The sequence below is a fragment of the Protomyctophum parallelum genome, assembly GCF_964188405.1.
Source record: "Protomyctophum parallelum genome assembly, chromosome: 19".
In the NCBI taxonomy this organism is placed as follows: Eukaryota; Metazoa; Chordata; class Actinopteri; order Myctophiformes; family Myctophidae; genus Protomyctophum; species Protomyctophum parallelum.
This window is the reverse complement of record NC_139717.1, coordinates 793,981-866,069: the sequence shown is the minus strand read 5'-3', so window position 1 is coordinate 866,069 and position 72,089 is coordinate 793,981. Positions and strand designations below refer to the sequence as shown.

The window sequence follows — 72,089 nt, the reverse complement described above, 5'->3', positions numbered from 1 at the left end:
TCTGCCTGGCCCGGTCTGCCCTGCCCTGCCTTGCAGCAACAGAACCAGCCTTGCTAGCAAGCCAGCCAGCTCAGAATACGAGCTCAGCAAGCCAGCGCAGCTGGCAAGCACGCAGTTAGTCTAAACCAGTTTCAGACCGGCAGGCCAAGGCAGACAGACAGGAAGACCGAGGCGCCTAGGCAGGCAGACAGGCCAGGAAGGCAACAAAGTGCAGGCAGGGGGACTATCCGGCCTAAGGCTGCGCTGCAAGGGTTGGAGCCTGGCCAGCTCCTGCTGATCTCCGCTGAGTGGCTGTGGCTGCACAGTAAGGCTGCGGTAACCTAGTCTGGGCTTGCTGCTGCACTGGCTTGCTCAGCTCGCATTCTGAGCTGGCTGGCTTGCCAGAAAGGCTGGTTCTGTTGCTGCAAGGCACGGCGGGGCAGACCGGGCCAGGCAGACAGAGAGCCAGGCCTCGAGAGAGGCCTGGCTGAGCTGACTGAGCAAGGCTGGTATGGCTGCAATGGCTGACTGCAAGGGCTGATATGCTCTGGCTTGGCAGCCTGACTTTCTACACTGGCTGACTGGCGGAGCTGACTGGCTACGTTGGCTGACTGGGCAGGCTTGCTGGCTAGCTGGCTTGCTGGGCTCCCTGAGGGAAGCTTTGGGATGGATCTCTAGGGGCATCGGCTTGTGTTGAGCCTTCCAACGGCGTCTACCTTGATCTCCGTCCTAAGAAAGAAAGACAGAAAAAGAAAGACACACACAAACCCAACTATGCAGGTTTGAGGGAAAACAAATAACTGGAGCAGCATTCAGAGATCTCTCTGCTGCCTACGACACTGTCCAACACCGCACAATGGTCAGCACAAGCCTCCTCAACAACAGGCGCTTCTATGTCCAGTTAAATGACCAGAGGAGTAAATAGAAAGCCCAAAAAGAACGGCCTCCCACAAGGTAGCGTGCTCGCCCCCCTCCTTTTCAATATCTACACAAACGTCCAGCCACTACCCACAGAATGCCAGCGTTTCATCTACGCCGACAACCTCTGCATTACCACCCAACAAGCAGACTTCCAGAAGATTGAGTCTGTCCTTGAAAGTGCCCTCCAAGAAATGTCAAGCTACTACAATACAACCACCTGAAACCCAACCCATCAAAAACCCAACTATGCAGCTTCCACCTGAGGAACCGAGACGCAAAAAAAGAATTGCGCATCACAAACTCTCAAACCATACCCACCCCATGTATCTTGGATTTACACTGGACAGGACACTCTTCTTAAAAAAAACACCTGGAGAACACAAAAGCCACGGTCAACAACCACAATAACATCCTGTGAAAACTAGTGAACTCCAAGTGGGGCGCAGACCCACAAACAATCTGTGCAACTGCCATGGCCCTGTCTTTCTCTACACCAGAGTATGCCTGCTCAAGCTGGAGCCGATCACGTCACACCAAATTGGTCGACACAGCCCTAAATGACACCTGTGGCATCATCACAGGATGCATTAAGACAACACCTGTCCCTGTCCCAACACCTGTTTACATTCGAGGGTCGCCGGTCCTCTCGAACGGAACAGTTTAACGTCATGCCCAGGACGAAAAGATATAGAGAACACCAACATGACAAATAACAGCAGGAAGGCATGGGCCACAATCCACCGTCTTGGCAAAGACCACAACACCCATAATTCACAACGGTCACAGCAAACTCTGTTGCATCACAACTGGTGTAGGTATTGGATGGAGCCCGCACACCACAGGTATAAGAAAGACGTGATGCAGAGGAGGGAAATGGGTCGGTAGCTCTTCGGGGATAATGGGTCTTTGCCAGGTTTAGGGATTGCAACCACTTTGGCCTTTTTCCAGACAGAAGGGGTGGTTTTCTGTGCTATGCATGTGTTCAGCATCACCACAAGCCAGGTCTTTGTGTTAGGTCCCAGGTGCTGTATCATTTCTGCCAGTATGTCATCAATCCCTGCTGCTTTTCCGGGTTTCAACTTTCCCATTGCAGTTTCAAGTTCTTCTAGGTCGAAGGGTTTGGTTTCAGGGCTGGCTGATTGTGGTTGGTCTGATACCACTGTGCGATGGTATTCTATGTGGGTCGGTGGCGGTGTTGGTTATGACTGTTGGCCACCAGTTGTGACCAAGACCGCCACCGACCCACATAGAATACCATCGCACAGTGGTATCAGACCAACCACAATCAGCCAGCCCTTAAACCAAACCCTTCGACCTATAAGAATTTGAAACTGCAATGGGAAAGTTGAAACCCGGAAAAGCAGCAGGGATTGATGACCTACTGGCAGAAATGATACAGCACCTGGGACCCAACGCAAAGACCTGGCTTGTGGGGATGCTGAACACATGCATAGCACAGAAAACCATCCCTTCTGTCTGGAAAAAGGCCAAAGTGGTTTGCAATGCCTAAACCTGGCAAAGACCCATTATCCCCAAAGAGCTACCGACCCATTTCCCTCCTATGCATCACCTACAAGCTCTATGAGAGGCTGCTACTCCAACGCCTCGTTGCCACTAATAGATACCAAGCTGACTAAAGACCAAGCTGGTTTCCGTCCTGGCCGCTCCTGTGCTGGACAGAGCTCAACCTCACCCAACACATTGAGGATGGGTTTGAGGGAAAACAAATAACTGGAGCAGCATTCAGAGATCTCTCTGCTGCCTACGACACTGTCCAACACCGCACAAAGGTCAGGAAAAGCCTCCTCAACAACAGGCGCTTCTATGTCCAGTTAAATGACCAGAGGAGTAAATGGAAAGCCCAAAAGAACGGCCTCCCACAAGGTAGCGTGCTCGCCCCCCTCCTTTTCAATATCTACACAAACGACCAGCCACTACCCAATGCCTAATGCCAGCGTTTCATCTGCGCCGACAACCTCTGCATTACCACCCAACAAGCAGACTTCCAGAAGATTGAGTCTGTCCTTGAAAGTGCCCTCCAAGAAATGTCAAGCTACTACAATACAACCACCTGAAACCCAACCCATCAAAAACCCAACTATGCAGCTTCCACCTGAGGAACCCAGACGCAAAAAAAGAATTGCGCATCACAAACTCTCAAACCATACCCACCCCATGTATCTTGGATTTACACTGGACAGGACACTCTTCTTAAAAAAACACCTGGAGAACACAAAAGCCACGGTCAACAACCACAATAACATCCTGTGAAAACTAGTGAACTCCAAGTGGGGCGCAGACCCACAAACAATCCGTGCAACTGCCATGGCCCTGTCTTTCTCTACACCAGAGTATGCCTGCTCAAGCTGGAGCCGATCACGTCACACCAAATTGGTCGACACAGCCCTAAATGACACCTGTGGCATCATCACAGGATGCATTAAGACAACACCTGTCCCTGTCCCAACACCTGTTTACATTCGAGGGTCGCCGGTCCTCTCGAACGGAACAGTTTAACGTCATGCCCAGGACGAAAAGATATAGAGAACACCAACATGACAAATAACAGCAGGAAGGCATGGGCCACAATCCACCGTCTTGGCAAAGACCACAACACCCATAATTCACAACGGTCACAGCGAACTCTGTTGCATCACAACTGGTGTAGGTATTGGATGGAGCCCGCACACCACAGGTATAAGAAAGACGTGATGCAGAGGAGGGAAATGGGTCGGTAGCTCTTCGGGGATAATGGGTCTTTGCCAGGTTTAGGGATTGCAACCACTTTGGCCTTTTTCCAGACAGAAGGGGTGGTTTTCTGTGCTATGCATGTGTTCAGCATCCCCACAAGCCAGGTCTTTGTGTTAGGTCCCAGGTGCTGTATCATTTCTGCCAGTATGTCATCAATCCCTGCTGCTTTTCCGGGTTTCAACTTTCCCATTGCAGTTTCAAGTTCTTCTAGGTCGAAGGGTTTGGTTTCAGGGCTGGCTGATTGCGGTTGGTCTGATACCACTGTGCGATGGTATTCTATGTGGGTCGGTGGCGGTGTTGGTTATGACTGTTGGCCACCAGTTGTGACCAAGACCGCCACCGACCCACAGGAGAATACCATCGCACAGTGGTATCAGACCAACCACAATCAGCCAGCCCTTAAACCAAACCCTTCGACCTAGAAGAATTTGAAACTGCAATGGGAAAGTTGAAACCCGGAAAAGCAGCAGGGATTGATGACCTACTGGCAGAAATGATACAGCACCTGGGACCCAACGCAAAGACCTGGCTTGTGGGGATGCTGAACACATGCATAGCACAGAAAACCATCCCTTCTGTCTGGAAAAAGGCCAAAGTGGTTTGCAATGCCTAAACCTGGCAAAGACCCATTATCCCCAAAGAGCTACCGACCCATTTCCCTCCTATGCATCACCTACAAGCTCTATGAGAGGCTGCTACTCCAACGCCTCGTTGCCACTCATAGATACCAAGCTGACTAAAGACCAAGCTGGTTTCCGTCCTGGCCGCTCCTGTGCTGGACATAGCTCAACCTCACCCAACACATTGAGGATGGGTTTGAGGGAAAACAAATAACTGGAGCAGCATTCAGAGATCTCTCTGCTGCCTACGACACTGTCCAACACCGCACAAAGGTCAGGAAAAGCCTCCTCAACAACAGGCGCTTCTATGTCCAGTTAAATGACCAGAGGAGTAAATGGAAAGCCCAAAAGAACGGCCTCCCACAAGGTAGCGTGCTCGCCCCCCCTCCTTTTCAATATCTTCACAAACGACCAGCCACTACCCAATGCCTAATACCAGCGTTTCATCTGCGCCGACAACCTCTGCATTACCACCCAACAAGCAGACTTCCAGAAGATTGAGTCTGTCCTTGAAAGTGCCCTCCAAGAAATGTCAAGCTACTACAATACAACCACCTGAAACCCAACCCATCAAAAACCCAACTATGCAGCTTCCACCTGAGGAACCCAGACGGGGAAAAAGAACTGAGCGTCACTTGGGATGGTCACAAACTCTCCAACCATACCCACCCCATGTAACTTGGAGTTACACTGGACAGGACACTCTCCTTTAAAAAACATCTGGAGAACACAAAAGCCAAGGTCAACACCCACACCCGTGAAATAAATGTTTACACACCTCATTCAAGTTGCAGGCAGGCTAGCTGTCTACCTTGATCTCCGTCCTAAGAAAGAAAGACAGAAAAAGAAACACACATTTAGAACGACTTAAACCCTCTATATTTAATAAAACAATTCTGGACAGGAATCCTGTATTGCAGGGGTGCCCACATTTACATTGTGATCTACCAGTAGATCACAAAGGCTGTGCAGTAGGGCCGGGACTAATTGCGATTCATTTAGATTAATTAACTACAGAAAAATTAATCGCGATTAACTACAGATAAATTAATCGCACCTTTTCTTTCACCGCGGAACGTTTCTCACTGGGCGCTTTTCTATAGTACTGAAAACTGGAAATAATAAAAAGTCACCCCATTTTGTGTTGCCTAGAACTGGAGGTCTGACAAAAAACAGTAACAATATGAAGTAAGTACAGCTCCTTAGTCCTGTAATGTCACTGAGATGTACTTTAATTTTTTTTTCAGACCTCCAGTTCTAGGCAAAACAGAATGGGGTGACTTTTATTATTATTTCCACAACAGGTATATTAATGACAGTAAAATGTTGAAAATGAGTGGTATCCTGTAGTCACTATTCATTGATTCACTGGGATACCAAAAAACATTAAAAAAAAAGGTTTCTCGCTGTTCTCGGGTTGAATATTGATATGAGATTAAAATGCGATTAATCTAGATCAGGGGTTTTCAACTGGTTTTGATCCAGGGACCACCATTCTGACTAGCAGCAGCCTGGGGACCACCACTGTTGTGTCGGGTGGGTTCATCGTAGATCTACGATGGACCCACCCGACACAATAGTGGTGGGGCATTCATGCACCATTCTAGATGAATTAATCGCAAAGCCTCTGATTAATTAGATAAAAAAATTAATCGAGTCCCAGCTCTACTGTGCAGGTATGGCATGCCCCTGTATATAATCTATCACTTGAATTAAGGTGACTTGATTGATTGACATAAAAAGGCCTGTCAGCTCAAATATTGCACACAAACATCAGTAGCATTACAAAGTTATTGTGACAGTAATAATTGCTATAGTGTGTGTTCAGTAACAGTGTTAAGTAACAGGAATATTCCTGTCTCTCCAGCTCTTTAATAAATAGAAAGGGGTTTTTAAATAAAAATCAGTTATATGTGACACATTTTCAGCCAATCAGGAGAAAGTAGCTATTTATGAGCTTAATGTTCCAGTTCTATTTGTGTCTGTTACATTACAATTCCACTTGTTTAATCTGTATCCTGACTGCGTTCCTGATTGGATAAAATTGCCGTTTCAGAAAAAGTTCTCTCTGTTACTGAACAAACACTATAGCAATGATTACTGTCACAATATAGAGCTATTTAATACTGTTACTGAACACATTCTAGCAATGATTACTGTCACACTATAGAATTATTTAACACCGTTACTGAACACACACTCTATAGCAATGATTACTGTAACAATATAGAGCTATTTAACACTGTTTCTGAACAGACTCTATAGCAATGATTACTGTCACAATATAGAGCTATTTAACACTGTTTCTGAACAGACTCTATAGCAATGATTACTGTCACACTATAAAGCTATTTAACACTGTTACTGAACACACTCTAGCAATGATTACTGTCACACTATAAAGCTATTTAACACTGTTACTGAACACACTCTAGCAATGATTACTGTCACACTATAGAATTATTTAACACTAACTGAACACACACTCTATAGCAATGATTACTGTCACACTATAGAATTATTTAACACTGTACTGAACACACCCTATAGCAATGATTACTGTCACACTATAGAATTATTTAACACTGTAACTGAACACACACTCTATAGCAATGATTACTGTCACACTATAGAATTATTTAACACTGTACTGAACACACTCTATAGCAATGATTACCGTCACAATATAGAGCAATTTAATTTAGGTAACCAAATGGACTCCAATAGTAGATCTTTACACTCTCAATAGTTTAATTGTTAAGCATCTGCTTAATTTCCCAAAAAAACAGAGAATGTAGAAGATTGCTTTTAATCCTTTGTTGTATGTATTACTGTAGGAGAGCCGTTAGTGACTGTGCCTTATTAACATTAGTGCCTGGGATCTTTCCCGGCCAATTTCAAAGAATGTTTGTTTGCTTCCCGACAATTTACCAGAATGTTTTGTGCTTTTACCAACCAAACAAAACTATTTTCTAGCCTGACGCTGCCAGATGGGGGCGGTATTAAGCTGTGAAACAAATTTGTGTAGCAAGCTTCTTGGATCTGGCAGCGTCAGGTCAGGTTAGCTCTTTTCACCTCTAGTCGATCATTTATTCAGCATTTGAGCCACGGACCACCATTGTGAGAGTCAAAATGGTAGTCAGTGGCTCAAACATGTCGCCTATGAAGTTACTTGTTGTGTTTATAAATGATACTACTACCTTACAAAGCTGTGATCCAGTAGCCGAGTGGTTACAATCGATGGTTAGTGAACGTAGGGGCCCGGGTTCACTTCCCAGTCGAGGACTGAGTTTGTTTTCTTCTTAAACAAAACTGTTTTTGCTTCAAGTTGAGGTCCTTTATTCATTCAGTATCTGAGTCACGGACCACCATTTGAGGCTCAACAAATGCTGAATGAATAATGGACCTCGACGAGATGCTAAAACAAATGTGTTTTTTTGTAAGAAAGCAGAAAAACTCTCAGTCCTCGAGTGGGACTAGAACCCGGGTCCTTTGGTTCACTAACCCCCGACGCTAACCGTTCGGCTACTGGAACACGGTGTTACAGAGTAGTACGAACATAATATATAAACATCACAACTAATAACATCATATAAAGTGATAACAGATGTTTGAACAACAACAACAACAACGTTTAAGTATTAAATAACATTTCATTGCTTACCTTGCTGCTGCGGACACGACGACGAGGCGGCGGACATGGTGACGTGGCAACTATCCAACAAACACTGACCAAACCCCCTTCCACGTTTCTCTTCCGTATTTGAAGGGGGCCGTCACTTCCTTCCGGTGTGACGTGAGGCCACGCCCGCGAGTTTTTTGCCGCGATACGTTACATCCGGGTCCCGTCCGCCTCTATAGCTACTTATGATTCTGATCGCGTGAATCTTTTTTATTTTTTTAATTTTTTACAATAACGTTATTTTTCAGAAAGGAAGCCATTGAGGGTTAAAATGGGTCTTAATGCTTCCAACTCGAGTAGAATTATTAATGTAACCGTAAAGTGTAAACAAGAAAATGTATGACGTGGAGCTTTCTTGAGTAAGACCCGGAAGCGGGTTACGTCACGGCTTAAATAGTCAATAGAGAACTTAGTCCCCTTCCAGGCAGCGTCCTCAGTGGTCTAGCGGTCTAGACACCCGACTTTTGAAAACGAACTTTATATAACTTCACGGGTTCAAACCCCTCTGATGTTTTTCTCAATCATTGATTCACAATACCAGAATGCACGTTTATTTAATCATAAATACATGATTCAGACAGCCCTGTGATTAAACCTTCAGCATTACACACTGCAACCAACCACACTGTGGCTGCCTTTTTATTCACAATGCAACGCTATTGTACTCCTAATAAATAGTGTGTATAAATTGGCTGATTTTATTTTTTATTTTGCACGTCACTTTCTGACTTTCCAAAGGAAACGTTTTAATGCCTTATTGCTGTGTTGTTGGTGATTTGTGGATTCGTTTTTAGATCAATCAGGGATCTGTTAATAACTTAATATTGACTGTACTGCAGACTGCAGTTGTTCCCAAATCCACATTTGTTAAGCCCCCATTAGCCCCCCATTAGACACTACTTGATAGGCCTATGTATCAAACAAATTTGGCTAATAATAAATTAATTAACATAATTTCAAACATTAAACCATTTAAACTTCTTCACCTGAACTGAACCAGCTCGGTGAAATAACTCAGTACTCAAACATGTTAATTGATATCAATTTTATTTATAACTGCCAATGTATGTAAATGTACAACGCACAAAATGTATGTCACCATAATAACCAAACATGTATTTCTACTTGATAAACCTTATTTATTGGAAGACAGAGCACTTGCAGTATGTATATATTTTGAGTCTATACTTTTGTTCTAAATACCTGCAAATTGACAAATTGTACATAACTCCTGTACTGGACGCTTTATCGTATAAAGAAAATAAAATAAAGAACCAGACCACGTGATTAGAGAAAAAGTCTCTGCAAGCTGATAAAAAAAAAAAAGAAAAAAAAAAAACAGTTTCTTACCCAAACTTACAAGTGAAACTCCAGTAGTATTTAACACGGTTCTGACCTGAGATCAGATTCATACGAGGTTTCCGCCGGACAAACACTGGGTCTGATGAACCCATTCTGACCCGAGATCAGATTCTAAAAATGTCAGTCGATTTTTCAAAAATAGCAGACCTACAAGCTCGTATCGCGCCACTCGGTGGCGCGATATGAGCTTGTAGATCTGCTATTTTTCAATAGCTAAAGCATAACATGATGCCGACACCAAAATGGGTTCCCGTTCAGAATGGGTTAACACGGTTCTGAATGTGAAAATCGGACATAACATTTCTATGTTCTGCATCCAGAGCCATACTGTAAAATAGCCTCACAAGAACTATGCATACATTTCACCTGGGCTGGTGGTGATTCACATTAAATGCCGGCAAAGCTATCTATCCTTTAATCACTTGAATTTTTTGAAAAATCGAAGACACTTTTAGAATCTGATCTCAGGTCAGAATGGGATAATAATGAAACTGTCAGGATGTAATAGACATTTTTAGAATCTGATCTCAGGTCAGAATGGGTTAATTACAAAATGATATAACAATAACTGAACGACTTCTACAAACATCTGTCAAAGGCATCACAAATAAAGGCATACAGATGTACATATATAGTGCCATCTAGCGGTGAAGAAGAGAAGACAGCCTGATTGGGATTGCATTTTTTCCAGTCCATTAGGTTTTTAGCCAGTTTATCTAAGAGCTTAACATCACTGGCTCCTCTTTCCCCTCAAAAGGGAGGTGGAGAAAAAGTAAATGGAAGCAATCCCTTCAAAGCTGGTGTCCAATGAACTCACCTCCTCCAAATACTTCAGTGGAGACTTTTCACTTCCCATTCATTACTCAACTTCAACCGAGCTCATACTATGCAAGAATTATAAAGGCACATAACGGCAAAAACCCACTGAGCAGACGTTGATTATATTCAACATGTCTGATGAGACTTAAGTGTCACTTTTACAAATCCTGGAAAATATTTTAACAGACTCACTTTTTCACCATGTAACGTATAAATGAGAATTAAAGGAGCAATGCTGAATCCAACAAAGAAAAAAAAAAAACTTGAATGGAATAAATCCGATGCGAATTAGCAACAAAACGCTATCAAACATCTGCCCTTAAAGGAGAATTCCATACTAAAAGGCTTTCTTACCTTTCTTTGTAGTCATTACGTCCCCACCAAAGAGGTCCAGGTGTTATTTTGTGCAAAAGCTCCTTATTGGCTATTTCCCCTACCATAAGCCCTAAATGAATTGCATTGAATTGAATGGGAATTGAATGGGGCTATGGCGTGTTGTGCTAATTTGCTTATTTCCATCGCTCGAAATTATAATTTCTTTGTATATATCCTCTCTTCATAATGTAAATAATATCCCAAGCGGCACACTTTACTACTTCCTTCGATGGAAATAAGCGAACTATAGCACAACACGCCATAGCCCCATTCAATTCCCATTCAATGCAATGCAATTCATTGAGGGCTTATGGTAGGGGAAATAGCCAATAAGGAGTTTTTGCACAAAATAACACCTGGACCTCTTTGGTGGGGACGTAACAACTACAAAGAAAGGTAAGAAAGAGGGAAAGAAAGCATTCTAGCATGGAATTCTCCTTTAATTCCTTCATTTTGGAATTCTGGATTCACCGTTCAGGAACATTTTACAAACTAAAACTCTCATCATCACCGGCTTGATAAACAATAGCAATTATTTCTTGGCTGAACTACCCCATGTGACTTTGTGTTCCTAGGCTTTCCGCAGTACCCTGGTATCCTCAGCACAGCCTGGTGTTCATTAGAAATTAACCTGCCTTATCCCGCCTTCCCAATCCCGTAATTTGTACACACACACACAAACACACACACACACCCCGTATATATACAGGTATGCATGCACCATTTCTGTGACATATGACATATTTCAGTACAACCATCATGCTCATGAGTATTAACCAGCCGCTGGACTCATCTAATTGGCAGCCGAGGTACGAACACCTCTTATGTAAAGCGTACCGTGTCTTTATATACTTGAAATATTGGGAAAATAACCTCTTTATTGAAACTGGTGGTGAAGGTATGCAGGGGATGTAGATCATCTGTAATATCTTTCCTATAATACAGACCCAGGATTCCACTGTCATAATCTAAATACACACAACATAACGCGCTGTTCCCGAACACTGAACGAGGTGCATTTATGCTTCCTTCTGCAACTTTAATTTCTGAAGACCAGACATCAAATGACATGTAATTAAACGTGTTATTGTGGTAAATCCGAACCGCCCTACTCGTTTGGTTACTTAGTATCCCAAAATATGCATCCCTATGGGAAAACGTAACTTGCCAGAAATGCCTTCCTCCTGTGAAGGATTGTGTGGCCCTAACCCGATTTCCGTCTCCCAACCTTTCCGGGTGGGGTTCATGTGGCTGGACGTCTGGCTCTGTATTCCGAGCCACGGTTCCATCAGGAGAAACCCAAATGAAACTGGCCGCAGTCGTCAGGTCAAAGGTGAGAGACTCTGAATCTGTGGAATAACATTCAGAAAATGTGTAAAAAAATAGTTATTTGTTGTTTTACAGAACAGAATATTATTGAAACTTTTACTTTTACTAACCCATTCTGACCCGAGATCAGATCCATACGAGGATTCCACTGGACACACACTGATGTGTGATTAACCCATTCTGACCTGAGATCAGATTCTAGAAATGTCAGTTGCTCTTCGATTTTTCAAAAATAGCAGACCTACAAGCTCATATCGCGCCACTCGGTGGCGCGATATGAGCTTGTAGGTCTGCTATTTTTCAATAGATAAAGCATAACGTGATGCTTTACACCAAAATGGGTGCCCGGTCAGATTGGGTTAATGTGTTTTGTTGATGAATAAACCCAACGCTGTATTCAAAGATGTACTTACATTTAATCAGCTTACTCAATGGAGGATTCAAAATCGTCGTCGTCAAATCAATGTCCAGGGGCTGTGCAGCGATGGGGCCTTGGTCTAGGAACAGACAGAATGGAAATCAGAGGAATATTTCTATTTATATTGAGTGGCGTCTGGCTTTGAGTATCTGGCTGTGATCAGTAGCAGTGTGACCTGTTGCACTGATCTCAGCTTTAACCCATTCTGAACGGGCACCCATTTTGGTGTCGGCATCATGTTATGCTTTAGCTATTTAAAAATAGCAGATCTACAAGCTCGTATCGCGCCACCGAGTGGCGCGCTACGAGCTTGTAGGTCTGCTATTTTAGAAAAATCGAAGAACGACTGACATTTTTAGAATCTCATCTCAGGTCAGAATGGGTTTATCAGACCAGCGTGTGTCCAGTGGAAACCTCGTATGAATCTGATCTCAGGTCAGAATGGGTTCATCAGACCAGCGTGTGTCCAGTGGAAACCTCGTATGAATCTGATCTCAGGTCAGAATGGGTTAAACCTGCTCCAAACCATTTACAGTACTGTATATGAGAGGAATGAATCTTCCTCTTTGTCATCAAGGCCTGGGAGCTGCATACGCTTAAAGGAGAATTCCATACTAAAAGGCTTTCTTACCTTTCTTTGTAGTTGTTACGTCCCCACCAAAGAGGTCCAGGTGTTTTTTTGTGCAAAAACTCCTTATTGGCTATTTTCTCTACCATAAGCCCTCAATGAATTGCATTGCATTGAATGGGAATTGAATGGGGCTATGGGGTGTTATGCTAGTTTGCTTATTTCCATTGAAAGAAGTAGTAAAGTGTGCCGCTTGGGATATTATTTACATTATGAAGAGAGGATATATACAAAGAAATTATAATCTTGAGCGATGGAAATAAGCGAATTAGCACAACACCCCATAGCCCCATTCAATTCAATGCAATTCATTTAGGGCTTATGGTAGGGGAAATAACCAATAAGGAACTTTTGCACAAAATAACACCTGGACCTCTTTGGTGGGGACGTAACAACTACAAAGAAAGGTAAGAAAGCCTTTTAGTATGGAATTCTCCTTTAATGAGATCATACAAAGACCAGCTCTGTTGTTGGCCTAGAGATGGATGGGCTGAAGGTAGTAGAAGAGGATGAGGGACAAACTCAACTCATCCTGGATGACCTCTCCCATCCACTCCATGACAGGCAGCAGAAGAGACCTCTCCCATCCACTCTATGACAGGCAGCAGAAGAGACCTCTCCCATCCACTCCATGACAGGCAGCAGAAGAGACCTCTCCCATCCACTCTGTGACAGGCAGCAGAAGAGACCTCTCCCATCCACTCTGTGACAGGCAGCAGAAGAGACCTCTCCCATCCACTCTATGACAGGCAGCAGAAGAGACCTCTCCCATCCACTCTGTGACAGGCAGCAGAAGAGACCTCTCCCATCCACTCTATGACAGGCAGCAGAAGAGACCTCTCCCATCCACTCTGACAGGCAGCAGAAGAGACCTCTCCCATCCACTCTGTGACAGGCAGCAGAAGAGGCCAGAGGGTGAGAACTGTCAGCCAGAGGCTCACTCTACCTCAGACGAAAACGCAGTCTTCCTTTGTGTCAACTGTCAACAGTATATACAGTACAATGTATATGAACTCCCACCTTTGTATTTAGAAGTCATGTAGCTACTGATTGTCCCATTGTGGATTGGTTAAAAAGAACTGTTAGACCGTTTAACAACTCTAATGCATGTGGTTCTGCGTCAGGCAGCTCATGGTTGTGTGGTCAGGAAGGAATGTTGAGATGGTGTTTGGTGTACCGTTTTTGTAGTTTTCGTATTGTTTTGTATATTATTTGCTCTAACATCTTCATTTCCCTTTGGGGATTAATAAAGTGTATCGAGTATTAGAGTCTAATCTAATATAAGAGTATCAGACGGTGCTGTAAAATGTAGCCTACTACTTGTTGTACATGTGGGAAGCTACAATTCAACCACACCACAATTTACAATTTAGCCCTGTTCAGACTTACTAGACGTTCAGGAAATGTGGTGGCATGTAACGGTATTCATGTCTGAAAGTCACGTGGCTTTAATGCGTGTCCGAATTCTCAAGGAACCTTGAGGACACCTGTACGGAAGTCTTCTGGAAAGTGTTTACGGTTTGATTATTTTATTTAATCCAAAAGGAAGAGGTCCTTGTCTGGTTGAGGTGTGTGGAGAGAGACAGAATATTAACCCATTCTGAACGGGCACCCATTTTGGTGTCAGCCTCATGTTATGCTTTAGCTATTTAAAAATAGCAGATCTACAAGCTCATATCGCGCCACCGAGTGGCGCGATACGAGCTTGTAGGTCTGCTATTTTTGAAAAATCGAAGAGCGACTGACATTTTTAGAATCTGATCTCAGGTCAGAATGGGTTCATCAGACCAGTGTGTGTCCGGCGGAAACCTCGTATGAATCTGATCTCAGGTCAGAATGGGTTAAAATGCTATCGGTAGTCAGTACTGAACTATATCAGTGATGATGATGATGCTTCTTACCCTTCCATATGCTTGTGACAGCAGCCATTAGTTGTTCTCTGATGTCTCTGGACTCTGTTAGCTTCTCCTCAGGGTCAAAGGTCACACCATCAGAGGACTGGATTGCTGATGAATGACTTGAACGTCTTTGCAGTGAATTATAAGCCTGAAAGATCCACATCACATTTCTATTGACATTCATCTGCTTTTATAAAAAAGGACAAGTTCCACAAAGCTCAGCTGATAAGTGAATACACGTTCATGCGACGCCATACTGTACGTCTGCGCCGTCTATGCTCATTCAAGATTTTTAAAATTGTATATATACTAGAGTGGTGCACGTTGGGCACTGGCCTACTTGGAACGATGCAAGTTGGAAATGCATGCACCCCACCCAGTTATTAAGTCTGTGTCCCCTTTAGTTCTTTGTCAGGCATGCCCAAATATGGAGTCTGTGATGTCAGAACACTCATTTTGATGTCAGAACAGGCCAGCTACATATATGGAGATCTAGCGGTGATCAGGTGTGATCAATTGGCTAATTTGGGGCCTGGGCAAGGCCTTTTGTGGCGGTTCTGGACAACCGTGGGTCCGACTGACTCACGGCCGGGCACTACACTGCACTCCCTCCCTGTGTGGTTGTCGAATTTGAAGTCGGTGGGGCGAACGGTTCTCGATTTACGTGGATTACAGACGTACACACAGAGACATGGTGCATTTATAGATTTAAAAAAAACGAATAGACTTTAAAAAACAGTTGTATTGTATGTCACTTCTACACATACGAGTAGGCCTACCTAAGAGTGTATAAGAAAACTTGGTTTAACCCATTCTGACCTGAGATCAGATCCATACGAGGTTTCCACTGGGACACACACTGGTCTGATTAACCCATTCTGACCTGAGATCAGATTCTAAAAAGTCAGTCGTTCTTCGATTTTTCAAAAAATAGCAGACCTACAAGCTCATATCGCGCCACTCGGTGGCGCGATATGAGCTTGTAGATCTGCTATTTTTCAATAGCTAAAGCATAACATGATGCTGACACCAAAATGGGTTCCCGTTCAGAATGGGTTAATGGTGCATTTTTCTACTAAGCCTGTGTACTCGATTACAGGTGGCTATCCTTCTGATTTAGGAGTGCAACAGTTAATCGAACCAATTGATTATTTATTTATTTATTATTTTCATTATTTTTTTTTACACACTTATCTCAATGAATTGGATACACAGGACCACAATGGAAACAAGCCCCTAGGACCTTTTGTGTTACCCTTTTAGCATCATGGTAAAAATCGTACCATTGTACTATTTGCAAACTGGTAATAAAATATTAACCCATTCTGAACGGGCACCCATTTTGGTGTCGGCATCATGTTATGCTTTAGCTATTGAAAAATAGCAGATCTACAAGCTCATATCGCGCCACCGAGTGGCGCGATACGAGCTTGTAGGTCTGCTATTTTTGAAAAATCGAAGAACGACTTACATTTTTAGAATCTGATCTCAGGTCAGAATGGGTTAATCAGACCAGTGTGTGTCCTGTGGAAACCTCGTATGAATCTGATCTCAGGTAAGAATGGGTTAAATCAATCAAACTTGAGCAAAGTACCAAACTCTCAGGGAAAACTGCCTTGGATCTGCAATAAAAAGATAGACCAAGTGTGCCCCTCACTTCACAACGGGTGTGATTTATGCTGCCCACCTGCATCATTCTGTAGGGGTCCATGCTCTTCAGGTCGGCGTCCATGTTGGAGACCTCATCCTCCAGGGTCTTGCAGGTGGCTTCCATCTTTGTGACCTCACTCTGACCTTTCTGCAGCAGCCTTTTCTCCTTGTCTTCCATGGACGCCATCAGTCGTCTCTTCACATCAGTGATGGCAGATATGAGCGTGGACAAATCATCCTCCAGCTCCTCTTTCTGAAGCACCACTGACTCCTAACCAGGGGGGCAGTCAATTTACAATTACAATTTACAATGTAGGCATTTATCAGACGCTCTTAATCCAGAGCGACTTACATTAAGCAAGAACAAAAGCATGGGAATACATCACATAAAAACATTTATCATGAAACATGCGTAAGCTAAGAACGTAACAGTGGAATATCTATATAATGAAACTTTACATATAAACTATACATATGTACTATGACGTGCTATGACTATATACAATACAATTATAGTGCTGTCTACATAACATTCAAGATTCAAGATTCAATAATTTATTTGCCATGTCAACAAGTGATAGGAATTTGTCTTGGTTCATACTCAACATATACAGACAACCATAGATACACAAACAAGAAGGACAGTACAATACAGAAACAAAAACCATCAGCATAGGAAATTACATTCAGTTTCTTTTAAAGTGCTATATGCATGTACTATGAGTTCAGATGTCTAATGGCTACAGGGTAAGTGCTATCCCTGAAGCGACATGTTGAGCTTTGGATACTTCTATATCTCCTGCCTGATGGGAGGAGATTGAAGAGGTGATGTGCAGGATGGGAGTTGTCTGCAATGATTATATATATAATATATAAGTCTGTATCAGATGCTATCTAAGTCTACAGAAATGCTATCTAAGGGGGTAGGGTAAGTGCTATGGGCCATGATGGAGTCTGAAAAGGTGGGTTTTCAGGCTACGGCGGAAGTTCATATAATGGCCTGTTGTGGCGCTGTCATTGGGCCCAAAGAAAAACCCATAGCCATGTAATTTCTCAACTGTTTTGGATGTGGGGCGGCTCGACCGGAACCGGGCCGGCACCCTGGGCGCGTTTGGAAGTTCCGGGGACCCCCAGGGACCCCCGGGGACCCCCACCCAGGGACCCTCACCCAGGGACCCCCACCCAGGGACACCCACACAGAGTTGCACCACTTACTTCAAATTTTCCTTCCCAGGGGTGTGTGTGTGTGTGAGTGAGTGAGTGAGTGAGTGAGTGAGTGAGTGAGTGAGTGAGTGAGTGAGTGAGTGAGTGAGTGAGTGAGTGAGTGAGTGAGTGAGTGAGTGAGAGAGAGAGAGAGAGAGAGAGAGAGAGAGAGAGAGAGAGAGAGAGAGAGAGAGAGAGAGAGAGAAAGAAAGAAAGAAAGAAAGAAAGAAAGAAAGAAAGAAAGAAAGAAAGAAAGAAAGAAAGAAAGAAAGAAAGAAAGAAAGAAAGAAAGAAAGAAAGAGGGAGGGAGGGAGGGAGATTGCGTAATGTGGATTTAAAAAAACAGGATAAAATAGGATTACCTTAAATGTTTCCATGTTCATCTGAGTTTTCAGAATGTCGATCTTTATGTTGCGTGCGATGTTTGCTGTCCTGGTCTTCTCATTTCGCAGCATTGTCTATCAAAGTACAGTAAACGAAAGTGAACACAAACGTTTCCATTCTGAAGAAACGAAACTTAAATGCATGGACAGGTCACAGGCAAGTCGAGGCAGGCAACAGCTAGAGTAATAAAAGTGGGCAGTCCCAACTCCCCATGCAGTCACCAGACAAATACAACCAGAACATATTTTGTTTGTTTGATTGAAGTATATATATTAACAGTTTGCTGAATTACAGTACATTTCAACTAAGCACAACTCAATACAAAGACTGTTAACTGCGAGTGGACGACACCACAATTTCACAAAGCATTACACTCGTTCTGTTTTTCTTACCTTCATTTGTTGCATCTGCTCAGCAGCTGGCACAGTCGTGTGCGTCTTATGGTGAACAGCACACTGACCACACAAAAGCTTGTTATCATCCACGCAGAAAAGACTCATCTCCTGGTGATGTCGAGAACACATGACTTTTTTCTGTCCGGCGGCTGCCATTGTTCCGTCCGGTGGTGGTGGTGGTGAGTCGTCCGGGCTTGGATCTGGAAGTTGAACCAGCGGTTGGTCTTGTTGTAACCGCAGGCCGCTGGCCATCTCCTCCATGATGAGGTTGACGGACAGAGCGGGTCTGTGGGGGAAACGTGTCAGACAGAGAGGACAGCTGAGGTCCCCTTTCTCCCAGTAGGTGTGGATGCAGCCCCGGCAGAAGGAGTGCGCGCAGGGCAGAGTGACCGGGCTGGAGAACACATCCAGACAGATGGAGCAGGTCAAATGCGCCTCGGGCTCCAGAGGAACCCCGCCTGTCGCCATGATTGTTCCTCTCTCTCTGATCTCTCAATAGTCAAGAGTCTGTGGAAACTAAAGCCTGGTGGTGACGCGAGGTTACAGGTTAGAGACAACCAATCCTATTTTTTATGTCTAAATCCCCTCCCACTGCATCCGGGCATCTAGGTCACAGTGAATGGATCAAATCAATCATTCCAGTTCCACTGCAGCTACACACACGCACGCACGCACACACACACACACACACACACACACACACACACACACACACACACACACACACACACACACACACACACACACACACACACACACACACACACACACACACAGAGAGAGAGAGAGAGAGAAACTTCATAACTTCGCGAGTTCAAGGCCCCTCCGATATTTTTCCAACAACAACCACGGATTACTTGTTGTTTTTGTGAGGTTCCGTTTGACCTGCATTTAATAGGCTACGGATTACGGACCCCCATTTAGTGGCATTTCTATCTCGGGGACCCCCAATTTATATTGTAAAATCAAAGGTTAATGTAACTCTTATAGCCCCATATGTGCCCTCTCCCCTACGCTCATTCTGGGGAGAGGGCTATATGGGGCTAATGTAACTTATGATGAATTCCTGTTCTGTTCTTTAACTACATAGAAGTGTCTATCTGTACGTCTCTAAATGTTTTGATGAATTGAACAATGTGGACCCTGTTGTAAACAAGTGTAATGCTTAATTGGGTCGTCCACTCACAGTTGACAGTCTTTGTATTGAGTTTGTGCTTGAAATGTACTGTAAATTCTACAAACTGTTAATACATATTTCAATCAATCAATCAAAAGTATTGAGTTTGTGCTTGAAATGTACTGTAATTCTACAAACTGTTAATAAATATTTCAATCAATCAATCAATCAATGAGAAACTCTCGAAAAAACTCTAGAAATGTGTAGCCTACATTATGTGGGATCCTTTAGCTTACAAACGGAGTGACATTTCTGGCCACAAGTGGGTGTCGCTGGGCTGTGGCGCTGCCAACTGACTTTTGTGTTTACTTTTTTCCCTCTGCTGATCATGATCTTCATGATCACCTTTTAGTTCCTTTATCACGGCGAACAATCAAATCAAAGGTGTGTGAAATACTTCTGTAATTAATGACTTGCTGACTATCTCGCGATTTTAGCCTGGATTTAGTGTTTACGGTTACGCCACACAGGCTATACTGTACATGAAGACCCGACTCCAGCAAGCAGCAGAACTGACAGGTAGGCCTACAGTACCAAAAAAAGCTCTATCTTGACCACAGAAACGCCACTAAAAGACACGGTATCCTACCGTCGGTAGGCTATACGTGTAACATAGTGTGTATAAATTGGCTGATTTTATTTTTTATTTTGCACGTCACTTTCTTTCTGACTTTCCAAAGGAAACGTTTTTTTTAATGCCTTATTGCTGTGTTGTTGGTGATTTGTGGATTCGTTTTTAGATCAATCAGGGATCTGTTAATACTGTACTGCACTGTACTGTAGGCTACTCGTTTTATAGGCTATACATTGCCCAGTCTGGTCACGGTGTATGTCTCATTGTTATGTATGTCTTGTTTGTTCATGTCTATAAAAACCTAATAAAAACTAATATAACACAAATACTGTACTGCAGTTGTTCCCAAATCGACATTTATTAGCCCCCATTAGACAATAATATGTTCCAGAGACCAGTGATTCTCAACCCGTTTAAGTTCAAGGACCCCCAGTTTGACATCATATTATAGTCTACAGACCCAATGGCATTGATCCCAATTTATATTGTAAAAACAAAGTTAATTGTACTCTGAGAGTGTACAAATGGAACAGGTCCATTTGGTTCCATTTGTACACTCTCAGTGTACAGACTATTAATAATGACTCATAGGACTATCATATCACTGTTTACTTCTTAGAGTAGACCCTACTAAAGACCCGATGTTTTATTTCATATGATTTGAAATGTATTTGACTGAGTTTAAAGGTCTTGATTTGTTGAACATACATATAGCTGATCAACAAGCTCGTATCGATAGCCAATGTGTATAGGGTTTATACTAGTGGAGCTACAGCTGATGTTGCTATATTTAATTAAAAAAAAATCAAAATCTGGGGACCCCTGTGCTATTATATAGTGTGATGATTATAGCCTAGGTCAGCTATAACCTGACGCTGCCAGATCCAAGAAGCTTGCTACACAAATTTGTTTCACAGCTTATTTGGGGAACATGGTTACCCAATACCGCCCCCAGCTGGCAGAGTCAGGTTAGGTCAGCTAGGCCAGTCAGTGAACACTTTTGATTGATTGATTGATTGATTGAAATATTTATTATGTTTGCAGAATTACAGTACATTTCAAGCACAAACTCAATACAAAGACTGTTAACTGTGAGTGGACGAGCCAATTAAGCATTACACTTGTTTACAACAGGGTCCACCTTGTTCAATTCATCAAAACATTTAGAGACGTACAAATAGACACTTCTATTATAGTCAAAGAACAGAACAGGAATTCATCATAACTGAAGTTGGTGCATTGATTCACAATACCAGAATGCACTGGTACTGTAGGCTACATACTGTATAAGCAGACAGCCCTGTGCTTAAACCTTTAGCATTACACTGCAACCAAACTGGTTACGTTTCTATTCACAATGCAAAGTTATTGTTATTATAGCACTTTCTTTTTGTAGACTTGGATAGCATTTGATACAGACTTATAGCATGTTATGTAGACAGCACTATAATTGCATTGTATGTAGTCACAGCACTTCATAGTACATATGTATAGCCTAGTATAGTATAGTTTATATGTATAGTTTCATTATTCCACTGTTACGTTCTTAGCTTACGGCTTATGCATGTTTCATGATAACTATACCTTTATGTAATATATTGCCATGCTTTTTGTTACCCATTTTGGGCGGGAACCCCTTTTGGTGTTTTAAGCATTCTGTTCTACTTTAGCTATTGAAAAATAGCAGATCTACAAGTGAGTGGCGCGTCACTCGCTTGTAGATCTGCTATTTTTGAAAAGTTGTGAAAATGTGGTGCAAATCTTTGAATATATATTTCAGAGTGAATATTTTTAACTAAAATATTGGCTTCTGGTTCTGGGGGGTCCCTGGAGGCTGGAACTACATATTTGGAGATGGGGGTCCGTGGCCCAATAGAGATAATTCTGGGGGTCCACCTTGAAAAAGGTTGAGCCCCACTGACATAGAAACATGGGTTTTTCAGAAAATCTTTAGGATTTAGAATCCTTTCTTTAATCGACTTCAGTCCAAAATGGGTTAATGTAAATCGCTGTGGATTAAAGGTCATTACACACTGGCGAATTGGCGACGCGATATATTCGTGCGAATAATTCGCATTTAAAAAAAAACAATTGAAGTCCATGCAAGCTTCCACATCAGTGGCGAATGTGCGAATGTGCGAAAATGCGACCGTTTTCGCTTTTATTTGTTCGCTCTGGTGTCGTATTTTGCAGAGATTCGCAGGCGAACTGCAACATGCAATATTTCGCATTTTCAGATCGCTTATTCGCATCGCGTCGCTAATTCGCCAGTGTGTAATGACCTTGAGAGCGTCTGCTAAATTCATATTCATATTTATATCATGGAGGTGTAGTCAGTACAGTGGATTCATATTTATATCATGGAGGTGTAGTCAGTGAGCACAGTGGATTCATATTTATATCGATCTGGGATGTTAAAATTGTGCAAAACTGTGTTCAATGAATTGCATTAAACAGAAGTTACTTTAATATAACTGTTATTGAGACTCATAGAGGGCAACAGGTTAATGAATGGGTTTGATTGATTGATTGATTAAATGTTATAGCCTATTTTATTTAGACAAAATATATAGATCCTACAAGTACCGTCAATTAATAATTCACATGCAATTAAAGGCATGGTGTTGCAAAGCAAAACAAAAGCACTGGTAGTAATATGTACTATCCAAGCTTCTGCCTGGATATAGGGTTCGAAGCCCTACAGCGCTGTGACCTGCTGACTGCCTCACCTTAGTCCTGTTGTATATGTTTACATTCAATATGAAATGCACTATTTCACTAGAGTGTTCAGATTACCACACCTGGAACCCACTTTTAATATATTGTCTACCACAGTAATACAACATAATTTGTGTGAGATAGCGATGCAATTTTAATTGTCATATCCATATTTATAGCACCCTGACAGCTCTGTAATGACACCGTTTACACACAAAACAGCTCTTCCTTTTCTTTTGTCTGACCCCCTCTCTGTTTTCTACTTTATAGCCAGCATTTAAAACAATCCGTTTCCCTCCCTTCCATTTGGGAGACACTTTGATCTGATGCAGTGTTACCGTTTCCCAAACTGTGGGTCTGGTCTCACTCATCAACAGTAAAACAGTAAACAAACCAACGCACAGTGTAAGTGTACACTTGAGTTATGACTGTACCTTTCAAGGTGTATTATAGCTTTGCTGAAAGCAGATCACTGTCTCTCAGCACCTCCCCCGTATTAGTACGGGCAACCCTCAACCGCCTGAGGAGACACACCTCTTTAGACTGGCCTTCTCAATCCTCCCATAGCACTTTGTAGAAGGTTCCCCGGTGCCTTAGACTTAAAGGACAACTTTAGTTTTTTTCAACCAAGGTTCATGTTTTAGGTTGTTATTAGAGAAACTAAAAGGTGAGTGTTAATTTTCTTTCATTTGCTGCTTTCTTTTGTTTTGGGTATTTTAGCAGTTTTTGACAGGGGGGCGGGGGCATTTGAGCATGGGGCTAAATATGCATTTTTTAACAAAATATTATGGCGATGTTTTTATTTATTATTTACTATAGTCCTAATAAACCCCAAGAAATTACATCCGACCACATTAGATCACAGGATCTACTGAGTGTGACAAACTGACATATTGAGCCTATACACACAGTATAAGCCTTCCCCCAGTAGGTAGATCATATTCAGTAGATCCTGTGATCTTCTGTGGCCAGATGTAATTTCCTGGGGTATATTAGGACTATAGTAAATAATAAAATAATACATCGCCATAATATTTTGTAAAAAAATACATATTTAGCCCCATGCTCGAATGCCCCCGCCCCCCTGTCAAAAACTGCTAAAATCCCCAAAACTAAAGAAAGCAGCAAATGAAAGAAAATGAACACTCACCTTTTAGTTTCTCTAATAACGACCTAAAACATGAACCTTGGTTGAAAAAAACTAAAGTTGTCCTTTAAATTAATGAATGTTATTTTCATGATCTTTTTAACTCTATGCCTGATCTTTTATTCCCCTCTTATGTTGACGATTATAATGCATACTCTGTGATTGTGTCTGAGACGGTAAAGTACCTGATTTCTGTCCTGCATGCCTGTGAAGCACTTTGAACTGCATACTCTGTATGAAAGGTGCTATATATATATAAATAAAGTTTATTATTATTATCCCATTTTGGGCGAGAAACCCATTTTGGTGTTAGCATTACGTTATGCTTTAGCTATTTAAAAATAGCAGATCTACAAGCTCATAGGTCTACGAGCTTGCTATTTTTGAAAATTCGAAGAGCCACTGACATAGAAGACATTTTTTAAATCTGATCTCAGGTCAGAATGGAAAACTGTCAGGATGTATAGAAGAACATTTTTAGAATCTGATCTCAGGTCAGAATGGGTTAATCAGACCAGTGTGTGTCCAGTGGAAACCTCGTATGAATCTGATCTCAGGTTAGAATGGGTTAGTATCAAAGTATCGTCTCTCGGGAAAAGATCCCGATCAGGCTGTGTGGTCGTTCGTGAAGCTCGCGGCGCGACGACGAGGGGCCCGGAGGCCGGAGCGTGGCGGCGGGGGGGCCCCCTCCGGAGGAGGACCTCAGAGGGCCCCCCCCCCTGCCCCTCGGGGTGGGGGCCCTCCTGTGTGGCCCCTGGGGGACCCCCCAGTCCTCCTCGGGGGAGCAGGTGAAGGAGCTGAGGTCTCCACAGCTGCGTAGGTGCAGCAGGCCGGCTCGTTTCCTCTTCCTCCTCAGGTGGGGGAGGGGCAGCGTCTGAGACGGAGGAGGAGGGGGAGGGGGAGGGGGGGGCGGGGCCACTCTGACGATTGGCTGACGCCGGGCACGGCTGCAGGGACCGCCCCCCGTCGTCGTCGTCTCCGATTCGCTAAACGCCTGGATGAAAGGGGAGGAGCCGAGTTTTACTTACTCTCTCTCTCTCTCTCTTCAAATCAAATCAACCTTTATTTATATATAGCACGTTATAGGACAAAGACCAACAGGTTCAGTAACAGCTTCTATCCCACAGCGGTAGTTGCACTCAATGCTGCTAAACAATGATCTGTTGCTGTACTCCATGCACTTCCAGCCTTTCACAAATACGAATACACTCAGCACTTATTAATAAAGACTGACTGGCTGGCTGGCTGACTGACTGTCACTGACTGACAGTCACTGACTGACTGGCTGACTGACTGGCTGACAGTCACTGACTGGCTGACTGACTGTCACTGACTGACTGGCTGACTGACTGGCTGACAGTCACTGACTGGCTGACTGACTGTCACTGACTGACTGACTGACTGACTGGCTGGCTGGCTGGCTGGCTGGCTGACTGACTGACTGACTGAGTCACTGACTGACTGACTGACTGAGTCACTGACTGACTGACTGACTGGCTGGCTGACTGACTGACTGACTGAGTCACTGACTGACTGACTGACTGAGTCACTGACTGACTGACTGACTGACTGGCTGGCTGGCTTGCTGGCTGACTGACTGACTGACTGAGTCACTGACTGACTGGCTGACTGACTGACTGGCTGGCTGGCTGGCTGGCTGGCTGACTGACTGACTGAGTCACTGACTGACTGACTGACTGACTGACTGACTGGCTTGCTGGCTGACTGACTGACTGACTGAGTCACTGACTGACTGACTGACTGACTGACTGACTGACGGGCCGTCCCACCTGCTCCAGGTAGCGTGCGGACCTCAGAACCTCCTCCATGTGCTGCTGGTCCAGCCTCAGCACGGTGCGAATGCTGTCCACCAGCCTGTGGACCTCGGGGTCCAGACCCCGCAGGTAGGGGGCGCTGCTGGCCTCCTCCTCCTGCTCCAGGAACCTGTCCACCAGCCTCTGGGTGTGCCTGTTTTTGGCAGCACATTTCGGTTTTAGTTTTAGTCATAGTCTCTTGAATAGTTTTCACTTAGTTTTAGTCACATTTTAGTCACCTGGCTGGAATGTTCTAGTGTTTAGTCTAGTTTTAGTCGACTAAATGTCGTACGATTTTAGTCGACTAAATCAACTGTAGATTTAGTCGACTAAAATGTGTTTTGACAGGCCTTGATGTCGTTGTAATGACATATTTTACACTTTGGTTGCATGATGAAAATAGCAAACTGCGACGCGTTGTGAGATTGTAGATCTGCTATTTTCAGCATGCAACCCAGCATAAAACTGGATCTCTTGTCCACTAGTCCCTTACTAACATTTTAGTCTAGTTTTTATTTGTTGACGAAATTGTCAGTATATTTAGTCTTAGTTTTAGTCATCATAGATTCGTTTTTATTTAGTTTTTAGTCAGTGAAAAAAGGTAGTTGACGAACATTTTTCGTCTTAGTTTTAGTCGACGAACATTTTTCGTCTTAGTTTTAGTCGACGAAACATTTTTCGTCTTAGTTTTAGTCGACGAAACATTTTTCGTCTTAGTTTTAGTCAACGAAACATTTTTCGTCTTAGTTTTAGTCGACGAAACATTTTTCGTCTTAGTTTTTAGTCGACGAAAACAACACTGGCCTGTAGCTCTGGTAGTCCACCACGGAGGAGGGTCTCCTCTGTAGCTGCTGCCGCGGCGGTCGCAGGCGCACCGACACCGCCGAAACGCTGTCGTTCCTGGACGAGGGGGGGCCGGCGGCGACCAGCAGCGTGGGGGGGTGGGAGTCGGACGTCTGCGTGGCCGAGTCGGACGTCACGCGGGCGTGGCGGTGACGATGGGGGGGGTCTGGGGTCACCACCGATACCGCTACACGTGGGCAGAGAGGAACACAGGTTAGATCGACAGGTAAGGAAAGGTACTATGTTTACCCTGCAGGGTAACTGGACTAAGGAAAGGAAAGGTACTATGTTTACCCAGGGTAACTGGACTAAGGAAAGGAAAGGTACTATGTTTACCCAGGGTAACTGGACTAAGGAAAGGAAAGGTACTATGTTTACCCAGGGTAACTGGACTAAGGAAAGGAAAGGTACTATGTTTACCCAGGGTAACTGGACTAAGGAAAGGAAAGGTACCATGTTTACCCAGGGTAACTGGACTAAGGAAAGGAAAGGTACTATGTTTACCCAGGGTAACTGGACTAAGGAAAGGAAAGGTACTATGTTTACCCAGGGTAACTGGACTAAGGAAAGGAAAGGTACTATGTTTACCCAGGGTAACTGGACTAAGGAAAGGAAAGGTACTATGTTTACCCAGGGTAACTGGACTAAGGAAAGGAAAGGTACCATGTTTACCCAGGGTAACTGGACTAAGGAAAGGAAAGGTACTATGTTTACCCAGGGTAACTGGACTAAGGAAAGGAAAGGTACTATGTTTACCCAGGGTAACTGGACTAAGGAAAGGAAAGGTACTATGTTTACCCAGGGTAACTGGACTAAGGAAAGGAAAGGTACTATGTTTACCCTGCAGGGTAACTGGACTAAGGAAAGGAAAGGTACTATGTTTACCCAGGGTAACTGGACTAAGGAAAGGAAAGGTACTATGTTTACCCAGGGTAACTGCACTAAGGAAAGGAAAGGTACTATGTTTACCCAGGGTAACTGGACTAAGCTCAAGAACTTGTTTACAGCCAGGCCCTGCTCATAGAACATTTCATGGTATAGAGGTTTCAATGCCTTGCTCAAGGGCACTTCAGCGGTGGTAATTTTAACGTGCCGGTCCGGGGATACGAACTAGCGACCTTCCAATATCAAGACCGCACTGGAACAACATATTTTCAGATGGGGGTCGACGGCCAATTACATATAATTCTGGAGGTCCTTGACATGGAAAAGGTTGAGCGCCACTATACCAGAAGCAAAGATTTGAGTTAAAAACGTTTGCCAAATCATTGTCACGTTTTGTTTTGGATTCCATCATATTTGTTTTGTATTATGTTATACGCATACATCATTGTCGTTTCCCTCTCCTGTAATGGCTGTGCTAACCCGGGGTTCTTAAAAAAGAAATAAAAGGTCACAAAAATTAAATGTTGGCGCCAAATTTTCATTTTGGCCCAGAAGACGTATTTTTTCCTTTTCTCTTCTGCACTGTAACTGTTTCCTTTGCTTGATGTTCTGTGTAAAGATTATTGAATTGCCGTCGTGTTGTTGAAATGTGCTATACAGATAAAACCATGCCTTGCCTACACTGAATTAAACGTATAGTTTTAGCTTGTAGATCGGCTATTTCCACCATTTGAAAACAAATTTGTGAAACTGAAATTCAATATCTTTTTATATTCAGCCATTAGTGTAGATGTCCGTCTTACACAAACATTCCATTCCCAACGACAATGAATGGAGAATTTACGTCATATGTGGACGAGCAAATCAGCTGTTCTCGTCCTCCTACACAAAGGACAATGTCCTGTTATCCTTGTTGTGTATTTTTTGTTACTGGCAGATCTGTGTCACTTATTTTGCCTCTTCTGGTCAGTTCACACTGTGTAAAAGAGATGTGGTTTTTACTCATTAAATACAGATTAAAAAATAAAAATACCCGCCCCCCCCCCCCTAACACAGACCTTTAGTTGTGAGCTCTGTTAGAAGAGGGTCGCTGTTGGATCGGCGCATCTGTGGTGCCCTCTGGTGGGGCAGGGACGCCACAGCTCTCTGCTGTTCTCCTGGACCAGCCTGCTCCTGCTGAGGGGGGGGGGGGGGGGGGGGGGGGGCGAGAGGACAGAGTCAGTACCTCCCTGGTGGAGACAATAAAACATACTCTCTCCCCATGCCTTCGGCCTGGTGGAGACAACTAAACATACTCTCTCCCCATGCCTTCAGCCTGGTGGAGACAATAAAACATACTCTCTCCCCATGCCTTCAGCCTGGTGGAGACAATAAAACATACTCTCTCCCCATGCCTTCAGCCTGGTGGAGACAAACAGACTCTCTCCCCATGCCTTCAGCCTGGTGGAGACAAACATACTCTCTCCCCATGCCTTCGGCCTGGTGGAGACAAACATACTCTCTCCCCATGCCTTCGGCCTGGTGGAGACAATAAAAAATAATCTCTCCCCATGCCTTCGGCCTGGTGGAGACAAACATACTCTCTCCCCATGCCTTCATGGTGGAGACAAACAGACTCTCTCCCCATGCCTTCAGCCTGGTGGAGACAATAAAACATACTCTCTCCCCATGCCTTCGGCCTGGTGGAGACAACTAAACATACTCTCTCCCCATGCCTTCAGCCTGGTGGAGACAATAAAACATACTCTCTCCCCATGCCTTCAGCCTGGTGGAGACAATAAAACATACTCTCTCCCCATGCCTTCATGGTGGAGACAACAAAACAGACTCTCTCCCCATGCCTTCAGCCTGGTGGAGACAATAAAACATACTCTCTCCCCATGCCTTCAGCCTGGTGGAGACAAATATACTCTCTCCCCATGCCTTCAGCCTGGTGGAGACAATAAAACATACTCTCTCCCCATGCCTTCGGCCTGGTGGAGACAATAAAACATACTCTCTCCCCATGCCTTCAGCCTGGTGGAGACAAACATACTCTCTCCCCATGCCTTCGGCCTGGTGGAGACAAACATACTCTCTCCCCATGCCTTCAGCCTGGTGGAGACAATAAAACATACTCTCTCCCCATGCCTTCGGCCTGGTGGAGGCAATAAAACAGACTCTCTCCCCATGCCTTTGGCCTGGTGGAGACAATAAAACATACTCTCTCCCCATGCCTTCGGCCTGGTGGAGACAAACATACTCTCTCCCCATGCCTTCAGCCTGGTGGAGACAGTAAAACATACTCTCTCCCCGTGCCTTCGGCCTGGTGGAGACAACTAAACATACTCTCTCCCCATGCCTTCAGCCTGGTGGAGACAATAAAACAGACTCTCTCCCCATGCCTTCGGCCTGGTGGAGACAATAAAACATACTCTCTCCCCATGCCTTCGGCCTGGTGGAGACAATAAAACATACTCTCTCCCCATGCCTTCGGCCTAGAGGAGACAATAAAACATACTCTCTCCCCATGCCTTCAGCCTGGTGGAGACAATAAAACATACTCTCTCCCCATGCCTTCAGCCTGGTGGAGACAATAAAACATACTCTCTCCCCATGCCTTCAGCCTGGTGGAGACAATAAAACATACTCTCTCCCCATGCCTTCGGCCTGGTGGAGACAGTAAAACATACTCTCTCCCCATGCCTTCGGCCTGGTGGAGACAAACATACTCTCTCCCCATGCCTTCGGCCTGGTGGAGACAGTAAAACATACTCTCTCCCCATGCCTTCGGCCTGGTGGAGACAAACATACTCTCTCCCCATGCCTTCAGCCTGGTGGAGACAATAAAACATACTCTCTCCCCATGCCTTCAGCCTGGTGGAGACAATAAAACATACTCTCTCCCCATGCCTTCGGCCTGGTGGAGACAATAAAACATACTCTCTCCCCATGCCTTCGGCCTGGTGGAGACAATAAAACATACTCTCTCCCCATGCCTTCGGCCTGGTGGAGACAATAACAGTATGATAACTAACTAACCTGGGGAGGAGTGGGGGGCAGTGACCCCCCCGATACCGCCAACACTATCTGGAGACAGGTGTCTGACACTGGACCTGGACACACACACACACACACACACACACACACACACACACACACACACACACACACACACACACACACACACACACACACACACACACACACACACACACACACACACACACACACACACACACACACACACACACACACACACACACACACACACACACACACACACACAGTGGTGTTTTTGGCAGCAAATTTTGATTTCAGTTTTAGTCGTAATCTCTTGGATAGTTTTCATTTAGTTTTAGTCACATTTTAGTCACCCGGAATGTTTTAGTCTAGTTTTAGTCGACTAAATATCTGTCAAATCCGACCAAAATATCTGACTAAATCTACAGTTGATTCAGTCGACTAAAATGTATTTTGGCGGGCCTTGATGCCGTCGTAATGACAGATTTTACACTTGCTGAAAATATTTTCAGCATGCTTACCAAGTGTAAAATGACTTATACTGGATCTCTTGTCCACTAGTCCCTTCCTAACATTTTAGTCTAGTTTTTCATCTGTTGCCGAAATTGTCAGTATATTTAGTCATTTAGTTTCTATTTAGTTTCTATTTAGTTTCCATCAGTGGAAAAAGGTAGTCGACGAAACATTTTTCCTCTTAGTTTTAGTCGACGAAAATAACACTGGCACGCACGCACGCACAAAGACACACACACACAACATAGAAAACAATATGGAGAGAAGTAAATTGTAAGCTTGTCTGGCACTCATATTCAGTGTGTGTGTGTGTGTGTGTGTGTGTGTGTGTGTGTGTGTGTGTGTGTGTGTGTGTGTGTGTGTGTGTGTGTGTGTGTGTGTGTGTACCCTACCTCTGACAGGGGTGTTACATGTGATTGTACTCAGCTCCGTCTCCTGAAAACAGAACAGAATAATATATAAGGGATAATATAATAATAATATAATAATATATAAGGGATAATATAATAATAATATGATAATATGTAATGGATAATATCTGGCTAGGTGGTCATTGTTGGGAGATAGTTCAGGAGTTTAACCACAGAGGAAAAAAATCACATTTAATCCATTTTGAAATGAGGCTGTAACAAAAGCAAAATGTGGTAAAAGTGAAGGAGTGTGAATACCCAGATGCACTGTATTTCCACACTCACTCCAGAGTGAGAGTGGAACTATAGTGGCCCTCTGGAGTGAGTGTGGAACTATAGTGACCCTCATGGAGTGAGTGTGGAACTATAGTGACCCTCTGGAGTGAGTGTGGAACTATAGTGGCCCTCTGGAGTGAGTGTGGAACTATAGTGGCCCTCTGGAGTGAGTGTGGAACTATAGTGGCCCTCTGGAGTGAGTGTGGAACTATAGTGGCCCTCTGGAGTGAGTGTGGAACTATAGTGGCCCTCTGGAGTGAGTGTGGAACTATAGTGGCCCTCTGGAGTGAGTGTGGAACTATAGTGGCCCTCTGGAGTGAGTGTGGAACTATAGTGGCCCTCTGGAGTGAGTGTGGAAATATAGTGGCCCTCTGGAGTGAGTGTGGAACTATAGTGGCCCTCTGGAGTGAGAGTGGAACTATAGTGACCCTCATGGAGTGAGTGTGGAACTATAGTGACCCTCTGGAGTGAGTGTGGAACTATAGTGGCCCTCTGGAGTGAGTGTGGAACTATAGTGACCCTCATGGAGTGAGTGTGGAACTATAGTGGCCCTCTGGAGTGAGAGTGGAACTATAGTGGCCCTCTGGAGTGAGTGTGGAACTATAGTGACCCTCATGGAGTGAGTGTGGAACTATAGTGGCCCTCTGGAGTGAGTGTGGAACTATAGTGGCCCTCTGGAGTGAGTGTGGAACTATAGAGGCCCTCTGGAGTGAGTGTGGAACTATAGTGGCCCTCTGGAGTGAGTGTGGAACTATAGTGGCCCTCTGGAGTGAGGGTGGAACTATAGTGGCCCTCTGGAGTGAGTGTGGAACTATAGTGGCCCTCTGGAGTGAGTGTGGAACTATAGTGGCCCTCTGGAGTGAGTGTGGAACTACAGTGACCATAAAAGGTAATCACCTGTGCGACGGTGGTGCCGGCGGCGTTGTGGGCGGAGCTACCAGCGACCTCCTCGTAGGGAGGGGGCGGGTCCGAGGGAGGGAAGAGCTCCGCCCCTTTCATCCTGACCCCCCCGGAGGCGTGAGGGACGACGGCACTGTCCCCGAACATTCTGACGCGCCACGCACCGCACACACACACGCACGCACACACACGCACGCACGCACACACACACACACACGCACGCACACACACAATACATTAGTGCTGCCAACGAATATTCCATATTCGAATATTCGAATCAAAAAAATAAATTAATAACCGAATATATAAAATGATGACCCTCACAAAAAACATGCAGTAATCCTGGTCTCTATACTGCCTCCCCCTGGCCAGCCGGGGCGCCTGATGGAGGGGAAAGGAACTGGTTGGAATAACGTGTTCCTTCCACGCGCTACGTCCAACCAGGGAAACTCCCCCCTGTCAGGTGTAAAGGAGCAACTTGGACACTCAGGCATGAAGGAAGCATGAGTTCAAGTCCGTTGCTCTCCCCTTGTCCCCCATATATGGGGACTAGGTTGGTCTCCCCTTGTCCCCCATATATGGGGACTAGGTTGCTCTCCCCTTGTCCCCCATATATGGGGACTAGGTTGGTCTCCCCTTGTCCCCCATATATGGGGACTAGGTTGCTCTCCCCTTGTCCCCCATATATGGGGACTAGGTTGCTCTCCCCTTGTCCCCCATATATGGGGACTAGGTTGCTCTCCCCTTGTCCCCATATATGGGGACTAGGTTGCTCTCCCCTTGTCCCCCATATATGGGGACTAGGTTGGTCTCCCCTTGTCCCCCATATATGGGGACTAGGTTGGTCTCCCCTTGTGCCCCATATATGGGGACTAGGTTGGTCTCCCCTTGTCCCCCATATATGGGGACTAGGTTGGTCTCCCCTTGTCCCCCATATATGGGGACTAGGTTGGTCTCCCCTTGTCCCCCATATATGGGGACTAGGTTGGTCTCCCCTTGTGCCCCATATATGGGGACTAGGTTGGTCTCCCCTTGTCCCCCATATATGGGGACTAGGTTGGTCTCCCCTTGTCCCCCATATATGGGGACTAGGTTGGTCTCCCCTTGTCCCCCATATATGGGGACTAGGTTGGTCTCCCCTTGTCCCCCATATATGGGGACTAGGTTGGTGGAGGGTGTGTAGAGCCCAGGATCACATTAGATGATTGACACAGGGGTGATAAATGTGAATAAATTTAAAATAACGAGTTACCTGCGAGCCAGGCGTGGCGTGTAGGAGTAGAACATGGAGAAGTAGGAGGGGGGAGGGGCCGGGGCCACGAACTCATCGGGATCGGGAAGAGGGTCCGCTTCTGCCCCGTCCTCTACGGTGACCCTTGACCCCTCCGTCTGTCACAACAACAACAACAACAACAACAACAACAACGGGTCGGTTTTTAACCCATTCTGACCTGAGATCAGATTCTAAAAATGTCTTCTACATCCTGACAGTTTTACCATTCTGACCTGAGATCAGAGTCTAAAAATGTCTTCTACATCCTGACAGTTTTCTGAAAAAGCTATGTTTCTATGTCAGTCGTCAGTCATTTTTCAAGACCTACAAGCTATGAGCTTGTAGATCTGCTATTTTTCAATAGCTAAATCATAACGTATTGCTATAACACTAAAAGGGGTTCCCGCCCAGAATGGGTTTTAATCAAATATAATCGATCAATTATTTCAGTGGTTTTCAAGCCTTTTCATATGGTGAACATCTGGAGGTACCTGAGGTCTACCTACCCTCCATGGTGACCTGGTGGTGAACATCTGGAGGTACCTGAGGTCTACCTACCCTCCATGGTGACCTGGTGGTGAACATCTGGAGGTACCTGAGGTCTACCTACCCTCCATGGTGACCTGGTGGTGAACATCTGGAGGTACCTGAGGCCTACCTACCCTCCATGGTGACCTGGTGGTGAACATCTGGAGGTAGTGGAGGCCTACCTACCCTCCATGGTGACCTGGTGGTGAACATCTGGAGGTACCTGAGGTCTACCTACCCTCCATGGTGACCTGGTGGTGAACATCTGGAGGTACCTGAGGTCTACCTACCCTCCATGGTGACCTGGTGGTGAACATCTGGAGGTACCTGAGGCCTACCTACCCTCCATGGTGACCTGGTGGTGAACATCTGGAGGTACCTGAGGCCTACCTACCCTCCATGCTGGCCTGGTGGTGAACATCTGGAGGTACCTGAGGTCTACCTACCCTCCATGGAGGTCTGGTGGTGAACATCTGGAAGTAGTGGAGGTCTACCTACCCTCCATGGTGACCTGGTGGTGAACATCTGGAGGTACCTGAGGTCTACCTACCCTCCATGGTGACCTGGTGGTGAACATCTGGAGGTACCTGAGGTCTACCTACCCTCCATGGTGACCTGGTGGTGAACATCTGGAGGTACCTGAGGTCTACCTACCCTCCATGGTGACCTGGTGGTGAACATCTGGAGGTACCTGAGGCCTACCTACCCTCCATGGAGGTCTGGTGGTGAACATCTGGAAGTAGTGGAGGTCTACCTACCCTCCATGGTGACCTGGTGGTGAACATCTGGAGGTACCTGAGGTCTACCTACCCTCCATGGTGGCCTGGTGGTGAACATCTGGAGGTACCTGAGGTCTACCTACCCTCCATGGTGACCTGGTGGTGAACATCTGGAGGTACCTGAGGTCTACCTACCCTCCATGGTGACCTGGTGGTGAACATCTGGAGGTACCTGAGGCCTACCTACCCTCCATGGAGGTCTGGTGGTGAACATCTGGAAGTAGTGGAGGTCTACCTACCCTCCATGGTGACCTGGTGGTGAACATCTGGAGGTACCTGAGGTCTACCTACCCTCCATGGTGACCTGGTGGTGAACATCTGGAGGTACCTGAGGTCTACCTACCCTCCATGGTGACCTGGTGGTGAACATCTGGAGGTACCTGAGGTCTACCTACCCTCCATGGTGACCTGGTGGTGAACATCTGGAGGTAGTGGAGGCCTACCTACCCTCCATGGTGGTCTGGTGGTGAACATCTGGAGGTACCTGAGGTCTACCTACCCTCCATGGTGGTCTGGTGGTGAACATCTGGAGGTACCTGAGGTCTACCTACCCTCCACGGTGACCTGGTGGTGAACATCTGGAGGTACCTGAGGTCTACCTACCCTCCATGGTGACCTGGTGGTGAACATCTGGAGGTAGTGGAGGCCTACCTACCCTCCATGGTGGTCTGGTGGTGAACATCTGGAGGTACCTGAGGTCTACCTACCCTCCATGGTGGTCTGGTGGTGAACATCTGGAGGTACCTGAGGTCTACCTACCCTCCATGGTGACCTGGTGGTGAACATCTGGAGGTAGTGGAGGTCTACCTACCCTCCATGGTGGTCTGGTGGTGAACATCTGGAGGTACCTGAGGTCTACCTACCCTCCATGGTGACCTGGTGGTGAACATCTGGAGGTAGTGGAGGCCGGCGGCCAGCAGACACACAGCGGTGGACAGAGCATTCAGCGCAGACAGCCCAAAGAGAACCTCCTGCAAGCACAACAAACAAAACAAATTATCTGAGTTAATGGAGTTAATTAATTTGCGTAATTAATTAGATTAAAATGTGTAACGCTCAAATCACATAGAACGACAACGGGGCGAGAGACAGAGAGACACCATCCGACCACACTGGATATGTTATAAAGAATAAAATATACATACCGTACATATGTATGTTAAATATCCGCCTTCTGACATTTATCATTTCCACAACAATATTATACAGAAAAGCACGGCATATTCTGTACATAGTTCAAAAGGTGATTAATCATGATTCATTATTAAATCATTAAACTGATTTTTTTTTAAATAGTTTTACAGCCCTAACATATAAAAATAAGCTTTGATTACTTTGAACTCTCTTCTTTCACTTTAAATGAATGTTACAAACTTATATTAAGAACTGTATAAGTACCATAATTGAGCATAGAATTAAGTAAGCGCTTCTACCTATTCTTGCAATAACTGCGTCCTGCGTATACAATGTGCTAATAAACTAAATGAAATTAAACTAAGACATAGCGACAATAAAGTAGGCTACTGTACTTGAGTAAATGGACTTCTGAGCATTATGTGTGCATGAGAGCAGGTGTGCATGAGAATAGGTGTGCATGAGAATAGGTGTGCATGAGAATAGGTGTGCATGAGAATAGTGTGCATGAGAATAGGTGTGCATGAGAATAGGTGTGCATGAGAATAGTGTGCATGAGAATAGGTGTGCATGAGAATAGGTGTGCATGAGAATAGTGTGCATGAGAATAGTGTGCATGAGAATAGGTATGACCTGCAGGGATTCTGACGCACCACCGCTTCGACTACGTGGCTTCCTCATGTGGTCAGGTTTAGGTTTAGGGTTAGGTTTAGGGTTAGGTTTAGGTTTAGGTTTAGGGTTAGGTTTAGGTTTAGGGTCAGGGTTAGGTTTAGGGTTAGGTTTAGGGTTAGGTTTAGGGTCAGGGTTAGGTTTAGGGTTAGGTTTAGGTATAGGGTTAGGTTTAGGTTTAGGGTCAGGGTCAGGTTTAGGGTTAGGTTTAGGTTTAGGTTTAGGGTCAGGGTCAGGTTTAGGGTCAGGTTTAGGGTTAGGTTTAGGTTTAGGGTCAGGGTTAGGTTTAGGTTTAGGTTTAGGTTTAGCCGGTGTGTACCGTTAGCGTAGGACCTACAGTACCTTGAGGAGCGTTCTCATGGAGCTGCAGGAGCTTCCAGGAGACAGGAGAAGACCAGGACGTACCTTGAGGAGACAGGAGAAGACCAGGACGTACCTTGAGGAGACAGGAGAAGATCAGGACGTACCTTGAGGAGACAGGAGAAGCCCAGGACATACCTTGAGGAGACAGGAGAAGACCAGGACGTACCTTGAGGAGACAGGAGAAGACCAGGACGTACCTTGAGGAGACAGGAGAAGACCAGGACGTACCTTGAGGAGACAGGAGAAGATCAGGACGTACCTTGAGGAGACAGGAGAAGCCCAGGACATACCTTGAGGAGACAGGAGAAGACCAGGACGTACCTTGAGGAGACAGGAGAAGACCAGGACGTACCTTGAGGAGACAGGAGAAGACCAGGACGTACCTTGAGGAGACAGGAGAAGACCAGGACGTACCTTGAGGAGACAGGAGAAGATCAGGACGTACCTTGAGGAGACAGGAGAAGACCAGGACGTACCTTGAGGAGACAGGAGAAGACCAGGACGTACCTTGAGGAGACAGGAGAAGACCAGGACGTACCTTGAGGAGACAGGAGAAGACCAGGACGTACCTTGAGGAGACAGGAGAAGATCAGGACGTACCTTGAGGAGACAGGAGAAGATCAGGACGTACCTTGAGGAGACAGGAGAAGACCAGGACGTACCTTGAGGAGACAGGAGAAGACCAGGACGTACCTTGAGGAGACAGGAGAAGACCAGGACGTACCTTGAGGAGACAGGAGAAGACCAGGACGTACCTTGAGGAGACAGGAGAAGACCAGGACGTACCTTGAGGAGACAGGAGAAGACCAGGACGTACCTTGAGGAGACAGGAGAAGACCAGGACGTACCTTGAGGAGACAGGAGAAGACCAGGACGTACCTTGAGGAGACAGGAGAAGACCAGGACGTACCTTGAGGAGACAGGAGAAGACCAGGACGTACCTTGAGGAGACAGGAGAAGACCAGGACGTACCTTGAGGAGACAGGAGAAGACCAGGACGTACCTTGAGGAGACAGGAGAAGACCAGGACGTACCTTGAGGAGACAGGAGAAGACCAGGACGTACCTTGAGGAGACAGGAGAAGACCAGGACGTACCTTGAGGAGACAGGAGAAGACCAGGACGTACCTTGAGGAGACAGGAGAAGACCAGGACATACCTTGAGGAGACAGGAGAAGACCAGGACGTACCTTGAGGAGACAGGAGAAGACCAGGACGTACCTTGAGGAGACAGGAGAAGACCAGGACGTACCTTGAGGAGGCAGGAGAAGACCAGGACCTACAGTACCTTGAGGAGACAGGAGAAGACCAGGACGTACCTTGAGGAGACAGGAGAAGACCAGGACGTACCTTGAGGAGACAGGAGAAGACCAGGACGTACCTTGAGGAGACAGGAGAAGACCAGGACATACCTTGAGGAGACAGGAGAAGACCAGGACATACCTTGAGGAGACAGGAGAAGACCAGGACGTACCTTGAGGAGACAGGAGAAGACCAGGACGTACCTTGAGGAGACAGGAGAAGACCAGGACATACCTTGAGGAGACAGGAGAAGACCAGGACGTACCTTGAGGAGACAGGAGAAGACCAGGACATACCTTGAGGAGACAGGAGAAGACCAGGACGTACCTTGAGGAGACAGGAGAAGACCAGGACGTACCTTGAGGAGACAGGAGAAGACCAGGACATACCTTGAGGAGGCAGGAGAAGACCAGGACCTACAGTACCTTGAGGAGGCAGGAGAAGACCAGGACATACCTTGAGGAGACAGGAGAAGACCAGGACGTACCTTGAGGAGACAGGAGAAGACCAGGACGTACCTTGAGGAGACAGGAGAAGACCAGGACGTACCTTGAGGAGACAGGAGAAGACCAGGACATACCTTGAGGAGACAGGAGAAGACCAGGACATACCTTGAGGAGACAGGAGAAGACCAGGACATACCTTGAGGAGACAGGAGAAGACCAGGACCTACAGTACCTTGAGGAGACAGGAGAAGACCAGGACGTACCTTGAGGAGACAGGAGAAGACCAGGACGTACCTTGAGGAGACAGGAGAAGACCAGGACGTACCTTGAGGAGACAGGAGAAGACCAGGACGTACCTTGAGGAGACAGGAGAAGACCAGGACGTACCTTGAGGAGACAGGAGAAGACCAGGACGTACCTTGAGGAGACAGGAGAAGACCAGGACGTACCTTGAGGAGACAGGAGAAGACCAGGACGTACCTTGAGGAGACAGGAGAAGACCAGGACGTACCTTGAGGAGACAGGAGAAGACCAGGACGTACCTTGAGGAGACAGGAGAAGACCAGGACGTACCTTGAGGAGACAGGAGAAGACCAGGACGTACCTTGAGGAGACAGGAGAAGACCAGGACGTACCTTGAGGAGACAGGAAAAGACCAGGACATACCTTGAGGAGACAGGAAAAGACCAGGACATACCTTGAGGAGACAGGAGAAGCCCAGGACATACCTTGAGGAGGCAGGAGAAGACCAGGACGTACCTTGAGGAGACAGGAGAAGACCAGGACGTACCTTGAGGAGGCAGGAGAAGACCAGGACCTACAGTACCTTGAGGAGACAGGAGAAGACCAGGACGTACCTTGAGGAGGCAGGAGAAGACCAGGACATACCTTGAGGAGACAGGAGAAGACCAGGACGTACCTTGAGGAGACAGGAGAAGACCAGGACGTACCTTGAGGAGACAGGAGAAGACCAGGACGTACCTTGAGGAGACAGGAGAAGACCAGGACATACCTTGAGGAGACAGGAGAAGACCAGGACGTACCTTGAGGAGACAGGAGAAGACCAGGACGTACCTTGAGGAGACAGGAGAAGACCAGGACGTACCTTGAGGAGACAGGAGAAGACCAGGACGTACCTTGAGGAGACAGGAGAAGACCAGGACGTACCTTGAGGAGCGTTCTCATGGAGCTGCAGGGGCTTCCAGCGGACAGGAGAAGCAGCTCGTCTTCTGGACATTGGGACGTCAGGCTGAGGGAACAGCAGTGACACACGTCCCCCGTCTCACTCTGGAAGACATGTGTTACGTTTACAGAGCCTACATGGTCCACACTACATGGTCCACACCACATGGTCCACACTACATGGTCCACACTACATGGTCCACACTACATGGTCCACACTACATGGTCCACACTACATGGTCCACACTACATGGTCCACACTACATGGTCCACACTACATGGTCCACACTACATGGTCCACACTACATGGTCCACACTACATGGTCCACACTACATGGTCCACACTACCAGTGTTGTTCTCGTCGACTGTCTAAAACTAAGATGAAAAATGTTCGTCGACTACCTTTTTTCACTGACTATTAAAAACTAAATAAAAACAAATCTATGATGACTAAAACTAAGAAATATACGGACAATTTCGTCAACAAATAAAAACTAGACTAAAATGTTAGGAAGGGACTATCCAGTTGTATGCTGGGTTGCATGCTGAAAATAGCAGATCTATATCTGCTATTTTCAGCATGCAACCAAAGTGTAAAATATGTCATTACAACGACATCAAGGCCTGTCAAAACACATTAATTTTAGTCGACTAAATCAACTGTAGATTTAGTCGACTAAAATCGTATGACATTTAGTCGACTAAAACTAGACTAAACACTAGACTAGAACATTCCAGGTGACTAAAATGTGACTAAAACTAAGTGAAAACTATTCAGGAGACTAATGACTAAAACTAAAATAGAAATTTGCTTCCAAAAACAACACTGCACACTACATGGTCCGCACAGACACGCGCGCACAGACGCGCGCACGCGCGCACAGACGCACGCACGCACGCGCGCGCGCACAGACGCACGCACACACGCATGCACAGACTCACCAGTGTGCAGGAGTTCATGCTGGACACCAGCTGGGCTCCCTGGGAGCACAGGATGAACGCAGACAGGTTGAGAAGAACACACATCACCGAGAGGAGCACGAACACATTGACCTGAACGGAGAGAAGAACCACACAGAACCAGACAGAGTGGGAGAACCAGACAGAACCAGACAGAGTGGGAGAACCAGATCAGAACCAGACAGAGTGTAAGAACCACACAGAACCACACAGAGTGTAAGAACCACACAGAACCACACAGAGTGTAAGAACCACACAGAACCAGACAGAGTGGGGAGAGCCCATTAAACGTGGCACAAAGAATCCGAATCAACGTTAACTTTATTGTCACGTCGCAGTTTTACAAGTAAGAAATCACACCTGTGTGAACTGAGTGGTGCTACTCACCTCTTTTCTCTCTTTTTTTTGCATAGTTCCCATCGTGTAATTCTTTTTTTTTTGTTGAGTGGTGCAACCACTCTCTTATGGAGCTGTGTGTGTGGGTGGCTGGCTGGCTGGGTGGCTGGGTGGGGCAACCACTCCCTTACGGCTTACGGAGCTGTGTGGGTGGGTGGGTTACTTTTGATGGTTTTGAGGGGCGCTCGCCCCTCCTATGTCCAGCTTTGTGGGTGTGTGTAAACACAAACATTAAATGACAATGAATGTGCAAATGTTTGTGTAAACACAAACATTGAAGACGAAGGTGAGGACGCACATTCTGATTGGCCGGAATGAGATGATGTATTATTATGGTGCATGTATGACGATAAGAGCGCCCCTCACTTCACACAGGTGTGATTATTAACCCGTTTAGACCTGACGACGATTCAACAAAATAAATCTAAATACTAAACAGTTTTCTGAAAAACCTACATTTCTATCTCAGTGGTCCTCAAAATATTTCATGTCAAGGACCCCAAAAATGTTATGTAATTTTGTTCATTTGAGGGTTTGGCCTCATAGATGGAAATGTGGCTTTTTACTGTGTTTACACAATAATAAAAATAATACTGACAGTTTTAGCTTGGCCCTCTTCTACTGAGACATTTAGAGTATGTGGTCGGGTAGGACACCTACTGGTTGAAAAGAGGTATTGCAGAGGGAAAAGGGCAAAGTGTTAATGTGTTAACAACGACAAGTTAGGAGTGGAAGCAACAACTATAGCTGTCCGTTCCCTCTCTAAATGCCATTGTATAATAATGCCTGTCTAATTTCCAGTGACCTGTGCGTTAGCCCCTCCTATATACTAATAATAATAAACTTTATTTGTACCTTATTAGCACCTTTCATACATAAATGCAGCTCAAAGTGCTTCACAGGGCAGGACACAGAAATAGAATACAATAAAACACAAGTAGTTAAAATGATAGAACAATGGCAAAGAACAAAATTGAATATAAGAACATAAAATAAATAAAAACAAATAAAAACACCACATGCAGCAAATCAGTCAGGGCAGGGTAGGGACGTGCATAGTAAAACTCAACTAAAAGCAAGAGTGAAGAGGTGAGTCTTGAGTTGAGATTTAAAAATGTCTACAGAGGGTGCGTGTCTGAGCTCGAATGGGAGTTTATTCCAGGCTGTTGGGCCGTAGAAGCAAAAAGCTGCCTCACCATATTTTTTTGTTGCCATTTTTTTAGGCAAAGCGAGCAGGCCAGCAGTGGAAGACCTTAGGGGGCGGTTTGGGACATATTTAGGCAGGCAGTCATGTAGGTAGGAAGGTGCGAGACCATTGAGAGCTTTATAGACAAGTAAAATAATTTTAAAATCAATCCTAAAAACAACCGGAAGCCAGTGCAGTGATGCCAAAACTGGAGTAATATGTTCTCTCATCTTAGTTCTAGTTAAAACTCTGGCTGCTACATTTTGGACAAATTGTAATCTGTCAGTCGTTTTCTTAGGCAGTCCTGAAAAGAGCGCATTGCAGTAATCAAGCCGAGAAAAAACAAAGGCGTGGATTAGCGTTTTTGCATCGTCCAAGGACACATAGGCTCTGATTCGTGCAATATTTCTAAGGTGAAAAAAGGCAATCTTGGTAACATGATTAATGTGTGAATTAAAATGCAATTCAGAATCAATAATAACCCCCAGGTTCTTTACTGTACTGTTACTTTCTACAGTCAGGTTGCCAAGTCTGCTTATTATTGATTCTTTATACAGCTTTAATGTTTGTTTTTCAATGATGCTTGTCTAAGTAAACGCCCCCATAGACAATAAAGAGAAATGTGATGTTTGTGTTGAGGACTAAAACAAACGGCACCCGTTGCTCAAACTAACATGTTGTAATTGATGTTTTAAGATGATAAGAGCGACCCTCACTTCACACAGGTGTGATTTTTTGGGCTATATATTATACACTGTAAATCCATGGAACATGTGACACGTTTAAACCTAAACACCAGTGTGTAATAATAAAATGCCAAGTGTTTATTAATGGTCATAAAATACAGTAGAACACGAGTTCACTCAAACACCTCACGAGAACTCCTAGTGTTCAAATTCTAAACACCTATAATATGACTGACTTTGATTGTAAAAACTAAACACGTTTATGTGTTTAAAAAGTGTTACAGGCGATTAAACATGTTCTTCTCCTGTTTATAATCTAAACACTGTGACACGTTTAAAAAGTGTTACAAATATGTGTTTAAAACAGTTTATAACCTAAACGCTTGGGTTTAGTGTGTAGAAGTGTATATTTGTACGTCTCTAAATGTTACGATGAATTGAACATGGTGGACCCTGTTGTAAACAAGCGTATAGTGCTTTATTGGGTCGTCCACTCACAGTTAACAGTTTTTGTATTTAGTTGTGCTTGAAATGGACTGTAATTCTGCAAACTGTTAATAAATACTTCAATCAATCAATCAAGCATTAAGGTAGATATGAGCACCATGTGTCTTACCAGCAACAGTACTGGTCTCCTCCATGTTGTCAGCCCTACGATACCTGAGAGAATGACCTACACACACACACACACACACACACACACACACACACACACACACACACACACACACACACACACACACACAATAAGACGACTGTCGCGATTAAACAATTTAAGTTGACGATTAACTGTCATACAGATAAACGAGTAACATTTGAATTGTCTTTTTTGTTACTGAACATTGGAACATATATGAATAAAGATATATTTCCGTTTTTTAAAGCTTTGTAAACAACAGTTGCAGATAACTAAAGAGAAACAGAGAAATTGCCGACATATTTAATAATGTAATGTTATACTGGTATACTTGTTTTTGTAAGCTTGTATACAGATCAGCCATTTTTTGCTACTTTAAAAAAATGTTTGAAAATGTATGAACATTTTTCAAACATGCAAACAATTATGATGATTATGGCAAAAATAATTGTGATTATCTCAAATAATTACGATTAGATGATTATGTAATAAGTGTAAGAGGCCTTGACATATCCCTTATAGCACTGATGAAGGTCTCAGCTGTAGCAGGGGGGACCCCTCAGGGACCCCTAGGGGTACTTGAGGGAGTTCCAGGGGGTACCTATAGCTCAATTAGAGATATAAGGAACCAAATGGACCCTTATGGGTCTGTAACTCAGACAGAGAGTGCACAAATGGAACCAAATGGACCCTTATGGGTCTGTAACTCAGACAGAGAGTGCAAAAATTGAACCAAATGGACCCAACAGTGGTTTTACAAAAAATAAATTGGGGTCCCAGAGATAGAAATGCCATTAAACGGGGGGTCCGTAGACTAATGCATGTCAAACTGGGGGTCCTTGAAATTAAACAGGTTGAGAGTCACCGCTAGAGCCGTCAAAATCTTCTCTTATGGGGGTCCCTGGGGGTCTTCTCTTATGGGGGGTCCCTGGGGGTCTTCTCTTATGGGGGGTCCCTGGGGGTCTTCTCTTATGGGGGTCCATGGCATATCTTCTCTTATGGGGGTCCCTGGGGGTCTTCTCTTATGGGGGGTCCCTGGGGGTCTTCTCTTATGGGGGGTCCCTGGGGGTCTTCTCTTATGGGGGTCCATGGCATATCTTCTCTTATGGGGGGTCCCTGTTATAATCTTCCCTTATGGGGAGTCCCTGTTATAGTCTTCCCTTATGGGTGGTCCCTGTCATAATCTTCTCTTATGGGGGTCCCTGTTATAATCTTCCCTTATGGGGGTCCCTGTTATAATCTTCTCTTATGGGGGTCCCTGTTATAATCTTCTCTTATGGGGGTCCCTGTTATAATCTTCTCTTATGGGGGTCCCTGTTATAATCTTCTCTTATGGGGGGTCCCTGTTATAATCTTCTCTTATGGGGGTCCCTGTCATAATCTTCTCTTATGGGGGTCCCTGTTATAATCTTCCCTTATGGGGGGTCCCTGTTATAATCTTCCCTTATGGGTGGTCCCTGTCATAATCTTCTCTTATGGGGGTCCCTGTTATAATCTTCTCTTATGGGGGTCCCTGTTATAATCTTCCCTTATGGGGGGTCCCTGTTATAATCTTCTCTTATGGGGGGTCCCTGTTATAATCTTCTCTTATGGGGGTCCCTGTTATAATCTTCCCTTATGGGGGGTCCCTGTTATAATCTTCCCTTATGGGGGGTCCCTGTTATAATCTTCCCTTATGGGTGGTCCCTGTCATAATCTTCTCTTATGGGGGTCCCTGTTATAATCTTCCCTTATGGGTGGTCCCTGTCATAATCTTCTCTTATGGGGGTCCCTGTCATATCTTCTCTTATGGGGGGTCCCTGTTATAATCTTCCCTTATGGGGAGTCCCTGTTATAATCTTCCCTTATGGGTGGTCCCTGTCATAATCTTCTCTTATGGGGGTCCCTGTCATAATCTTCTCTTATGGGGGTCCCTGTTATAATCTTCCCTTATGGGTGGTCCCTGTCATAATCTTCTCTTATGGGGGTCCCTGTCATAATCTTCTCTTATGGGGGTCCCTGTTATAATCTTCCCTTATGGGGGTCCCTGGCATATCTTATCTTATGGGGGTCCCTGTCATATCTTCTCTTATGGGGGGTCCCTGTCATATCTTCTCTTATGGGGGTCCCTGGCATATCTTATCTTATGGGGGTCCCTGTCATATCTTCTCTTATGGGGGGTCCCTGTCATATCTTCTCTTATGGGGGTCCCTGGCATATCTTATCTTATGGGGGTCCCTGTCATATCTTCTCTTATGGGGGTCCCTGGTATATCTTCTCTTATGGGGGGTCCCTGGCATATCTTCTCTTATGGGGGGTCCCTGGGGGTCTTCTCTTATGGGGGGTCCCTGGCATAATCTTCTCTTATGGGGGGTCCCTGTCATATCTTCTCTTATGGGGGGTCCCTGGCATATCTTCTCTTATGGGGGGTCCCTGGGGGTCTTCTCTTATGGGGGGTCCCTGGCATAATCTTCTCTTATGGGGGGTCCCTGGCATATCTTATCTTATGGGGGGTCCCTGGCATATCTTCTCTTATGGGGGGTCCCTGGCATATCTTATCTTATGGGGGGTCCCTGGCATATCTTCTCTTATGGGGGTCCCTGGCATATCATTTTCAAATGGGGGTCCGCGGGCTCATTAGTGTCAATGTGGGGGTCCTTGACGTGAAAAGGTTTGGGAACCCCTGAGCTATAATAGGACCCAAACGTTTGCTAATTTTAACCCACTATATGAGCACAGAGCACTTCATTATGACCATTTAAACATAAAATACATTCTTAAGTCTATATAAGGAGATTTCCTTCATTTGATTTATTTCGCAACAATGTGTCATGCACTGTCTCAAGGACTTTCCAAGAATATTGTAACTTGATGAAATGCAGGATATTATGACTGTTTAATATTATCCCAGTAATGCATGGCTGAATGAACCATATAAGCGCTATTATTATTATTATTATTATTATTATTATTATTATAAATATATATCGGCAGCAATGATTTCCCATATATATTTGCACGCCCACTTCCTATTAATCTCATGTGCCAATTAAGCCCAAGAAAGTAATATATAAAATAAATAAAATTAAGTAAATATATTTTAAAACAGATATTTAACAGAGTGAAAAGTAAAAGTACATGGTGCTGCTGAATGGTTTTAGTAGTGTAGTATTATAACGAGATAACTTACGAGATGATTTAATAGGCTAAATCCCTGGAACATGTGACGCGTTTAAACCTAAACACCATGTGTGTAATAATAAAATGCCAAATGTTTATTAATGGTCATAAAATACAGTAGAACACGAGTTCACTCAAACACCTCACGAGAACACCTAGTGTTCACATTCTAAACACCTATAATATGACTGACTTTGATTGTAAAAACTAAACACGTTTATGTGTTTAAAAAGTGTTACAGGCGATTAAACATGTTCTTCTGTTTATAATCTAAAGTTCTAAACACTGTGACACGTTTAAAAAGTGTTACAAATATGTGTTTAAAACAGTTTATAACCTAAACGCTTGGGTTTAGTGTGTAGTATATCATGTTATATAATAAACAACAGTCAAATATACTAATTTAATTCCATAATGTAAGTGTGCGATAAGAAGATAACTTAACAGCCACTCACAGAGGAGCCGGCCCAGAGCGGACAGGCGCGTCTCACTGGCGGGGCGTCGCTGACGGTCAGAGCGCCGCAGCACAGAGCCACGGAGCTCAGGCCGAGCAGCAGCTGCAGCACGCCCAGGGAGAGGAGCGGGCGGCCGGCCAGCCGCGGCGCGACGAGCCGCCGGGGAGCCGGACATGGAGGTCCACCACCAGCACAGCAGTCCACCATGCGGGAAAAACACGGGTATTTACGGGTAAAAGTAAATAAGAAGCTCCCAAAAAAAAACAATTATTTAAAAATGTTATTTGTCTTTGTTTTCCCTCATTATATGTGTGGTCTACATCATTTATTTATGATATATATAGCATGTTTTTTTAATTTCAGTTCTGCTTTGTTTTGCTTACTCCAGGTCAGATTTGAGTTCTTGCCGACTGACTGTGTCAAGCCCCGCCCAGAGAGACGTCATCATGGACGGTCATTCCGCCGTACCACGGTGTTCCGCCACAGGGTTTGTGGCAGATCTACAAGCCCACAGCGCGTCGCTTCCGCGACGCGCTGTGGGCTTGTAGATCTGCCACGGTCTGTCACGTGAGGCTCCGGGCTGGACCGGCGTTGGAGGAGGAGACCCAATTCGCTATACGGTTTGCACATCCGCTCTCCGGACAGGATACGGAAATAGCCCCCCCTGTTAACCTTCTAAGACCCGCATTAATTTCTACTTGCAAAAAAATAGATTTCAACCTTACTACTACTTTGTACTACTAGGACTAAGACTAAAAAATATGTTATTATGTTTTTATAATAATTATATAATAATATAATAAATTAATAATTTACATTTGGGGGATATCTTTCACAATAATGAATAAAACATGTTCTAGACATTCTAATGATCACAAAACAACATATATTACAATTCTTTTAGGGTTAAAGGTCCAAAGTCATAGGTTAAAAAAAATTCAAAATTGCACAGACTAGTCCAAAAATCTTTTATTTGTGTGAATTTCAGCCTCTGTGGGGGGTATTTATATGCCAATATCATGACCAATGGCATTGAAATGCCATTGCAATGAACATCACTGATGACGTTTAGGTGAAAAAAGCCACCGAGTGGCGCGCTATGAGCTTGTAGGTCTGCTATTTTTGAAAAATCGAAGAGCGACTGACATTTTTAGAATCTGATCTCAGGTCAGAATGGGTTAATCAGACCAGTGTGTGTCCAGTGGAAACCTCGTATGAATCTGATCTCAGGTCAGAATGCGTTAAGTACCGAATACGGTGGGCGGGCTGTAGACCGGATGTGGGCGCTGAACAGTAAACAGGCTCTGGTTTTCCACATGGTGACCGAGGGGGAGTGGTTGTGTTTTTATAGCAGGCAACGTTTTAAAATAGACCCTCGTGTCACCGACTCACCTCGTGTTGTGACGAAATGTGATCCCCTTTCCCTCCTTCCAGTCTGAGTCAGTGTTGTTTTCGTCGACTAAAATTAAGACAAAAAATGTTCGTCGACTACCATTTTTCACTGTCTAAAACGAATGGAAACTAAATGAAAACTAAGCTATGATGACTAAAACTAAGACTAAATATACTGACAATTTCGTCAACAAATAAAAACTAGACGTTTAGGAAGGGACTAGTGGACAAGAGATCCAGTATAAGTCATTTTACACTTGGTTGCATGCTGAAAATAGCAGATCTATCTGATTTCAGCAAGTGTAAAAACACTCATTATGACGGCATCAAGACCCGCCAAAATACATTTTAGTCGACTAAATCAACTGTAGATTTAGTCGACTAAAATCTTATGACATTTAGTCGACTAACACTAAGACATTCCAGGTGACTAAAATGTGACTAAAACTGAATGAAGTTTCAGTCCAAAGACTATGACTAAAACTAAAATAGAAATTTGCTGTCAAAAACAACACTGGTCTGAGTTGAGGCTATAATGGCGTGAAGAATATGGGATTCCATAATTATACCATGATATTCTTCCTTGTGTGATTGACATGCTATTCTGTCCTTCTGCAGTAGACCTATTTTTGGTGATTTAAAGCATCTAGGGTGTCGGCCGTCCCAGGGTGAGATATCCTGGAGCTGCCGGTGGCTAGCCTATCTGTATGACAAAAGAGTTTGTTGACCTGAAAGAACAGACTGGCTGATCAAAGACTGTGCCACTAATAATATGCAACAAATGTCGACACCCACGCCAATGTAGAGTGCTTAAAGTAGTGACCAAATGTACAATGAGTTGTCAGTCCGGGCGCAAGCCATGGGGAGACGTCAGCCACTTTGCTCATGGCTGGCGTGAGCTTATGCTGTAAGCTGTATACTTCGTTGAAATAAACATCTTGGAACTTCCATCTCGTCTCATGTCTGCCGTGCACAATTCTCCTCTGTGTGGTATGAAAATATACTTCAGGCGTCAGTGGGACGGACAATTCAAATATTATATTATCCTTTGAATTGACAAATTCATTAATACGTTACTTACTTAATTAGTTGGCATTTTGTTATCTATTGTTATTTATTAAAATAAGAATAAAAAAAACTAAACGGGTTTGTCTGTCCGAAAATGCCCCCAAAAAATAACAACCTAATTGATTGATTGATTGATTGATTGCAATATTAATTAACAGTTTGCAGAATTACAGTATACATTTCAAGCACAAACTCAATACAAAGACTGTTAACTGTGAGTCGACGACCCAATTAAGCATTACACTTGTTTACAACAGGGTCCACTTTGTTCAATTCATCAAATTCAGATTTTGCAGCCGTCCGTAGGTGCCCTTTGAGAGCGGTTTTGAAGGTGTCAAGGGATTCACATGTCTTAATGACTGTTGGTAGGGCGTTCCACATTTTGGTGGCATATAGGAGCGAAAATAATTTAATCTAATTACATATTATGATCATTGCTTCCTTAAGTTTCTATTCTATTATTTTCCTTCTTTCTTTTCTTGTTAGAGTCAAACATGTTGGAGCACATCCCAATAGCCTATATGGAATGGCTCTGTGCATTACTTTTTAATAATGTTTTTATCCCACGATTTTGTAACCCACTTTTCACCCCTGTGTCAATCATCTAATGTGATCCTGGGCTCTACACACCCTCCACCAACCTAGTCCCCATATATGGGGGACAAGGGGAGAGCAACCTAGTCCCCATATATGGGGGACAAGGGGAGACCAACCTAGTCCCCATATATGGGGGACAAGGGGAGACCAACCTAGTCCCCATATATGGGGGACAAGGGGAGAGCAACAGACTTGAACTCATGCTTCCTTCATGCCTGAGTGTCCAAGTTGCTCCTTTACACCTGACAGGGGGGAGTTTCCCCATGGTTGGACGTATAGCGCGTGGAAGGAACACGTTATTCCAACCAGTTCCTTTCCCCTCCATCAGGCGCCCCGGCTGGCCAGGGGGAGCCAGTATAGAGACCAGGATTACTGCATGTTTTTTGTGAGGGTACCTACCCTAGGGGACACGGGGAGAACATGCAAACTCCACACAGAAAGGCCCTTTCGCCAACCCCGCCTTCGGGTATGGACACTGATGACGCGGATTGCGGTTTTCTTAACCGCATGTGTCTTGGGCAGAGACCTGTAAAGTAGCCTAAAGTGACCACTTAGTGCCCGTCTAGTATTATAACCACTAGACCGTGGGGAAAGGCCTACTTGGAACGATGCAAGTTGGAAATGCATGCCAGAATGTATGTCAGAACAAGCCATGAGCTCCATATATGGAGATATAGGGGTGATCAGGTGAGATCAATATTTAATACAATCTGGGCCCTGTCCAGAGCCTCTATAGACAGAGCGGTGCCCATTGGGCACGGGCCTACTTGGAACGATGCAAGTTGGAAATACATGCCCCCACCCAGATATTATGTCTGTGATCCCTTTTATGCCCAAATATGGAGTCTATGAAGATGTCAGAATGATGTCAGAACAGGCCTAGCTCCATTATGTGGACGAGTGTGTCGAATATGAAGTCGAACGGTTCTTGAGTTACGTGGATTACAACCGTACACACAGACAGAGATGTGGTGCTTTTATAGATAGATAGATAGATAGATAGATAGATAGATAGATAGATAGATAGATAGATAGATAGATAGATAGATAGATAGATAGATAGATAGATAGATAGATAGATAGATAGAGAGATAGATAGAGAGATAGATAGTAAGGTACGGATCACGGGTACAGAAAGCATCGCCTTCTCCAATTATTGCAGACACTAAACAGAATGTTGCCGATGCCTGATCAGCTCTGGGCTTATTGGGCATGCCTGCAATCTGCAGGCCCCTCACCACTGATTTATGGACATTACCGAGGCTTCAGAATATGAACACAAGTATAGTTTACATTAGCCAAGCTGTATAATAGCATCCTTAAGACGCTGGCGCACACACACACACACACACACACACACACACACACACACACACACACACACACACACACACACACACACACACACACACACACACACACACACACACACACACACACACACACACACACCACCAATAGGGTCTTTACCACAGGATGTACAGTAGGTGTGAAGTTGAGGTATTGCATTGTGTGCGACTCTAGGGGGAGCGAATGGAAAGTTTTCTGCACCTCCTTCAACAATGAAGTCGACCCACCAGCATCTGTTACTGTACTTACTGTATAATATACTGTTGATGCAGATGAAGTCCACCCACCAGCATCTGTTACTGTACTTACTGTATAATATACTGTTGATGCAGATGAAGTCCACCCACCAGCATCTGTTACTGTACTTACTGTATAATATACTGTTGATGCAGATGAAGTCCACCCACCAGCATCTGTTACTGTACTTACTGTATAATATACTGTTGATGCAGATGAAGTCCACCCACCAGCATCTGTTACTGTACTTACTGTATAATATACTGTTGATGCAGATGAAGTCCACCCACCAGCATCTGTTACTGTACTTACTGTATAATATACTGTTGATGCAGATGAAGTCCACCCACCAGCATCTGGACAAGGAAATGATTCTCATTTAAAAAACATGATTAAATATAAATAATAAATACAAAAAGAGTTTTGCCGTGTTCATGTACTTCATAATGGTGAGACAGACTGTGGCATTGCAGAACATATTTTATTATATGCACCTTAATTAATTTCAAGGCCCCACGTAATCAATCGGCTTTAACAGGATTAACCCATTCTGAACGGGAACCCGTTTTGGTGTTAGCATCATGTTATGCTTTAGCTATTGAAAAATATTTTGAAAAATCGAAGAACGACTGACATTTTTAGAATCTGATCTCAGGTCAGAATGGGTTCATCAGACCAGTGTGTGTGTCCAGTGGAAACCTCGTATGAATCTGATCTCAGGTCAGAATGGATTAACAGGCACGTCGTCAAATCGATCAGACCTTCAGGCACCAATAATCACACAGACTCCTGGGCTGTACTGTAGGCTGTACTGTAGGCTTCAACAAAGCCTCATCTTCCTGTGCAGATATAAACACACAAACAACTGAAGTATATTTCCTACCATACAGAGGAGTATTGTACACGGCAGACAGACGAGATGGAAGTTCCAAGATGTTTATTTCTCAACGAAGTATACAGCTTACAGCATAGACAGGCTCACGTCAGCCAGCAAAGTGGCTGACGTCTCCCCGTGTGGCTTGCGCCCGGACTGACAAATTATCCTATCCTGGTTAACCTTTTTAAACAGTTGGTAGGGTGTAGGGTGTCGGACTTTGGTTTGCATATTATTAGTGGCAAGTCTTTTGATCAACCAGTCTGTTCCTTCAGTTCAACCAACTCCTTTGTTACACAAATAGGCTAGCCATCGGCTCCAGGATGCACCCTGGGACGGCCGACACCCTAGATGCTAATCACCAGAAATAGGTCTACTGCAGAAGGACATGTCAATCACACAAGGAATGAAGTATAATTATGGAATATATTCTTCACAACGATATTAGAGATTACAGTCACAGCATAACAACACATTATGTGCATGCATGTCAGTGTTGTTTTCGTCGACTAAAACTAATACTAATACAAAAACAAATAAAAACTAGACTAAAATGTTAAGAAGGGATTTGTTATCTGACAATAATTATATTATCAATACTAATAATAACCTAATATTCTTACCTGCTTTGTCTCTCTTACGCTGGTTTATTATTTCACTTTGTAAGTCTTTCATGTGTCTCAGGGTCTCTCTCCACTGAATGATATCTGCAAAGGCACAAAAAAATATATCTTGAGCCACCCCTTACCCCTTATCCCTCACCCCTTACCCCTTCATATCTTCCTTCCTTCCTTCCTATCTTCAAATAATAGGTCCTCACTAATAATCATGAAACAATTGCGCATTTTTTTCCTACTCAGTCTGTGTCTCATAGGAGGGCTGTGGGCAGTTTAGAAACCGTCTTCCAGTGACATCATCGATGGGGAATATAAGCTAATAGAAACTACAGGCTTTCTAGTCCTGAAAAGTTGCAATGTGAAAATGGAAGCCATCGTTCTCACGATAATGAAAATCTGTTGTTTAAAAAAACATTCTGCCTAATGATGATGTCACTGGAAGACGGTTTCTGAACTGCCCACAGCCCTCCTATGAGACACAGACTGAGTAGAAAAAAATTGCACCATTTTTTCATGATTATTAGTGAGGACCTATTATATGAAGATAGGTTGAAAAGTGGTGAAGTGGTCCTTTAAATCTTTTGAAAAACCTTTTAAAATAGTTCAACCCTACACACTCACAACATGTCGATGTAGATTGGCTAGTTGTACTATACGTTTTTTATTCTTCTGTATTTTTTTAATACAAAAAAAAATGGCAGATAAGTTAGGGGCCATAGATTATCTTTGAGAAGAAGAAAACTCATTAATAGTATTAAAAAATGAAATATAATAGATGATGACAATGAGCACGTCTTTCAGTTGATGCCCTCTAGGGGGAGCTATAAGTCCATGTCCACCAAAATATCTGGTTTTTGATTTGATTGATTGAAATATTTATTTCCTAATTATATAATATTAATAACATTAATTATTCTGTTGAAGCCAAGTTAAGCCAAAAGCGTCAAAGTTCGCATGGGAAGAGGAATTTGGCGCAGATTGGTTCAGGAGGTTGTGAGATTAGCCACACACACACACACACACACACACACACACACACACACACAAACACTCACAGCAGACAGGCACGCACGCACGTGTGCACACACTGATATTGCTGGCCAGGCTACTGGGGATAATGGTTGCAAGTGGTGAACTAGTGTGTGTGTCTGTGTGTGCATGCGTGTGTGTGTGACTGTGTGCGCATGCATCTGTGTGTGTGTGACTGCATGGTGACACATTGTGAGCAGATTGTCTGTTTCATCTATTCGTCGTATTAAAGTGGGTTCATTAATTAATTCTGTTTCCCTTTGTGTTGTCAGAGACCTGTCATGTGACTAACACTAATTAAGACTTAAGTGAGGAGAATGGCTAACGAGATGACAGAGGAGAGCAAGGGAGGGGAGGGGAGAGGAGATGGGAGGGGAGGGGATGGGAGGAGATGGGAGGGGAGAGGGGTGGAGAGGAGGGGGGGGGAGAGGTGGAGAGGAGAGGAGAGGAGAGGAATAAAACAATTACAAAACACCACCTGAGCAGAGCCTGTGTGCGGACTTCTTTCTTCATTCATAGGCCTACATAATAACGCCCCACAGACATTCTACATAATGTTGTCGTCTTCATTCAGAGCCAGCTCCCTCCAGATACAGTGCTGCAAAATCACTCACTCCATCATTCAATCAGCCTGCAGGCACACCTGCGACACACACACGCACGCACACACACATGCACGCACGCACACATGCACGCACGCACGCACACCCTTAAAGAAAAATACAATTATTATCCCACAATTCTCCAACCCATTTTATCACCCAGTGTCAATTATCAAATGTAATCCTGAGCTCTACACTTCCTCTGCCAACCTGGGGGGGGGGGGGGGGGGGGGGCAGCGGACTGACCTCATGCTTCCTTCTATGCATGAGGAGTCCAAGTTGCTCCTTTACACCTGACAGGGGGGAGTTTCCCTGGTTGGACGTAGCGCGTGGAAGGACCGCGTTATTCCAACCAGTTCCCTTCCCCTCCATCAGGTGCCCCGGCTGGCCAGGGGGAGGCAGTATAGAGACCAGGATTACTGCATGTTTTTTGTGAGGGTACCTACCCTAGGGGACACGGGGAGAACATGTGAGGGTACCTACCCTAGGGGACACGGGGAGAACATGTGAGGGTACCTACCCTATAGGGGACACGGGGAGAACATGTGAGGGTACCTACCCTAGGGGACACGGGGAGAACATGTGAGGGTACCTACCCTAGGGGACACGGGGAGAACATGTGAGGGTACGTACCCTAGTGGAAACGGGGAGAACATGTGAGGGTACCTACCCTAGGGGACACAGGGAGAACATGTGAGGGTACCTACCCTAGGGGACACGGGGAGAACATGTGAGGGTACCTACCCTAGGGGACACGGGGAGAACATGTGAGGGTACCTACCCTAGGGGACACGGGGAGAACATGTGAGGGTACCTACCCTATAGGGGACACGGGGAGAACATGTGAGGGTACCTACCCTAGGGGACACGGGGAGAACATGTGAGGGTATCTACCCTAGGGGACACGGGGAGAACATGTGAGAGTACCTACCCTAGGGGACACAGGGAGAACATGTGAGGGTATCTACCCTAGGGGACACGGGGAGAACATGTGAGGGTACCTACCCTAGGGGACACGGGGAGAACATGTGAGGGTATCTACCCTAGGGGACACGGGGAGAACATGTGAGGGTATCTACCCTAGGGGACACGGGGAGAACATGTGAGGGTATCTACCCTAGGGGACACGGGGAGAACATGTGAGGGTACGTACCCTAGGGGACACGGGGAGAACATGTGAGGGTATCTACCCTAGGGGACACGGGGAGAACATGTGAGGGTACCTACCCTATAGGGGACACGGGGAGAACATGTGAGGGTATCTACCCTAGGGGACACGGGGAGAACATGTGAGGGTACCTACCCTATAGGGGACACGGGGAGAACATGTGAGGGTACCTACCCTATAGGGGACACGGGGAGAACATGTGAGGGTATCTACCCTAGGGGACACGGGGAGAACAAGTGAGGGTACCTACCCTATAGGGGACACGGGGAGAACATGTGAGGGTACCTACCCTATAGGGGACACGGGGAGAACATGTGAGGGTACCTACCCTAGGGGACACGGGGAGAACATGTGAGGGTACCTACCCTAGGGGACACGGGGAGAACATGTGAGGGTACCTACCCTAGGGGACACGGGGAGAACATGTGATGGTACCTACCCTATAGGGGACACGGGGAGAACATGTGAGGGTACCTACCCTAGGGGACACGGGGAGAACATGTGAGGGTACCTACCCTAGGGGACACGGGGAGAACATGTGAGGGTACCTACCCTAGGGGACACAGGGAGAACATGTGAGGGTACCTACCCTAGGGGACACGGGGAGAACATGTGAGGGTACCTACCCTATAGGGGACACGGGGAGATGCATGCAAACTCCACACAGAAAGGCCCTTTCGCCAACCCTGCCTTCGGGTATGGGCACTGATGACGCGGAGGAGGAAACACGCCGCCAGCGCCCACGGCGTCCCCAGCGGGAATCGAACCCAGGACCTTATAGCTGTGAGGCGACAGCACTATACCGACTGTGCCAGCGGTTCCCCCCACACCCTCTTGGTTTCAGGACAGATGACTGCGACAGCAGCGCTAGCTCTGTACTGCTGTTATATTCACAGCCATGTTGCCACAGACACAGCACGAGCGTTCCAGTTATGGTCAGAATGTAGAAAGCATGTCGAGTACAACAGACAGCACACACGTACAGTACAATAAACCATAATTCAGACGACACACTTTCAATCATCAACCATCTTTATTGACATGTATAGTCTGACACCAGGCAAGCCATCATACTCCATTGTACACATTCCCGTTAACGTAAGTCTTTACAAATTATTATTATTATTATTATAAAACTGTACAGTACAAAACCAAATACAAAAGAAAAGGTCATTATATTAAATAGTACATAACCATATAGCAATATTAGCCTACATTAAAAACTGGAAAAAAAACCCAACAAAACATGATTCTTCCTCACAGCAAAAACCACACACAACCGTGTGCACGGAATGAGCACGCACGCGCGCGCAACAAATTCACGGGTGCCGCGGTCACGTAAATACGCGACTGCTCCCCATGCAGAGCTCCGCGCAAAAACGCAGGTCTCGTTGAAAATTAACTATAGGCGCGTTAAATCGCTTCACGTTTGAAAGGCCCTTAAATCAAAGATTCAACTTGCAGTCAAGTTGAATGCATGCCATGTCACTTGAAAAAAATAATTTAAAACAAAGGCCTGAGAATATCAAAGAACTAAAAAACACGTCTCCTCCTCATTTCATACCAATAAGACATTTATACATTTTCATTCCACTATAAATAATAATTATATTCTAATTGGAGGGGTTCCAGGTGGTCCCCATGGTGCTAAATGATGGAGTTCATAACCAAATGGACCCTTATTTTACACTCGAAATGGACCCTTTTATACGAGTCAATTTACACTCTCCAAGAGTACAATTACTATTAAACTATCTGCATTACTTAATTTACAAGAAGTCTGCACAATTAGAGAATGTAGAAGAATCGTTTGCCTGTCATCTCTCCTAATGGTACCAACATTCAATACATCATGGAATTGTGGACAGAATCTTATCATAAGATTAATAATATCCAACGACATAATAATCTGTCGTGGTGGCTCAAAGGGCCCAATAAATTATGGACCTCGACCAAATGCTAATTCCGGTATTCTAAATCATGTTTTTGTTTGCCAATCATGTTTCCAATCACTTGTGATTGTAATACAACCAGATGGGGCTGATGGCTCTTTTGTCCACATTCTGTAGGCTAATGACTCATTTCCTGTTATCTCATTCATACTAGAAAAATCACACCTGTTTAAACTGAGTGGTGCAACTCCCCTCTCCCCCTTAGAGTATATGAATAGAGAAGACATCCGAGTTCTCCTCCCATCCACTTGCATTAAGTTGCTCAAAAGCGCATGAGGCGATTTCACTCCTCCTTCCTGGTAGGAACAGAGTGCATTCTGGGATGGATTTGCCTCAAACACATGAACGCGCTGGTCGTTGACTATCATTGTGCCGTTTGTGCTGCGTTCACGTATGAAACATTCGTTCACGTGTTCATGGCCTCAAACACATGAACGTGCGCAATGATAGTCAACGGACCAGCGCTGGCTCGAGCTGCAATGACAAATTGGGCCACTATGTCCATTTCGCCTCAAGCTTTCCTCTGGGTGCCGTCTCTATTCATATATACTCTCCCCCTGCCTCTCTCTCTGTCTCTCTCTCTCTCTCTCTCTCTGTAATTAGCCGGCAACAGTGCAAGACTATCTCTCTCTCTCTGTGTGTTCCTGGCACAACAGCGCCACTTTTGCCCCTACTGGTACTACTAAACATAGTCACATAGGTTGGGACATTGAACGGGGATCAGTGCATTGTATAGCATCTGCATGTTCCATTCATTTGTAATGTATCTATAGCAGACAGCAAGCGGTTCATATCTGTATACCAGCATTACATTTGGATACACTCAGAGTAATACAGAGTCCATTTTGGACCCGTGGGTACCGGTCCCCAGTGTCTCAGAACCCTCTCAGCCGCGCTGTCTGGAGACCACACATGCAAATTAAATCCGACAGACCGCAGCCACGCACGAACAGACGCTAATTGAGCAGAGAGATTTACGTAGAGACTGAATGCTAACGCTGCATTTCGCAATTATAAAATGCAAAACGCCCAGGGTGGGACTTAGGGGGATTTATGTTTCCTCTCGGCTCCTATAGGCTCTAGTAGGCTATAGTTAGATGACCTTCAGCAGGCACAGGTCTCACAAAATGACCCCTTTTCCACCGGTTGGTTCCCAGTGGGAACCGGTTCAGTTCTTTTCCACCGGTTGGTTCCCAGTGGGAACCGGTTCAGTTCTTTTACCACCGGTTGGTTCCCAGTGGGAACCGGGTCAGTTATTTTCCACCGGTTGGTTCCCAATGGGAACCGGTTCAGTTCTTTTCCACCGGTTGGTTCCCAATGGGAACCGGTTCAGTTCTTTTACCACCGGTTGGTTCCCAGTGGGAACCGGTTCAGTTATTTTCCACCGGTTGGTTCCCAATGGGAACCGGTTCAGTTCTTTTCCACCGGTTGGTTCCCAGTGGGAACCGGTTCAGTTCTTTTCCATCGGTTTGTTCTCAGTGGGAACCGGTTCAGTTCTTTTCCACCGGTTGGTTCCCAGTGGGAACCGGTTCAGTTCTTTTCCACCGGTTGGTTCCCAATGGGAACCGGTTCAGTTCTTTTCCACCGGTCGGTTCCTAATGGGAACCGGTTCAGTTCTTTTCCACCGGTCGGTTCCCAGTGGGAACCGGTTCAGTTCTTTTCCATCGGTTTGTTCTCAGTGGGAACCGGTTCAGTTCTTTTCCACCGGTCGGTTCCCAATGGGAACCGGTTCAGTTCTTTTCCACCGGTCGGTTCCCAATGGGAACCGGTTCAGTTCTTTTCCACCGGTCGGTTCCCAGTGGGAACCGGGTCAGTTCTTTTACCAACGGTTGGTTCCCAGTGGGAACCGGTTCAGTTCTTTTCCACCGGTTGGTTCCCAGTGGGAACCGGTTCAGTTATTTTCCATCGGTTTGTTCTCAGTGGGAACCGGTTCAGTTCTTTTCCACCGGTTGGTTCCCAGTGGGAACCGGTTCAGTTCTTTTCCACCGGTTGGTTCCCAATGGGAACCGGTTCAGTTCTTTTCCACCGGTCGGTTCCTAATGGGAACCGGTTCAGTTCTTTTCCACCGGTCGGTTCCCAGTGGGAACCGGTTCAGTTCTTTTCCATCGGTTTGTTCTCAGTGGGAACCGGTTCAGTTCTTTTCCACCGGTCGGTTCCCAATGGGAACCGGTTCAGTTCTTTTCCACCGGTCGGTTCCCAATGGGAACCGGTTCAGTTCTTTTCCACCGGTCGGTTCCCAATGGGAACCGGTTCAGTTATTTTCCACCGGTCGGTTCCCAATGGGAACCGGTTCAGTTCTTTTCCACCGGTTGGTTCCCAGTGGGAACCGGTTCAGTTCTTTTCCACCGGTCGGTTCCCAATGGGAACCGGTTCAGTTATTTTCCACCGGTCGGTTCCCAATGGGAACCGGTTCAGTTATTTTCCACCGGTCGGTTCCCAGTGGGAACCGGGTCAGTTCTTTTACCAACGGTTGGTTCCCAGTGGGAACCGGTTCAGTTCTTTTCCACCGGTTGGTTCCCAGTGGGAACCGGTTCAGTTCTTTTCCATCGGTTTGTTCTCAGTGGGAACCGGTTCAGTTCTTTTCCACCGGTTGGTTCCCAGTGGGAACCGGTTCAGTTCTTTTCCACCGGTCGGTTCCCAGTGGGAACCGGTTCAGTTCTTTGTGGTTTTTAGTCCATGAGCCTTATTTATGTTTGATAATAAATCAATATATATTTTAATTAAAACATTTTTCTCTCTATATATACTGTATATATAGCCTATAATTACTGTAAAGCTTGTGTGCTGATCCACAAGAACCCTCCATCAGAATGTTAAAATCTTTCAGATTACAGATATTTATAATACAATTTAGCGCTCATCTTTTGAAGTGGTTTGTTGATATTCTGTGCTATCATTTATTAATAATCTATACAAACATACACGCCAGCAGAACTGCAGACGACGTGGAACGATATTAACTTATTGCTTTTTTGTCTTCTGTATTTGCATTCCTGTGTATGTATTCACTTTACGTCTGTTATTATTCCTTCATTTTCATTTTTTTCCCACACCACAACATTTCTTTACTTTCAATATAATCTACAGAACCACATCTTACAAATAATGATTTTAATGATAATGACGTTTTTTCCCCGCGGGTCCAACCGACTCGACACCGGTCACTGCACTCCCTGTGGGGGGGGGGTGGGGGGGGTGGAACGGGTGTGTCCAATGTCGAAAGTCGGTGTGGCGACCGGTTGTCGGGTTACGTGCATTACAACCGTGCACGCACACACACACACGCACACGCACACGCGCACACACACACAGAGACGTGGTGCATTTTTTGTAGGATAATAAATAAAAATCATACAAAAATGTTTTTTTTTTCAGAAGAAATTCAGAAATGTAAAAAAAGAATTACATAAATATAATAAATAAATAAAGAAATAGTGGGAAAAGGATGCTGAGCTACAAGCTCACAACGCAGTATCTCTGTACTTCTAGCTGTGGGGGGGGGGAGTACAGTACGACAGCTAGAATCTACTGTACTTCTACTGTAGCTGTGAGGGGGGGGGGGGGGGGGAGTACAGTACAGTACAGTATGGAATAGTTTGCAGCCTTCCTTCCCTCTCCGGAGGCTCCATCCACGCGTCGTCTGCTCTGAGGTTCCCTGGGTGAACTGCCGCTGAACCGACGCCAAGCTGTCAGCACTGTACGCTGTCTGTACTGTACGCACTGTACGCTGATCAAACACACACACCACGACACACGGATCCCTGCAACGCTCTCTGTTCTCCTCTCCCCTCCCCTCCTCCCCTCCCCTCCCCAAACATCAATCTTTCATCAAATTTAGAGGCCCTCATCTATGGAACCTAGATGCTTCACTTAAATCCTCATTATCCTTATAGCCAATATTCAAAAAACATCTAAAGAAATATCTTATTTCTTCCTCTCTGTAGATTTCTTTTGTGTGTTTGTTGTTGTATTGTTTATTTCTGTTTTTTGTGCAGTCTGTGTTTTTATTTCTTTACTGCACAGCTGCCCCCCCTTTGCCAACTTGTAGATTTATGTACTGTTCTTTATGAACTTTTAATCTGTTTAAACCAATGACCTCTTCCTTCAGGAAAGGATTCCATATAAGCCTTCTGGCTTCTTCCCTTCCCTGCATTGTATTTTTGTTCTTTGATATGTTATTGTCTATTCCTTGTACCACATGCTAAATAAATAAACCTAAACCTAAACCCTCCCCTCCCCCCTGCGTTGGCAGCTGTCTGATTTCACGCCAACACACATCGCCCTCGAAAAGAAAACAACAACAAACAAACAAAATATCCTTTTCACACTAGGCTTTCCCCCCCGCCCCGAAACTATATGTCCAGAGGGTCATGAGGGACTTCTGAGGGGGGGGGGGGGGGGGGGGAGTTCTGAGACCTGCACCCGTCCATCATAATAAAGTATGAATTAACGTTTTCTAGTCGTATCACGTCCCTTTGCTAAAGCGCTATAGCGCGTATAGATGAAGCTGTACTGTAATCCAAAGGTCCCCGGTTTGCCTCCCAGCCCCAGCCCATCATGTCTACATGTCCAAGTGTCCTTGAGCAAGACACTTAAAACCCATTCTGACCTGAGATCAGATTCTAAAATTGTCTTCTGAAAATTGAATCCTGACAGACCTACAAGCTCGTAGCGCGCCACTCGGTGGTGCGCTACGAGCTTGTAGATCTGCTATTTTTCAACAACAAAAGGGGTTCCTGCACAAAATGTGGTGCTCATCATGACCGTCTGAGCATCCATCAGCTGGGTGAAGCTGAAACTGCAGTCTCAGAACAGTGAACACGTTGCAGCTCGGATCATAATGTTGGACTTGAATCCATCCGGCCTTTTCCCATTTATATTCCGTAACGCGGTGCGACATCAGTTCATCGGATCGAAGATAAAAGGTGGTTGGGGGAAAGGAACCGGTTGGAATAACGTGTTCCTTCCACGCGCTACGACGTCCAACCAGGGAAACTCCCCCCTGTCAGGTGTAAAGGAGCAACTTGGACACTCAGGCATGAAGGAAGCATGAGTTCAAGTCCGTTGCTCTCCCCTTGTCCCCCATATATGGGGACTAGGTTGGTCTCCCCTTGTCCCCCATATATGGGGACTAGGTTGGTCTCCCCTTGTCCCCCATATATGGGGACTAGGTTGGTCTCCCCTTGTCCCCCATATATGGGCACTAGGTTGGTCTCCCCTTGTCCCCCATATATGGGGACTAGGTTGCTCTCCCCTTGTCCCCCATATATGGGGACTAGGTTGGTCTCCCCTTGTCCCCCATATATGGGGACTAGGTTGGTGGAGGGTGTGTAGAGCCCAGGATCACATTAGATGATTGACACAGGGGTGAAAAATGGGTTACAAAATCGTGGGATAAAAAATATATTAAGGAAAAGGTGGTTGACGGGAGCATCCTGTACTGAAAGTCCTGTCCGGAATTATATACTTCCTAATCCTCGCACGGTGGGCGATTCACAGCACAAACATCGCGGCACAGTGTTTGTGAGCTCATTAGGTCGACCTATTTTCGACCAATCATTGCGACGGTAGTAGTCTCTAGTCGAGGCATCCTAAACTTTGCCAGAAACAAAATGACACGCAGTGGTTCGTTTCGACGAGCTTTTAACCGCAGACTTCAGACGTCAGAACACAAACTTCTCGTTTGTGCAGAAACAGGAAGTGGGTTTTTGGCCCCCCTCCTCGCCTTTGTCAGCACTCGGACTCTCTCTCCTCGGGTGGTGCTTCTGTGTTTAATCCCACTAACAACAACAACCACAACAACAACAACAGCGCTACGCGTTTAGGGTAGCGGCGGAGATCTAGAACATGGTGGTAGGGGGGGGGGGGGGGGGGTCTCCCAGAATGCCCGGCGAGCGTTACACCTCTTACTTCCTGCATCATCACCCCCCCCCCCCCTCTGCGCTGCGGTGGGCGTGGCCCTCACACCTCGACTTCCTGCGTTGCGGCAGCGGGGGCCGTCCGTGGAGAGGTCAGATGTCAGAGGTCAGAGGTCAGATGTCGAAGCAGGTCTCCATCATCACGCGGGACTTGCAGAGGTCGACGCAGAACTCCAGCTGGGCCGTGGTCCGGGCCAGGAGGTCCAGGTGGTCCTGGGACTCGGGCTCCACGTCGGGGTCCATGTCGACTGTTACAGAGAGAGGTTAGGGGTTACTGGCCCATTCTGACCTGAGATCAGATTCATACCAGGTTTCCACTGGACACACACACACTGGTCTGATTAACCCATTCTGACCTGAGATCAGATTCTAAAATATGTCAGTCGTTCTTCGATTTTTCAAAAATAGCAGACCTACAAGCTCGTAGCGCGCCACTCGGTGGCGCGCTACGAGCTTGTAGATCTGCTATTTTTCAAAAGCTAAAGCACGACATGATGCCAACACCAAAACCTTAATCCGGTCGTTTTAACGCACCCCTCACCAACCTCAATCCGGTCGTCTTAACGCACCCCTCACCAACCTTAATCCGGTCGTTTTAACGCACCCCTCACCAACCTTAATCCGGTCGTCTTAACGCACCCCTCACCAACCTTAATCCGGTCGTCTTAATGCACCCCTCACCAACCTTAATCCGGTCGTCTTAACGCACCCCTCACCAACCTTAATCCGGTCGTCTTAACGCACCCCTCACCAACCTTAATCCGGTCGTCTTAACGCACCCCTCACCAACCTTAATCCGGTCGTCTTAACGCACCCCTCACCAACCTTAATCCGGTCGTTTTAACGCACCCCTCACCAACCTTAATCCGGTCGTCTTAACGCACCCCTCACCAACCTTAAATGCGTCACAAAGCCACACATTTTGATCACAGCATTGATGTAATAATTGTGCGCGCACACATACACACACGCACGCACGCACACACACATGCATGTATGCACGCACATAAAGAGATCTCCATATGAAAGTACACCAATTGATAGTTGACATAGCCATTTGTGTATCGAGTCTATTTTAATGCCCATTAATGTATTTTTGTGTTGGTGAAGCAGACCGTCTTTGTCAAGGAACAGAAGCTGTAGTGAATGTGTGAGTGTCAATTTAAATAACCACAACAACACCACCACAGATAACTGTCATGGAAATATTATGCAGTGTTTACCGTTTACCCTGATATGTAAATACATAAAAGGTATTTATCTTTGAATGCATAATGTGACATTGCAGGAGGTTGCATCACCGTTTTCGTTTTCTTGGTACCCCCATACTCCGCCCCCCCCCCCCCACACACACACACACACACTCTAATTGTCCCCCACCAGAATAGGAGCATGCCGACAGCCCGCGGCACACAGCATAGCAGGGGTTAACTAGCCTATTTAGACCTCAGGACGATTCTACAAAGTGTCTTCTGCATCCTGACAGTTTCCTGAAAAAGCTATGTTTCTGTGTCAGTCGTTCTTCCATTTTTCAAAAATAGCAGACCTACAAGCTCATAGCGCGCCACTCGGTGGCGCGCTATGAGCTTGTAGGTCTGCTATTTTTCAATAGCTAAAGCATAACATGATGCTAACACCAAAAGGGGTTCCCGCCAAGAATGGGTTAACTAGCCTATTTAGACCCCAGGACGATTCTACAAAATGTCCTCTAAATCCTGACAGTTTCCTGAAAAAAACCCAATGTGTCGTTCTCAGACATTTTCCGTGTCAAGGACCCCCAAAAACATATGAAATTGGCCGCCGGCCCCCGTCTGAAAATAAGTACCGCTATTCGGAATGGATTCAGCATCATGAAAACCCCCTAGTTTTACACGTCACATGCTACATACAAAGCATGATGACATGTTGAATATTTAGCCTTCTATAGGTTGTTAATGGTATATGGTCACAGATTATGTCGATTACGAAAATTGCTCAACATTATGCAAGTTAGCATCCGGCAGTTTCTACATGCTGGGAAGTTGGACCCACACTCAACATTTATAACATAAAACGTTGGTGTACTCAACATGTCCGGGTTCACAATGGGGCTCTATGGGCTGGCTACTAGACTAATATGTTATGCTTTAGCTGTTGAAAAATAGCAGATCTACAAGCTCATAGTGCTATGAGCTTGTAGGTCTGCTTTTTTTGAGAAATCGTGAAAATGTGTTCAAGCGAATGTTTTTAACTCAAATTCTTTTGCTTCTGGGAGGGGGGGGGGGGGGGGGTCCCTGGAACAACATATTTTCAGATGGGGGCCGGCAGCCAATTACATTATGTGTAATTCTGGGGGTCCTTGACATGAAAGTGTTTGAGAACCACTGACATATAGAGACATGGGGGTTTCTCTAGAAAACTGTCAGGATTTAGAAGGAATTGGTAGAATCAGGTCTGAATGGGTTAAAGTGCTGCTGAGAGACTGATTTATTCCTATAATTATGCTTTGTATGTTTTCCCACTCGCTGAGATTATGGGAAAACGGCAACATTATGTTTGCATAATTGTGCAGACACACGCTCGCACACACATTTGCATAACCATGCATAAACAATCGTCCAATTCAGGCACTGAGAGTATAAAAGGATTGAACAAACACAATACAACATTGCAGTAATTAATTGGACCGATTGTTCTTCGATTAAACAAAGACAAACTGAATCCATTGTTTTTTGGAGTCAACGCAGATCGTTTAGAATTAACCCATTCTGACCGGGCACCCATTTTGGTGTCGGCATCATGTTATGCTTTAGCTATTTAAAAATAGCAGATCTACAAGCTCATATCGCGCCACCGAGTGGCGCGATACGAGCTTGTAGGTCTGCTATTTTTGAAAAATCTAAAAAAAACGACTGACATTTTTTAAATCTGATCTCAGGTCAGAATGGGTTAATCAGACCAGTGTGTGTCCAGTGGAAACCTCGTATGAATCTGATCTCAGGTCAGAATGGGTTAAGTCAGCACTCGATGTTCAAATGCGTATTAAATGTTTATTGTTTTAAACCATTTTGGGGCGGGAACCCATTTTGGCGTTAGCATTATGTTACGCTTTAGCTATTGAAAAACAGCAGATCTACAAGCTATGTCTGCTATATTTGCTATAAAAATCGACATTTTTAGGATCTGATCTCAGGTCAAAATGGGTTAAAACCGCACAAATGGAGCCAATAAGCCTTGCATTTAACCACTAATACAATTACAAAGTCAGCACAACCAATGGAGGTTTAATTTAAAGGACTCACGACTCAGCAGAATCTAGAACAATGCTGTGGCTTTTAACACTAATTAAGCCTTGGACGAGTATACGCACGTCCTTCATATAATCAAACTGCAGGAGGCCTTGGACATGTATATACAGATCTATGGTTACAGATCTATGGAGACATGTATATACAGATCTATGGTTACAGATCTATGGAGACATGTATATACAGATCTATGGTTACAGATCTATGGAGACATGTATATACAGATCTATGGTTACAGATCTATGGAGACATGTATATACAGATCTATGGTTACAGATCTATGGAGACATGTATATACAGATCTATGGTTACAGATCTATGGAGACATGTATATACAGATCTATGGTTACAGATCTATGGAGACATGTATATACAGATCTATGGTTACAGATCTATGGACATGTATATACAGATCTATGGTTACAGATCTATGGACATGTATATACAGATCTATGGAGACATGTATATACAGATCTATGGTTACAGATCTATGGAGACATGTATATACAGATCTATGGTTACAGATCTATGGAGACATGTATATACAGATCTATGGTTACAGATCTATGGAGACATGTATATACAGATCTATGGTTACAGATCTATGGAGACATGTATATACAGATCTATGGTTACAGATCTATGGAGACATGTATATACAGATCTATGGTTACAGATCTATGGAGACATGTATATACAGATCTATGGTTACAGATCTATGGAGACATGTATATACAGATCTATGGTTACAGATCTATGGAGACATGTATATACAGATCTATGGTTACAGATCTATGAAGACATGTATATACAGATCTATGGTTACAGATCTATGGAGACATGTATATACAGATCTATGGTTACAGATCTATGGAGACAGATCTATGGAGACATGTATATACAGATCTATGGTTACAGATCTATGGAGACATGTAAATACAGATCTATGGTTACAGATCTATGGAGACATGTATATACAGATCTATGGTTACAGATCTATGGAGACATGTATATACAGATCTATGGTTACAGATCTATGGAGACATGTATATACAGATCTATGGTTACAGATCTATGGAGACATGTATATACAGATCTATGGTTACAGATCTATGGAGACATGTATATACAGATCTATGGTTACAGATCTATGGTTACAGATCTATGGAGACATGTATATACAGATCTATGGTTACAGATCTATGGAGACATGTAAATACAGATCTATGGTTACAGATCTATGGAGACATGTATATACAGATCTATGGTTACAGATCTATGGAGACATGTATATACAGATCTATGGTTACAGATCTATGGAGACATGTATATACAGATCTATGGTTACAGATCTATGGAGACATGTATATACAGATCTATGGTTACAGATCTATGGAGACATGTATATACAGATCTATGGTTACAGATCTATGGAGACATGTATATACAGATCTATGGTTACAGATCTATGGTTACAGATCTATGGAGACATGTATATACAGATCTATGGTTACAGATCTATGGAGACATGTATATACAGATCTATGGTTACAGATCTATGGAGACATGTATATACAGATCTATGGTTACAGATCTATGGAGACATGTATATACAGATCTATGGTTACAGATCTATGGAGACGTGTATATACAGATCTATGGTTACAGATCTATGGAGACATGCATATACAGATCTATGGTTACAGATCTATGGAGACATGTATATACAGATCTATGGTTACAGATCTATGGAGACATGTATATACAGATCTATGGTTACAGATCTATGGAGACATGTATATACAGATCTATGGTTACAGATCTATGGAGACATGTATATACAGATCTATGGTTACAGATCTATGGAGACATGTATATACAGATCTATGGTTACAGATCTATGGAGACATGTATATACAGATCTATGGTTACAGATCTATGGAGACATGTATATACAGATCTATGGAGACATGTATATACAGATCTATGGTTACAGATCTATGGAGACATGTATATACAGATCTATGGAGACATGTATATACAGATCTATGGAGACATGTATATACAGATCTATGGTTACAGATCTATGGAGACATGTATATACAGATCTATGGTTACAGATCTATGGAGACATGTATATACAGATCTATGGTTACAGATCTATGGAGACATGTATATACAGATCTATGGAGACATGTATATACAGATCTATGGTTACAGATCTATGGAGACATGTATATACAGATCTATGGTTGTTTTGGGTTTTTGAGTGGTGCAACCACTCCTACAACCAGCAATGTCCGTGTACCCCTACCGTGTATATTGTGTAGTCATGAGCACGAGTGGTGTGCGCATGCGTGAAATTGGAACGACACGAGTATGTGACTTATTAATACCAGTAGGGGGCGCCAGAAACAGAGAGAGGGGTATGCTGTGCCTGCTGCCTGCTAATGAGAGAGAGAGAGTGACCTAGATGCACTCCATAACAAGGCACTCACACACAGTTAAACTCTAGAGAGATGCCCCCTCAGCCAGCTGGCCCTGGAACTCCGGGCACAAACACAAACAGAGCCACGAGATAGAAACCCCATTGGACTAAACCAAATTATAAAACAGCAAAAGGAAAACTATCTGACACACTGGAAAGAAGCAACACAAAAGCGGAGTAAACTAGAATGCTATCTGGCCCTAAACAGAGAATACACAGTGGCAGAATACCTGAGCACTGTGACCGACCCAAAACAAAGACAAATGTTAACTAGGTACAGACTCAGTGAGCACAGTCTCGCGATCGAGAAAGGCCGTCATTGTAAGGGTTGGTAGAGGTTTTCTTCGTCACAGGAGCGGAAAGTGCTGACCTCCCTGTGTAGTTGGATAATTAGGTCTTTGGCGATATCTTTGGCTAAATGGGCAAGTTAAGTTATTAAGTTGCAAAGCTTAGTTTTAGATTCTCAACAGACTATTAATGAAATGATAATCGGACAGAGAACTAGTGCTGGCGAAACGCCTTATAAAAGAGTGGGGTGACGTCACGACTAGGTAGGCGTGACGTCAACCCTGACAGTCATAGGCAGACCTGTATCCCGAGAGAAGACAGACTATGCACCCACTGCACACTAAATGAAGTGGAAACCGAGCTACACTTCCTAACCATCTGTCCATTGTACCAAGACATCAGAGATTTTGAAAACATGACCAATGACAAAAAACTCCCATATCTGCTGGGCGAAGTACAACAATGTGCAAACACAGCAGCAAGATTTGTGAGTTGCTGTGATAGGAGAAGGATATCAAATGGAACACAACCACCGTAAAGACTAATCATTGTGTATATTCCTGCACTATACCGGCATCGAGTGATCTTGGTACATAGAAGTTGATCTATTGAAGATTCTGACAAAGTACATAATTTTTGTTTTGATTGTATTGTTGTATTGTTCTTTCTGCTTTGGCAATGTAAACGTATGTTTTCTCATGCCAATAAAGCCCTTTGAATTGAATTGAAAATTGAATTGAGAGAGAGAGAGAGAGAGAGAGAGAGGAGGGGGGGAGAGAGGGGAGTTGCACCACTCGGTTCACACAGGTGTGATTTTTTTTGGTTGGACTTTCCTTCCAGTGTTTAGTGTCGACTAAACCGTTTAATAACAGTTTGCCACTTTGTTTTTCATTTGCAATTTGTCTTGATATTTTGTCAGATTTTCACCAACATAGAACATGCAGTACTTTAAGACTCTCCGCTCCATTTCAACTGGTCCAGGATCAGATTCAGTGCAGTACTTATACACTCTGGTCCAGGATCAGTAAAAACACTCTTCGCTCCATTTGGACTGGTCCGGGGTCAGTACATTGGACTGGTCCAGGGTCAGTACATTGGACTGGTCCGGGGTCAGTACATTGGACTGGTCCGGGGTCAGTACATTGGACTGGTCCGGGGTCAGTACATTGGACTGGTCCGGGGTCAGTACATTGGACTGGTCCGGGGTCAGTACATTGGACTGGTCCAGGGTCAGTACATTGGACTGGTCCAGCATCAGTACGTTGTACTGGTCCAGGGTCAGTACTTACACTCTCCGCTCCACTTGGACTGGTCCAGCGTCAGTACGTTGTACTGGTCCAGGGTCAGTACTTACACTCTCCGCTCCACTTAGACTGGTCCAGCGTCAGTACGT

The 72,089-nt window shown here is 44.8% G+C and overlaps 1 protein-coding gene across 1 annotated transcript; it reads right to left on the bottom strand.

Moving 5' to 3' along the window:
• Positions 1–24,049: 24,049 nt before the first annotated feature.
• fam189a2 (family with sequence similarity 189 member A2) lies at positions 24,050–54,022 on the bottom strand (the record flags this gene model as incomplete). The annotated part of the gene is given in 15 exon segments (XM_083789906.1): positions 24,050–25,024; positions 25,821–25,998; positions 26,649–26,874; positions 28,631–28,748; positions 30,594–30,667; positions 31,481–31,523; positions 32,672–32,822; positions 33,927–34,063; positions 36,118–36,225; positions 40,335–40,454; positions 41,293–41,403; positions 44,195–44,251; positions 47,830–47,972; positions 47,975–48,079; positions 53,971–54,022. Coding segments are annotated over 15 exon segments (2,043 nt in total). The 3' UTR covers positions 24,050–24,604.
• Between the last annotated feature and the right edge of the window lie 18,067 nt (positions 54,023–72,089).